Source organism: Python bivittatus, unplaced genomic scaffold (genome assembly GCF_059951505.1).
Source record: "Python bivittatus isolate LINGU-HERP-01145 unplaced genomic scaffold, Pbiv_v1 ctg000590_np1212, whole genome shotgun sequence".
In the NCBI taxonomy this organism is placed as follows: Eukaryota; Metazoa; Chordata; class Lepidosauria; order Squamata; family Pythonidae; genus Python; species Python bivittatus.
Genome location: NW_028277086.1, coordinates 1,787,921 through 1,858,917, shown reverse-complemented (window position 1 = coordinate 1,858,917; position 70,997 = coordinate 1,787,921). Strand labels below are relative to the sequence as shown.

The 70,997-nt window shown below is 48.2% G+C and overlaps 1 protein-coding gene and 1 long non-coding RNA gene across 8 annotated transcripts; both read right to left on the bottom strand.

The window, feature by feature from the left end:
• Positions 1-28,780: 28,780 nt before the first annotated feature.
• Positions 28,781-51,588, bottom strand: LOC107326619 (uncharacterized). Of its 7 annotated transcripts, none has more exons than XR_001560228.3 (9): positions 51,153-51,588; positions 40,322-48,111; positions 38,851-39,109; positions 38,002-38,144; positions 35,613-35,776; positions 34,812-34,882; positions 34,430-34,704; positions 33,983-34,033; positions 28,781-32,482 (listed from the first exon to the last, which is right to left on the bottom strand). It is a non-coding gene; the product is annotated as an uncharacterized LOC107326619 (long non-coding RNA). The 7 variants fall into 7 exon arrangements; XR_015797539.1 differs by having other exon boundaries at positions 38,851-40,421; positions 41,043-48,111; XR_015797538.1 differs by having other exon boundaries at positions 38,851-41,372; positions 47,388-48,111.
• A 6,214-nt stretch (positions 51,589-57,802) lies between these two features.
• On the bottom strand, positions 57,803-67,574 carry LOC148214724 (uncharacterized). The gene is made up of 3 exons (XM_088149257.1): positions 66,611-67,574; positions 65,774-66,493; positions 57,803-57,874 (listed from the first exon to the last, which is right to left on the bottom strand). The coding sequence occupies exons 1-3, from the start codon at positions 67,232-67,234 to the stop codon at positions 57,803-57,805; spliced, it is 1,416 nt and encodes a 471-aa protein (XP_088005383.1). The 5' UTR covers positions 67,235-67,574.
• Between the last annotated feature and the right edge of the window lie 3,423 nt (positions 67,575-70,997).

The following is a 70,997-nucleotide window of genomic DNA, read 5'->3' as shown; positions in this document are numbered from 1 at the left end:
GTGCTTTTGCTGGTCTGGTCAGGCCCGGGGCAGGAGCAGAAGGGGAAGCCGCCTTGATTGATGAGGGCTTCGGAGCCCGCTGACTTGGGCGCTTCGGCTCTCCCGAGCCCTTGGCTGACCGAGCCAGGAGCCCGACGTGGGAGCGCCCCCCGCTTTCCTTCAGCACCCACCTGCCACGGCACGCCGGGAGTCAGGAATCAGGGGATCCGAGGGCTGTGTCTGGCCGGGGTCCAACCGGATCACCGCTAAAGCACGGAGCGGGGGCACGGTTGCCCGATCAGCTGCCACAGCGTCACCTCTCACGCTGCGCTGAATGTGTCAGCCAGGCTGGGGCTCCACCTGGGGATCTGGTTCACCCAAGACGGGAAGACGAGGGTTGGGTTAGGGTTTGCAGACGATCTCAACATCACATTCTCGTTTAGCCTCCAGCCCAGGCTGTGGTGTTGAGCTACCAGAAAGGGAGAAAACGTAGTTGCTAATCTAGGTCAAGATCTGGACTGAGCAGGGGGGCAGGGGCAGGATGCAAAGGGCCCGCAGGAGCTCCAGAGATGGTCACCTTTACAAGGGTGTGAATGGGACCTGCGGTCCTTGGCCTGTGCTCCCTCTCTAGATAAAGCATCTTATTTTCTTTTCCTACACCCAGCTCATTCCCCTTCTCTGCTAGGCTCCCAGGAGAAGTCATGAGAGTTATGACATCTTTTGAGTGATGAGGTCATGAGATATGTGGCATCTCCGCTCCCCGCTCAAGGATGTCCTGAAATTCCCCTCAGCTGGTTTTCTGCAAATTTAAAGTGGAGAATGGGTGAAAATTAAATTGTAAGCCCTAAAATAGGCACCTCACAAATTAAAAAAAAACAACTAAAGTCTTCCTGACATCACCCTTGCCCATATGATGTGGACCTGCCCAATTTGTCCCCCCCAGCCCCACCCAACTTTCCCATCTCTGCTCACCTGCCACCTTCTCCCACCTGCTGGAAATACACCTGGCATGCCGAACTTGGGTCAGCTTGAGGGCCACATCAGAATGTGTGTGGCACGTTGAGGGCTTCATTTCAACATCTGCCTCAGCATCTGGAAACGCCTGGCTGAGCTTGCCTGAGCTTGGAAGAGCCAAGCAATCAAGGCCTTCTTAGTCCTTGGAGGGGAGGCAACCAGGAGATCCCAGAGCTGAGGTCAGAGCTGGAAGTAGAGAAGCCAGAAGAAGGGAATGGTGGACCACCTGTGTGGTCACCAAGAAAACCACAGGATGTATCCAGGAAGTCACCAGGAGCCAAACTCAACGCAAGGATGGAATGACCTGTTCATTAGCATGGCTGCCTCACATCTGGAGTTGAGATGGGGGAGTTTTAGGAAAGCAGCTTTTTAATCAAAGTTTTTAAATGCCCCTTAGCCCCCCCAGTCTTCTCCCCCAAACTGACCACATCAAATCTAGGGAGGGACATCTCTTGTGGGGCACAAAAGAGGGCCGCTGGACTGCCTGCAGCCCCCGAAGTGGACTTGTGGCATCGCTGGATTACTCTGCGTGCAGGCTGGGGACGAGTGGATCTGTGGCCCGGGGCATCTGGAGGGATGCATCCGGCTGGGGGAGGCTGTGCCCGTTGCCACAAACCGAACCTCAAGCCGGGATGAAGAGCGTCATCGTTTTTATAGAGCTGAAGGATCAATAGCTGTTTGAGATAAATGTGGCTTGTCGCCCGTCCCCCTCGGATCTGGAGAAGCTGGTGAAAATGCAACATGAAACTGCACTTACAGGATTACAGCCAAGGGCAGGTGGAAGGGGTCAAGGGGGGAGGGAGACCCCCCCTTCTGAAAGGCAGCGTCTCCAGCCCTGAAGAGGAATCGGGATGTCTGCTGGAAGCAGAAGGCCCCGGGCGGGGCTGGCTTCCATCAGTCGCAGGCAGGGTCCGGCTCAAGCGGCCGTAAAGCCTCCCTGTGGGGGCTGCAGGCTCTCGAGCCTGCTTTCCTCTCCAGCCCAACAATCGCCCTGCAAGTTGGCACGCGTGGGGAAATGGTCCTGAGGTGGTGATCTGGAGCTAAGCGTGCACCAGGAAAAAAAGAGAGAGGTTAATCAACCCAACACTGAATACGCCGGTGTCTTCCCGGGATGAAAGTTTACTGTGCAAAGGACCAGAGTTTGGTGAGATGGTCAGTTCCTGTGGAAGTTGAGGAGACAGGAACCTGAGGCAGTTTTAGGATGGGAATCCTTTCTCAGTCTCCTGGGCCAGCTCCATCTCAGGAAGATCATCCTCCTCCTCCTCCTCCTCCTCCTCCTCCTCCTCCTCCTCCTCCTCCTCCTCCTCTTCCTCCTGGGATGACAGCTTGCCATGGTGGTGGAACTTGTGTGGGTCTGATGCTGACAACTCTGCTGGCCATAGCCAGGCTATCTCAAGGGTCACCCAACCAGAAGGTCTCAAATTAAGGTTCAGTCTAAATCCATTTGCAATGGTGAATACTAGAAAGCAAATGTCTGTTCTGGGCGGGTCTGATGTTATGGCTGATGGGCATGACGTGACTGGTGGGCTCAATTCTCTTTGGTAGGCAACCCGGTCAGGGAACTGTAAAGCACCTGGAAGACAGGTAAAAATAGAAATCCAGATCTCCTGCCGAAAACAAGGTGATTCTGAAATGCTACTTTGAATCCAAGCCCCCAACAAGGTGGTTTAAAGGTGGATCTATCAGTTTTAGACAGGAAAGAACCCAGATATGGACCAACGAGGGTTCGTAATAAAAGCTGAAGTCTTTACAGAAACTGAGTTAGAAGCATCGGCGTGTGCATCAAATGGGCAATTGAAAAAATATGAACAGCCGCAAATGTTTGATAGAGGCTCTCTTGATCTATCAGTGGAAGTAGAAGAGAGCTAAGATTCACCAGAAAATTATCTTCTCAGGCAAGAAAATGCAGCAATTTGCTGAGACAGGCAACCAGAGCTAAGTGAAAGACAAAAAGAATTGGCTGGAAAAGTAATAAAAATGTTATTCAACTGACAGCCAGATGAGGCTACCTGTCTTAAGGCAAATGAATAGGAGAGCCTTTTATCTGGGATTCTTCAGGACAGAGACAAAGCGCTGGAGGCCATTTCAATGTCAACTCCTGGTGAAACAGAGCAGTTGATGTATTGTCCAGCTTCCGCCGTCACCAGAGATCTTGGGCGTGACAGTGAGGAACAAAAAACGGTAGAGCCTAAATGGAAAATGCATTTAGAATTGAAAGTGAACAAACTGTGGTTGGATCTGAGCAATCTGAAAAACATACAACTGGGAAAAATGAAAAATAAGCCACTGAAAACAGACCTAAGAAAGTGATATAATGTGGGACCAAGACATTGCTGAGGATCCAGAAGAACTAAAGCAGAGAATCATGGCATTCTCAGGAAAAATCAAGCTGAGCCTTGTAGAACCCAATGCAAACAATGTTTAGAACTGAGAATGTAGAACTCAGTTCTGCAGAAATATCGGTTCCAGACTCTATCAAAGTGAAAAAAAAAATTAAAAACTGACAATGAAGAAATTTCGCATTTCTGGACAGGACTGTGGGATCATTTCAAGATGGCACAATGCATTTATACTACAGAAAATTAATTACAGTAAAAGGGAAAACTATGGAAAATGTAACTGTAACAGAAGAAATGGCTGAGAAGCAGTGAAAGAAAATCAAAAACTGGAGGGCATGAATTGCATGCATTTGGGCTTAAATATCTAACCAGCCCTAACCAGCACAGTTAGCTGATCTGTTTAATGTTGCACTAAATAATTAAATGAATGAAGACTGGGTGGCAGCTGGAAATACCCCTTTTCAATAATGAAAAATAAAGCAAAAGGAGCCCTGCCTGAAAACCCCAGACCAAGACTGCAACTTGTTTGCCTTGCTGGCCAGTTCGGGCTTGTTTGGACCTGTTTGGACTCGTTTGCCTTGCTGGACTATCTGAAACGCCTACTAGAATAATCATGCATTCAGTGTATGCAGGAAAGAAAGTGTTCCTTACCCAGCTGAGCAAAATGAAAATGGCAAGGTTCACAAAAAACCCAAACCAGCTCCTTGTTGATAAAGCAATCCTGAACCATTCAGAAGGAAGAAAAGCAAATTGCGGTATGACTTGTATTAATTACAAGAAAGCCCGTGACTTCCCTCCATGTAGCTGGGGACGAATTAGGTGAAGTGGAGATAAAAAGGGGGATCTTTCAAGGTGAGTCATTATCACCTTTATTATTCACCTGGGTTATGATCCCATTGACAAGAATGAAAAATAAGGCACCACACGGCTACTGATTTTCAAAGCAAGGTCAACAAATTTTGCTTCTTTTTTCACGGATGACTTAAAGTTATACGCCAAATCAAATGGAATCATTACTAAATATTGTTCAGATACGTAGCAGTGATATTCCAATGCAATTTGGACTTGATAAATATGTGACCACTGAAGTAAAGAAAGAGAAAATCACTAACTCCCAAGGAGGGATTCAACACATAAATGAAACAGCCATCAGTGGTCGAGCACCTGAGCAAGCTTGTAAGTGTTTGGGGATCTTGGAACCATCAGATCTTTTGCATAACCAAACAAAGAGAAAAAGACGCTCCGAACATTGCAAGCAATTAAGGAAAATCCTCAAGTCTCGCCCAGTGTTTTTCATGCTGGCTGGGGAATTCTGGGAGTTGAAGTCCACCCATCTTAAAGTTGCCAAGTTTGAAAAGCAGTGGGCTAGCCTAAATGGTGGAGGTACAATCAGAGCCATCAACTCCGGGGCAAGACTAAGAATCTGAAATGCTGCAGGTCTGGTGGACCGGTCTCAGATGGACCTAGAGAACCTGACTGGCAGACCAGAGCACTGATGCTTATGAATAAGGCCCTACGCCTTGTAGTGATGTCAACAAATTATACCTTCCAAGGAAAGCAGGTAAGTAAGTGGGGACTTTTAGAGGTAAACCAGGCTGCAGAGGAGGAAAACCAAGGGCTTAGTGATAAGTGAAGAAACGTCATTGAAAGAGTCTCAGAAAGAAGGGCTATTTGCAGGAATGGGGTCGAATCACAACTATGGAAAGCAGCAACTTAAATGAGATGAAAACATGGGAAATTCAGAGCAGTCCCTGGGCATTTATTTTGAGGGGTACCGAAGGAAATTCGGACAACACCCAACATGGCAGGGCTTAAGAATGGGAATTTAAAGAGGAAAAAGAAGGAATGATTTTTCTTGCCCAGTAATAAGCACTACGCCCAAATGTCATCAGGGCATAAATAGAAAAGACCCGTTTGGATAGTAAATACCGTTTGTGCCACGTGAGATAAGAAACCATGTAATAACTGGAGGCAGCAAAATCACACAGCCTGATTAATTAAAAAGGCATGATCGAGTTGGGAAGATACCGTGTCGACATTTATGCAAAAAGTGTGGGTTCACAGTCAGTAAGAGTGACATGAAATCATAGATAAAGTCATTGAAAATCGCAGAGCAAAACTTTAATGAGATTTTAAGACAGAGAGGGACCCACCAACCTGTGCCCGTCAGAGACCTGCTCAGCTGAAGACCGATCAGGAGTCAGGTCACCTGGCTGTGAAGACCCTGCTCAACTGCCCGAGCTCCTTGCAGCAGACCGCCTTGCCTCTGGAGATATCTAGACCACGGTCACTAAGCCCTGAAGCCCAGCGCTGCCCAACAGATTGTGAAATGTGAAAGAAGACGTCAACAGTGGCATCAAATTGCTATTGGGGCACTATGTGCACACCATGAGGACCTACTTACTTACTTACTTATAATTGATATTTATATGGCCACCCATCTCACAGGACATGACTCAGAAAAATTTAGAAAAAAAATGGGATTGCCTAGAACGGGAGCAACTTATGATGGCCCAACTACAAACAACACACAGTTGGGGGCCTCCGGCTTAACTGGACGCTGCCTTTACGATTCCCAAGTCCTTGGAAAGGTCTTGAATTGTGAAGAAGAAAACCAGCCAACGGTGGCAGTGATGTGCAAGGAATGGAACTGGAATAATAATGTTCCTTTCTGATGCGCACGTGCCTTACTTATCCCATCAGCAGTGTCCGGGACTGTCCGCGAGGGGTTGTCAAATAAGTCAAGATGGCGGCCCCAACAGTGCAATTGAAGCTCTGCCTGTTTTTTATGTGCATCCCGTAAAAACAGTGCTCTGATTGCACCATCTTGATTTTTTGGACTATACTCTGCAGGCACCCCCGGCAGTGACAGAGCAAAACTATGTTGGGCAGCTAAATGCTCTTACACATTTTTCCCTGTCAGTTCTTATCCAGGTGGATGAACAAGAAATTGCTTCTGAATTTTTGGATTTGAGTCTCTTGGCCATCAGCCTTGTTGCTGGAAGAACCTGGAACTGCTTTTGCTGCTAGAGAATTAAGGCTGCAGATTATTTGAACATTTATTTTCTGTTTTGTTTTGTTTTGCTAGGAACTGGGCATAGAAGAAGAAAAGGAATGCCGCAAAATAATTTTGCTTTCTTCTGCAACCATGAGGACTGGAAACTTGGGTTTCTGCACTCTATACTGAAAGAAATGGTTCTTTACGACACTCCAGTTCATGGTGGTCTTGCAATGATCCCAAGGTGCTTTAAAACCACAAACAAGTTCACATTCTTCTTTCTCAGACTCTTGTCAGAATGAGCCCTGTTCTCTTTTATATGCTTTTCTCAGGAGAGGAATTCCTGGTCATACCGCAACTTGCAAGAAGGCCAGATTTGCCCCAAACATGGACTTGAGATAGGCTTTGTATCAGCTCAGCCTCACTCCCATTTATGCCTGTCTTCCTGCCTAGATGCAAACTTCTCTCCCCGTGTTCCTTTTGAAGCTTTGGACAACAACTCCTATCGTTCCCAGCCAGCTGAGTTGTGGGTGATGTTGGCTGCAGCTTTGGGAGCTGTGATCTCAAAGCCTCTTGAGGGTAGTGGTTGGGGAAGTCTTCTCGAGAGACGTGGTACCTCTCCCCCATTTGCTCCTTGTCATTTCTGCCTTGGGAGTTTTAAAAGCTCTCCAATTAAGCTCCAAAATCTTGCACTCTGAATACTGTAAACCCTGCAAATGAGGCAGTTTTGCAAATGTACCGAGCTTGTGAATTTCACTGTGATCACAGAATTTGGGTGTTTGCCAGTCAGAGGTGCAAAAGCTGTAACCGGAGACTTGCGCTGGGCCCTTACTTTCCTCCCTCAGTGCCAAGTGGGCTTGTGTGCCCAAGAGGCCCCAAGCCAGCCCCCCACCTTTTGTCATACATGAACTCAGCCTGTCTGGTTAGCTGACTGTTTGGAGGGTTGGGTATTTGCGTGGATCCATGGATCCTGGCCAGGGCATTTGCAAAGGGGTCAAAAAAGTCAAGAAGATGGCTACATGGTTGAAACCCCAGCCCCTTTTATGTGGACCCCCCTGAATTCTGGGCAAATTTGTTGTGTGAACATAAACTTGATGCCTGGCCAAGATCTTTGATTCCAGGCTCTGTCCCACGGAGCCACTGATCCATGGTGGATTCTTAGCCACCCCCTGCTGGTCCAGGGCCAGCCTCTGCCCACACGGCCACCACCTCAAAGTCCAGGGAAGGGTCAGAGATAAGGGGGATCACACCTCTGGCCCATTAAGTCTGGCACACAATGGGAGACTGCACTGGTTATGCGCACCAACATTCGCAGGGTGATTTTAGTCTTGCTTGAAAGCCTTCCAGGGATTGTTCCACCAGCATTTTGCTGACTAAGCTCAGATAAAACACACTTCCAAAAAGGCTGTAAACTCTTGCTGACATGATTAAATCTATCCTGATCAAAATATGCCAGTTGTCCAGATGCGAGTAACAGCAGCAACACCGCTGTGCGGGCCCCAAGGAGACGTCCCAGACCTTGCAGATGTAGACCAAATGAGGCAATTTGTGTCATTTGCATGACGATGCCAGGAGGCGTACGATAGACCTTGCCCCACGGATGCCCGTTTGAAATCCTGTGACCATGAAGGAGAAGGGACTTTTCCGGCGGGGTCAGGGCCGCAGAATCAGTGGCAATGCAGAAGTCAGCAAAATCAGCCTGCAGGTGACGTGGCGTCCATTGCTGCCCAAAATGTTTTACCCCTCCTCATTAAACAATAAAGGCAATGCCCTGAACCTCAGCATCTTTGTACAAGAGATCAGTGTTCTCATGCAAAAAATCAGATGTTGTGATATGTATCTTGCAAGATTTGGCAATCTTGTGAGATTTCTTCCATTTATTATGATTGGGGGTGGGGGGCTGGCTCACTGCACAAGATGATGGCCAATCCCCGCCCTGCTACTTAAGATAATGAGGCAGGCATTTCAGATGAAAGAATTTAACAGAAATAAATGGAGATAGCCATGGATCCTGGGGGTGGGGGGCGGGGGGCAGGGGCATGGAAGAAAAGGAAAGAAACTAAAATAGGGGAGTAGAAGCATTGCAGGAAGAGGAAGTGCAAGTCCTAAATGAAAAGGGTTTAGAAGAGAGATGTATCAGAAAGGAAAATAAGGATAAAGGATGGGGAAGCTACTTTGAACAGAAAATAATTATGCTGCAGAGTGCCACCTAAGTTGGAATTAGGCTAATGGGAAGTATGAAAACAGGATGCTCGATGGAACATCAAGGAAGCGGAAGGGGCTTTGGACAAGGAAACGGTGCATGTAAGATAAGGATTGCTGCAAAAATGAGGACAAGAGAAGGCTATTGCAAAGAAAGAAAGAAAGGATCTGTAATTGTAAATATAAGTCAAGGAGGACAAGGAATGGGTACAGTGAAAAGAGGCTGAGGAAATGCTGAGTAATTCTGATGGAAATAAAAATTGTTTTAGAAGTAGATAAAGGGGCTAAACAAGAGACTGCCAGCAGAGTGAACAGAATATATTCTATTCTATTCTATTCTATTCTATTCTATTCTATTCTATTCTATTCTATTCTATTCTATTCTATTCTATTCTATTCCCCATGCTGGCTGGGGGATTCTGGGAGTTGAAGTCCACCCATCTTAAAGTTGCCCAGTTTGAAAAACACTGCTCTAAACTGCTTAAAGTGGCAGTTGTGCCCTGTGATGCCCTTCATGGCTGGATGCCCAGGAAGCCTCAGGACTGTCTGCCAGCCCCTCTTATGGTCCATGTATCCTGAGGGGGGCAGCTGAACGGTCCCCCCATTCTGAGATTTGGGGGTGGGAAGGAGCCCTTGGGAAACTGAGTTGCTTCACCCAGCAATTGTTACGACGTGGAAGACGGGCAGGATAGTTTCCAAAGATGGAGAAAAAGATGGAGACTTTTAAAAACCTGCAAATGCTGATAGAAAAGTCGCGGGCACCGTGTCATCTCTCGTGAGGAGCGAGCGTTGGCTGAAAGACGTGGAAGTGGCTATGCCTGAAAGCAGGCTTCCTCCCGTATTATGGGATGGAAGGGAGAGGAAGATCAGACTGAAGAAGAGGAAAGGCCAACAGGGAATGGGTGCTGGTGGAACGGAGGTAGGCGAGAAGTAGGCTGAAGCGGTCTGCCAGAGGGGCAGGGGGAGCGAAGATCAAATCCCAAAGCAAGTTTGTGGAGGAAGAGTGAACGAGGAGGAGAACGGAGGTCGTCCCGCTCGGGTGGAGCCGGTGAGATCCTCAGAAAGAGGGAGGTGAGACGCTTAAAGAACACCAGGCCATCTCGAAGTGGCGTGGGAATGCGGTGGAAACAAGGATGGCGTGCAAAGGCGGACAAGGACAGAGAGGAAGAGCGGGCGACGTAAACGAAAGGTATTCCCTTTTCCTTAATTTCTTCGGTTTACGATTTCTTATCCTTTTTGCTGGGCTTTGCCTAGCCTGAAAGGGAGCAGTGCGATGGGTAGGTACGCGTGTGTTCACCATATTAGGAGAGATTGATTTATATATTACCGAACCTACCATTGCAAGGCTCAAGGAAATTTAAATCCATTAGTAGAAACAAAAATACCGATTAAAAACACATTACGCATCAAGAGGTAGAGCATAGCACTCAGCGTTAAATAAAGGAGGAATACATGTTTTCTAAGTGATCCGACCTGTGTTTGGTTGCAGTCCCCACTGCGCCCCCCTCCCCAGCTCAGAACATTTGGGGGAAGAGTGTGGGGCTGCTCTGAGAGCACCCCCAAGGGGGCTTCTGCGTTGAAGGAAGGCTAGCGACTCTGTCCACAGACTCCGGTGCCCGCCTGCCAGCCAGCTGAGAAGAAGGGGGCAGAGTGGAGAGCAGGTTAAAATCCTGGTTTCTTTATGCTGGGCGCAAAGGATACAGCAATTCGGCTAGGAGCGCTGCGGCCGCAGCTCTTTGCTGAATTAGCAGTGTGTTTGAAAGAGATAAAAAGGGATGGCTTACTGCATCGCATCGGCTGAGCTAATCCCACTACAACTGTGAAATGAATCCCAGCCGGTCTTCCTGGCCTGCCCTTTCTCTAAAAAAAAGGAAAAAATTCCAACCGCCCCCTCCAAACTTGAGACCAAGAATTCTGAAGGCCAGGAGATTCGTCCATGGTGGCAGCAGAACTCAGAAGCCGCACTTACTCTGGCAAGGAGGATTTGCAAGGGCATCCACAGCAAGGTCAAAAAGGTCCAGATGGGGGTTACAGACACCCTTGACTGCTTGACCCTTCCTGCAGATGGCCCTGAAGATTTCTGTCCCTCAAGATCTGCTGCTGCTGCTGCTGCTGCTGCCAGGAAGAGCTTGAGATATACCTGCACGCAGAGAACGCCTTCCACAAAGACCTCAGGCCCTCTCGCACAGCTGGGTTACCCTGATCTTGAGCACAACTCGCACAATGGCCCAGCATTTTGAGAAGAGGCCTTGGCTCTTGGGCAGTTGAGGTTGGCACCAACAACATTTCAATATTCTCCAAGGGCAAGGGCACCAAGAATCCATCTTTTCTCTCCCCACAAACCCCCTCCCCAGGATGCTTTTTCATTTATGGGGGGGGGAGAATCAGGGAAATAGTTAAACGGTTAAATTCCCTTTCACACACACCCCAATTCCACATGGAGGGGCACTCCACTGAAGGCACCCCTCTGTACAGAAAGAAAAAAGTCCCAAGAAGCATCGTGTCACCGAAGGAACGACGGTGCTCAGAGGCGGTTACAATTCTGTCTTTGGACTAAGCAGGTTGGTCTGATATGGGATTGAGCATCAATAGATTTCAGGGCATGCAGTCAAGGGTGTCCGTGGATGGGGGCAGGTGACATCATGCGCGTCGTGACATTATTGCACAGACGTCATTGTGTCTTCTACTGGACGCCTAGGCAGCCCCTGAGTGATATCAAACACTATTTAAATGGATTCTCTGGATTTCAACCCTTGAGATTTTCAATCACAAATGAAAAGATGTTGCCCAGAGCTTGGATTTACTCACCGAAACAGAAGAGGGAGACCAACTGCTCCAGACTCAAACTTCTTGGGAGGTGCCCAGTCCATATTGGCAGATCCGTTCTCTGACACCATCAGCCTTTCACAACAACAGCAAAAAAATTAAATGCAGAACCGGATACAACATGCAGTTCCAAAGGCATTTCTGAGCCCTTCTCTTTATTTCATTTATTATTACTTTTATATTCCAATGTAATCCTAAAGGACTCTCAGCGATTCACAAAATATACAATGACAACAGCATTTATTTAGCTGAGGGCAAATGGGACAGGTAATGTGAAAGGCTGCAGACACAGGTGAAGCCATTACACACACGCACACACACACACCAGCAAAAGACACTCGAAGAGAAGGAAATGGCAGGGGCTGGACAGCAGCCACCAGGGAGAGGTCTAAGAGGTCATCCTGGGCCAGGCAGGCAGAGCTGGGAGAGGATTTGGCCTGACTCAGTAGACCAGTGACCAGTTTGAAGTAAGGCACTTTGAATATTTTTATTGCAGAGCAGAGGACATTTTTTCCCAACAAATCACATGGTGTTCTCTAATGTAGAAGAAAGGAGATGTTCTCCACAACGATCTAATTCTGAAGGCTGCAGGAGTACTGGTGTTTCCATCCAGAGCAGTGTTTCTCAACCTTGGCAACTTTAAGACGGGTGGACTTAGATGGGTTGAAGTCCACCCAACTTAAAGTTGCCAAGGTTGAGAAACACTGGTCCAAAGAGATGATGCTTAGCACTACGGTGCCCGAACAAGAAAAATGGAGAAGGTCTTGGAGCAGGCTGTGTCCCCACCAACAAAATTCCCCAGGCTGGAGATCAGATGCTTGCAAAGTCAGTCTCTGAAGTAAGGAAGGTATTCCCAGCGTTGACTTAGGCGTGGACCCTTTTGTATCCTGGGCCAGCTCTTCTCTCCTCATCAAACTCCACCCTGCAGCACCAGCAGTAGCTTTGCTTCTGCCCTTCCTGCCCTGGGGGTCCCCCTCTGCATTCCCTCCCTTACCAGAGGCCAAACAATGTCTCTATTAACAGAACAATGGAGGAATAAGCACTTTTCTTTATTCATTTACCCACTGTCTGATAATATCATATTGATGATAATTTTCCTTTAATGGACCATTTGCAGTAATTATGATGCAGCGGGTGAGTAATTGCATCTGTCACCTGATGGCTCAGGCAGAGCTGGGCAAACTTAATCCCCTCGCTTCCCAGAGCAAGGGGGGGCAGCCCAAACTTGTATCCCAGGCCTCCCTGCATTTGCATTCCTTTCCCCCCTCCTCCGGTGTAATTTCTTCTGAAGGTTTAATTCCTTGCACTTTCCACATTCTTGATGTTGGTCCTTTGGGGAAGCCCTGACTTGAAGGCCACAAATTTACTCCATGGGTTCATCTGAAGTTTTAACTCACGTCATTCCAAGGGCTTCGCAGTACTTTTCAAACTGCAGCCCAAAGCTCAGGAACCTCTGTGATGGAATGGAAGTATGAAGGCCAAGCTCAGGGAGATAAGCATTTTCTTAGCTCACCGGAACCGCGTGGGAGGAACAGAAGGATGAGACTGGCACCTCCCTGAGTTTTAGTCTGGGAAGATTGATGTCAGGCCTAGCCCAAGGAACTCCAAGAGACCATGCAAATTCAGTCCAGCTATGTTTATTAGCTACAACCTCTAGCAAGAATCTTCCCAGACTAAAACCCCAGCTCCCAAAGTCCTCCAGCCACAACAGTGTGAATTCCTCAGGGAGGTGCCAGTCTCATCCTCTTGATCCTCCCACGCGGTTCCGGTGAGCTAAGAAAATGCTTATCTCCCTGAGCTTGGCCTTCATACTTCCATTCCATCACACATCAGAAGGAAGGATTTGGTTAAATCTGGGGGAACTTGTGATTTCACTAAGCAGGGAGTCCCACTGACTCCCTTCCCATCCTTCAGCCACCATATTGGAAGGAATCTGTAATCGAATGGTTAGGTAACAGGTGAACTGTCTATTTACTTCATGTAGCTCATTGGCCAAGGACTTAGCCTGCTTTTTGACTGCCCCACACATCTTACATTAGGTCACAATCCTTCTCTGCAGTGCTCTGAATATATGAATTCTCATGTTTCTTGGGATAATTGTTGGCACCAACAGGCTTTTGCAATGCAGATCAGAATCTTATTACCACTTACATGGGCTTTAATTGCAAATCTTGCCTCTCGTTCAGAAACAAAGGCAGCACACTGAACCCATCAGAAGCATCGTAATTGCCAGGGTTTCATTTTGTGATGGCTTTTTCTTTCAGATGCAACGGCAGTAGCTTGCTCCGGGTTCAGGAAGCTTCTCCTTCAAAGCAGATTCCTAGTTTAGATGTGAAGCAGCAGTTTCTGGATATTTGAGGCACTACCGGTGTGTGAGTTGTCTGTTGGATCAATGTGTTTATGAACACCCTGCATGTGTCACACAGAGGATTGTAAAAGGGCCTTTGTTACACCTCCTGTGCTATTTATTGCTCTTACTGTATTTATCCAGAGACTGAGTACGCGTAGAATCAAGCACAAGTTTATAACTTCATTGTTCACTTTCTGAGCTAAATGCTTCACTCACAACAGAACCCACAAACAACTACCCACTTAATATGCCTGCTGGCTGGGGAATTCTGGGAGCTGAAGTCCATCCGTCTTAAAGTTGCCGAGTTTGAAAAACACGGATTTAGCTGGTTCGCCTAGCTGCAGTGAAAGGTCCACCGTGCATGGTCCCTTGTTCTAGGTGGCGGCTCTGAAGTACTGCAGCTCCCTTTCATTTTTATAACTTCTGAGGAGACCTGGCCAGTCCCAGTTTGGTATTCTTCTCGGGCCTCTTCGTACTACTCCACGCAAGGGTCAGCACCTCATCCAGTTCATGAGGAGCCATCTCTTGTTTTGAAAACTGTTCCTTGTTGAGTCTTCTAGCTGTCTTCGTTTTGGCATCTTCTACCCACACCATAGCTCAAATCACCCTGGACAAACTCTTCTGTGTCTCCGGCCTGCTTCGAATGTGTTTTGCACACTTCTTCTTTTATACATGCCCATACAAAAACACTTAGCAGAAAACTATTTACTGACACAGCGCCAACATGGCTTTGTCATCAGTCCTTGTATGCCCTGTTCTGTCTAGCAACAGACGTTGTCTTGTGCTTGGTGTCCTTCACTGGATTAGTTTCCTAATCTGATGCCATATGATGCTTTACATTGCTGTTTTCATACATTGTGGTTGCTGTATTTTATTGTAACATCTACCATGTGATTTTAACCCTAGTTACAATAGTTGGGATGTACCCCACTCAGCATCTTATAAGGACTTATATGTTGATTAGATCTAGTTTAACAGCTTTAGCAGCCAACTGAAGTCACCTCTGGATACACTGGAGGGGGAAGAGAAACAGGCAGGTTGGGGAATGTGCGCAGACTGACATCAGCCCCGAGTGGGCGCCTGACTCAAAGAACTCTTACACACTTGTGCGCCAACAAAGAGCAGTGGAAGTGTCAGGCAGTTATCTTGGATTTGCTGTCTGGCTAAATCTGATTCACTCGCATATGAAGATCAGAAATCCCTACCAGGTGATAAACTGCGAGTCCTCAGGGGCTCGTAACCAGAAAATCTACAGTATGGAGGGATATGCCAACACCGTAAGGCAGTTCATCTCTATACCTGGAAACATTTAACTGCATTAACTATTAATAAAATTGTTCCACTTTACTATTAATGCATTTGGATTACTTACCACCTGGGGCACTCCTAAGATGCAAAGGTATATAAGTTATTATATTCTCAACAGGAGACATTTCTTCTTGCAGGAATGTGCACTTCCCCATGCATAAAAAGGTGGCTTTGTTTGCAGAACATGCTGGACTGCCAGGGGGTGGGACGGAACCAGGTCTGGCGGGAACAACCGAAAGGGAGATAGTCAAGCCACTCAGCTAAGCTCCGAAGAGGGCTAGATTCAGCCTCAAGCAAACCGTGCTTTGCATAGGATTGTCAGCCCTTCAAGGGTTGAACTAATGCCCTCCAGTCAGCTATGTCAAGAGGACACCAAGGTGCCCTCTTTTGCCTACTTAGTCCTCCAAGAAAACGGGCTGGAGAGAAAGAGCAGCCGAAAAGCAGGGCTCTCCATTGACCAACCCATTGCCAAGGCCTGCGGTACAGAACACACCTCTCAACTCCAGATTCTCCATTGTGCATGCTTGCGCAATGGAGAAAATCCCCGGAGGTGTTGGGCCCACTCTACGCTGCACCTGGAACACCGTCTCCTACTTTGGCCACCACAATACAAGAAGAATACTGAGGACCTGGAAACAGGATAGATAACCAAGCCTTGCCGTTCCTTTCCTAGCTTTGCCAAGAAACAAAAGTACACTTTTCTGCGTTTCTCCTAGTACAAATTTTTGTGGGCAGTTTTTGAGTTGTGAACTACATCGCAACATTCTGAAAAGTGCTGTTTCCAGCATGCAATGGAATGCTACATCGTGAATGGATTGGGGAGGTTACAAGTTTCTTTGTGCAAACAATTTTTATGGCTGCCCACCTCACAAAAGTGACTCTGGGTAGCATGTAAAAACCACAGGAAGAATTATTTTTAACGAAGTTGGCTAAGTTTGTATCCCAATGTTTTAACATGTCATTTCTGTTGGGAAGAGTAGCTTCTGTTGAATCCTGTTATCCTTCGGGGTGGGTTCTGTATTTGTGGATCTGAACTTTACCTCTGAACGGTTTAAGGCTGCAGTAGACCTGTCAGGGTTGAGGATGTTTAAATATGTGTGTGGACACTTCACTAGGGGAACTTCTGGACTGCTCACTAGCCCGGACTTAGGAATGCAAGAATAGGCTGTGCTCAAGCAAGACTGCCAGAATATACATTGCAAGCCCCCAAGAATCTCTCTTTCCAACTTTGGAAGAGCATTTTTGCTTAATGAAGCAGGGGAGCAAGGACACAAAACTGGAACAGGTTCAGAGTAAGACCAGGGTGCCCTTAAAGCAGCGTTTCTCAGCTTGTCAACTTTAAGACGGGCGGACTTCGACTGTTCCACTGTTTTAGTTCAGTTCCCAGCTGGCCCTTTCACGCCTAGGCCCATCCCATTCCGTCCCTCGCTGAGCTACATTTGCAACGTTGGGATTGCAATGTTGGCTTTGCAGGATCCCCAGGAAGGAGGCACCCCAAATCCCTGGAGGCTTCTGCAGTAGCACCAGGCTGGCTCAGAGCTCCGCCATCTCCCCAAGAGTGCACAGGGCTGGTGCTCGCTGAGACCAGGTTTGCCCAACGAGGTCAGTTGAAATCCCAATTAGCTGCATTTGTGGAACAGGCTGAAATTGGTTAGTTTGAATCTTAGGGAAACTAGGGACATGCGGCTTTAGCGTGTCTGGGTTAACCTCAGCCTGTTTGGTCCTGGTACAAATCTCCCAAATGGATTAACTGACTAACCAGGCAATGATGCAGCATATCAAGACAATCTGAATGGGGAAACTGATGCTATTTCTGATTTAAGAAGATCCACCTCTCTGTAGAAAATGCTCTGGCCTGTACCCAAAACTTTGCAGCACCTGAGCCAGAGATGGTGGTAGTGGTGATTACTTCTAGCCATGGGCAAGTATATTTGTTTATTAATTGAATTTATATGGCTGTCCATCTAAATTCATGACTCTGGGTGGCTCACAAAGAGGTAAAAACAATAAAGAAACAGCAAAACAATATAATTTGAAACAATAAAAACCATATCAACCCATATCAGAAAATTCAAAATTCATAGCTGTGCAGAGCACATCCGTCCAGTCAACGCAGCCACTGCACAGGCTGTGCCACACTTCTGGGTCCCCATGCCCGTTTCTAATGAGAGCCAGTTTGGTGTAGTGGTTAAGGGCACTGGGCCAAGAACTAGGAGACCGTAAGTTCTAGTCCTGCCAATAGAAGAGAATAGATGCAGCTCAGGGTTGAACTGTGGAGTCCTTGGTGCTCTCTGAGCTTGGTTGTTTGATTGTGGACATTTCATTACCCGACTAGGTAGTGTCATCACTCTTCATCTGAGCTTGGCACTCAGACACATCAGTCCTCAATAGACACATAAAGATAAACCACATTTACACACCACTCAAAAGAGTCACTAAAAAAGCTAAGAAGGAAACAAAAAGACCAGAACACATCCTCTCCAGCAGCCAACCCCCAGATAAGCAGGGATTAACACCAGGCAAAAAATCAAGCAGAAAAAAACACCCTAATCAAGAAACTGCCAAGGAGAAGAACACCCCCCCCCCACCAACACTGGCAGGGCAAGCAACTGTATATAAACAGGGAGCAAACCCCACCCTCCCTCGCACTGATGATGTTGCCTCGTTGGGTCATGAAACGTCTGCAAGCAAACAACCAAGCTCAGAGAGCACCAAGGACGCCACAGCTCTAGTCCTGCCCGAGACACAAAGCCAGCTGGGTGGCCTCAGGCCAGACCCTCTCTCTCAGCCCAGGGAAGGGCCAACCACTTCCAAAAGACTTGCCAAGAAAACTGTAGGGGCTAGTCCAGATAGTTGCCTTGAGTCAAGACAGATTTGAAGGGACCCCTCCCACATACACAACTCCCCCCAGATAATGAATGGATGGAACTTAAAGACAAAGACAAGGGTTGCTGTTGTAAGCTCAGGTGGTTTCAAACTGGTGGAGTAGGAAAGATCTCAGGATGGAGGTAACCACAGCAGCTAGATGAGCCCTCCAGTTTCAGAAGTTGTCTGCCAATAGCTACAAACTGTCATGAGCAGGGGTGTCCGCAAAGATGGGTCAAAAAAGTCAAGACGGTGGACGTGGCACACCTAAACAGGCTTTGATGGCATGGTCATGTCCGTCATTTGGGCTTTTTGGATCCCCATCTGGAGACATGGGACAAAAGCAGGGGAGAATCGCCGTGCTCTCCTTTCTATGCTCATTGGCTATTCTGGCCCCTGGGGAAGTGGGACAAGGAAGTCAATGGATCTTCGGTTCTGTCCCAGGAGACCCCTCTGTGCTTGCGGCTTCTGGGCCCACCGTGCAGATTCTGCCTTCCTGAGCCCTCCGCTTCCATCACCCTCTGCCAGAACCACCCTCCCTGCTGCTTCTGAACTGCCCCCCCGCGCTCAGCTGCCCCCGCCTCCTTTCTCCGCCAATCTCCCTCCGTTTTCACAGTGCTCTTAATGAGAATGAAGCGACTAATTTGATCAGACTCCCTGCCTTTATAACCCCGGCCCTCAGCTCCGACAAGCCGATAGCACTGCGCTGGTTTTACTGATTATTTTAATCTCATCATATGTCTTTTCTGGTCAATAAACTCCCTCTCAAATCAAATTGTTACTGAACATAACCCAACGCTAATGTCCATTGGACTCAGGGCTATATCAGATAATGTAGTTTGTCATAATTAAGTGTAGTGCCTAATTAATTGAGTGGTCAGGATGCTAATTAGCCAGGTTTATTGAGACTGGAGGAGGATGAAGGGCAATATGGCAGCTCATGAGTGCTCTGGAGCTGAGATGAAGTATGTCTGCCTTCCCCATTTCTGGACAGGCCAAGGAACTGGTGGCCACCCATGTTTTATGGACTCCCTGTCATCTTTGCAGGAAGTGAGGGCACCTTGAAACGTCAGACATCCAAAGACATTGGGGAGGTCACCTCGGTTCCGGGTTTCCTACTCAACTCTTGGATTGCAGGCCAAGTATCCAGTTTAAGCCATTTTGTGTTTGATGAGACAGAAATTGAGGAAGAGGGGTGGACAGAAACATGGCCATTCTGGGATCACAGGCCCTCGGATCCTTCACCTGGTCTGCTGACTTCACGCTTGCACCTTTAATGACCCACCCCTCCTCAAAGTGCACTTTTTCTTTGGGGATGGGGTGGGACTTGACTGGTCTTATTTTTCTACCTTGCCTTAGGTGTTTGTCTGAAAGAACATGGAGAGTATAAAGTGTTGCTGGAACACTGTGGGACATCAGGTGAACTTGCTCCCTGAGATCTGGAGTTGGGAAATGGATGATTCCATCTCCCTGATTCCTCAGAGTTCAGCCCAATTTTTAGCCAAATCAGACTGTGCTGTGCTCACAGTGAGAACCCAGGGAAATACGCCCCTAACTAGGATATAAAGAGCTGGTTCAGAAAAGGTAAAGTCAGCAATTCACTCAGCAAGTTTTTACAGTAGTGTTTCTCAACCTCAGCAACATTAAGATGTGTGGACTTCAACTCCCAGAATTCCCCAGCCTGCATGCCAACAGCAGAAAGATTGAGAAGGAAAGATCAGTGGGCTCCAAATCTGTGCTGAACTGATAATCACTCCCAAGGAAGATCTTTATTAAACAAATGCAAGCACCAAAGTGATGCCCTCAGTTATTCATGGAAGGCCTTGATCTGGGTCAACAATGTGGTCGGCAAATCACTGCCTCTTCCACATGACAAAATCATCTGAATGCTAGGCTTGGTTGACTGTGGTTTTGTGGCTAGGCGGCACAGATTTCCCTTGCAGGCTAATGGAAGATCAGGCTTGATTGTGTGGAGGGTATAATAGCATCAGAGTTGACCACAAACTAATAGCTGAGGGAAACTACAGGCCTGGGAACTCAGCAATTCAACAATTTCCCTTCAGCATTTGCAAGAAGAAGCTGGAGGGACGTAAGATCTGGAAGTCTGCCACTCTGGAGAAGCCAAGAGCCAAATCTGGCATTTAAGCAGCATGCCAGAGGCTGATCCTGGTCAAAAAAACAATAATGTATTCAAATCTACATGTATATAACATAAACGTCATGGTGTCGTAGAACCCTAGAGTTGGAAGGGCTCCCTGAACCCTTGTCTAGGGCAGAAATCCAAGCCAAAGAATATACATTGAACAACCAGGTGCATTTGGAAGATCACAAGCTTGACTGAAGGACAAGAGCTCCATCCACTTCCATTTCCCACCAGCAGAAGAGAAGGTCTCCTGCCTTGGATTCAGACAAATGGCGATCTAGCCACTGCTGGCACATGTCCCACCTCTTTCCTCAGTCATTGCTTCCGCTGTCCAACTGCTCTTTCAAAGTTTCAACCAAATCTGACTTCTTGGAACCATTATTCTTGTATTCTGCACTCTGGCAGGATAGAGAACAGGTCTTGACTCTCCTGTGTGACACTCTTTTACTGCAGTTATATCCCTTCTCATGGGTGTTCTCATGGTCTCAAGACCATGCCCAGGGTCTTCAGTTTCTCTTCTATGACTAAGTTTCTAGTCCCTTGATCAACTTCACTGCCTTACTCTGTTTGAGTTTCCTTGAATCCTTTGCAAGGGACGGTGTTCAGAACTGGACACATTTAAACAGTTTCACTGAGTCCAACTAATTGCCATACCTTTAATAAGAATCTCCATTTTATCATTGCAGAAATCGGCAATGGTCTGCAGGTCGGAGGCAGGCCTGAAATCTTTGGCTGTGTAGTCCAGGTACCAGCAACATGCCACCCCATCTGGGAACAGACTGTTGTTGACACTGTAGGTATCCAGTAGAACCCACAGTAACATCATGTGTCATGATGTCATCGCACAAATTATGCAGATGACATCAGTTCCCCTCTCCTTAGACCCCTTGTGGACCCCACCAATGTTATAGCACTTTTCTGCTCTTGGAAATCCTCTGTGTGTTTCATCTAAAGAACCTCCAATATTCCTTTGACTTTCCTCTTGTGGAAGGATAATGATCGCACCCGTACCTGAACCCCTTTGTTACCTTTGTACCTGTCTGCCTGTCCCATTCCAAATGGGAGCTGATACAGCCATATTTGAGATGGAAGACTTGCTACAAAAATATCATTCACCTCTTAGTGCTTGTGGGAAATATAGATATGTGAGTAGGCACTGAAATACTGATTCTGTGTGAACAGAAGTATTTCATCAAACTTTTAGAAAGGTTTCAACAAGTGTAGCTACCATTGATCTGGTAGGTTTTATACCCCTGGAGTTCCCGCAAAACTTTTGAAAAAGTTGCTCATCGAAGATTAAACTTAGCAAAGAAGATGGGTTTTATTATGGATCATTACCTGGTTAAACAACAGAAAAAAAGAGAGTAAAAGAACATGGCCAAACTTTCCGATGGATTGAGCAGTGAGGTCCTCGGGTATCTGGGCCAGAACCAGACTATTCAATTCTGGAATTAAGGCTGAAAGGTGAGGTAATCAAGTGTGTCAGTGACACCTAATTATCCATGGTAGCGAATAGGCAAATGGATTGCAAAGAGCTTCAGATGTTCTTCTCCAAAAAGGTTAAATGGGCAACAAATGGCAAATATTAATCAGTCCATGAGATGGTCACTGTTGCTGAAATTCTCATTTGTCTGAACATAAATTCTGCTTGGTCATAGTTGCCCCCACTCCCAACTCTTCACAAATCTGCAGCTGGATTTTTTGTGTGCGTTTCTCCAAGTTTACGCATTCGGATACATGTGTGCTTTCCCAAATGTGCAGTTTTTGGACCCAAATGTTCTATTAGTAAGCTGTGTATACCTTTTTAAAAACTTTACAACCAGTTTGCAATTTTCCTCATTATGTGCATTTTACAGTATGTTCTCCTTAACGTGCCTATTATTTGGTAAATGGCCAACAGGACCATGGCCTTCTGAAAAAAATCACACATCACCATGCAGATTTGCAAAGTCCAAAATTCATAAATACTTTGAAGCAAAGAAACTCTCGTCAAAATTAATATTGATTGATGGATTGACCATCTGATAGGCTTGCATTACCCGCTACCCCAAGACACTTTTGGGTTGTGTTTCTGGTCAGAGGGCAGAAGGATCTTCTCCTGGCATCGTCTCCTCTTTCTCAAGAAGTTGGGCCCAGCCTTCCCTGACCTAACCTCAATCGTCAAGAGTCTGGTCGACTGCAGTGGGCACAAATTGAACAAACAAAACTTCCAAAAGCATACCGCTAGAAAATCCAATGTCCACGAGGGCTGGGAATTCTGGAAGTTGCAGTCCCAACCTGTCTGGAAGGTGCCTCACTCGCATCTGATAGATGACAGCAACATACTTTTGTAGGTTTCAAATACTATGATCAGCTGCTATAGATGTGACCACACCTAAAGTTCCAGTATTATGCTTTAGTTATTATTAGTTTTCAGGTTCAGTGCAGCGCTACGTAAACTTGTTGAAATTTAGAATCCCAACTGGTTTGAAGTAAGGAAGCCTTCCCCAACCTGTATCTTCCAAATGTGCTGGACTACAACTTCTATAATTTCCCAGCTAGCTGAGGATGATGATAGATGTAAACCACACATCCAGAAGATGCCAGTTGGAGAAGGTTGCCTGAAGGACTGTGCACTGCTTTGTCCCTTAAGGTCCTACCCAAATGCTGAGGTTGGTATTAAAAGATGTGCCCCAGATCTCACTGGGGCTGGAAGTGGGGGAAATAGAGGCAAGAAGTCACTGTCTTTCCATGTTGACCCCAAGGATGTTGGATTGCTTGCCCAAATGACATCTGTTGGGGTCCTCTTCTAGTCGCCATTTGAAACATTTATTTAAATAGATTTTGCCATTTCATACCAAGTTGGAAGAGACCTTGAAGGTCCTATAAGCCACCTGTCAGTCTCATAAGGTAGACCAGACCAGGAAATCAGCTTCCCAGGAAGTCTAAAACTACTTTTATGAGATGGGCTCTAATAACAGAATCTTGCCGGTCTGATTATGTTGTACCTTCTCCTCCTACTTATAGTTCAGTGAATTAGGGAGGTGTCTGTCTGAGCCACTCCTGAATGTTATCTCGTTGTTCTGGACTTAAAAGATGCTTCAGCCCCTTTTGCCTAGGTGACTCCTGCATATTTTCTATCAAGGACATCTTCCATACACTCTACACCATCCCAGACCAATGGCTGTCCAACCTTGGTTTGAAAACTCTCAATGATGGAGCCCCATGACACCAGGAAACAGGCTGTCCCACTGCTTCATGCTCTCACTGTCAGGAACTTCCTCCTTATTCTGTGTTTGGATCACTCTCTGTAAAGCTTCCATCCACTGGTTCTTGTCCTACCCTTGGGCACTATGGAGAATAAACCCACCCCCTCTTCCCTGGGACAGCCCTTCAGGTCTTGGAAGACTGCTATCACGTCCCCCCTCGGCCTTCTCCTTTTTGGATATATCTCTGAATTGGCTTAAAAGATGCCGTCTCCTGAATGTTACAATTTATTCATATTTTGGCTTTTTCTTTCTTTTAACAATAAAAAACGCCCTGCCTGCTCACAGCATTCTCTCCTCCCTGACTGATTCCTGGAATGGCCACGTCACTATGTCTGGCCCCATGCTTGTTTCAGGAAGCCCCACAGAATAGACAGGGGAACCCTGGTTGCACATGGGGGCGTTTTCATGCTGAAAAGAAAGAAACGAGGAAGCGCTTGGGCCACGACACTTACGCATTCAGAAATAAGCGAAAGCCCTCTCTGCCTTTAAGGAGACTAGCAAATTTATGTGCAGAATTTTAATTTTTTAAAAATGCAGAATAATACCACTGAGGGAGAAATTGGCACAGCAAAGCAAGGAATAAAATGGATTGGATTTACACCAACCTTCACATTCTTATTCTGAGTAAGCATGTCTAAGAGTGCACCAAGTTTAAGTGCATTTTGAAATAATTTTAAATGTCATGTAATTTTTGGATCCTGTTTAATTTATGGCAACAAATGGTTTTGCAATAAATTATTTTCCCTGGACATCAGTGAAAAATGTTGATGGTACCAGCACGTCTCTCCTCCTCAAACTGTGACTGCAAGCCAGTTTTCCCTGCTGAAACTCCCTGCAAAGCTGGCTCCTGGGGGGACCTCCAAGGATCCGGGGGCTTTGGATGAGGTGGTGACTGTGTAACAGAGCACTGGGATTCAACTCAAAAGTGGTTGCCGGCTGCAGTGATCTGAAGCCAAACATTCCCTTCCCTGCTCAGAAGCAGTGAAACGGGCGCTCCTTTGCAAAGAGAACTGATCCAAATGGGTGGACTCTCAACCTACTTCGTGGGTCTTTCACCAAAGAAGAATGAAAGACCAATTTGCAGTAGAGAGATCCATTCCCAACTTTCCATATGGTATGTGCACATGCACACCCCCACCCCACAGGCACACATGCAGACACGCAGACACATGCATAGCAAACACACCACACACGCCTACTCCTCCCTCTGTTCTGCTGCTGCTCACTCTTTACTGGCCAGGTTTGTAGCTGTCACCATGTCACCTGGGTGGCCTGAAGGAGGCTTTCCAACTGGAATCATTGTGCAAAGACCTAGCTCTCTTGAGAAATCTATAATGCTGGGAAGGAAAGAGAAGAAGAGGATGACCAGCAGCAAGAGGGATGGACTTGGTTACACTGGCGACAGGGGTGCTGTTGGAAGATCTGTAGGACCAGGTTGGGGACTGATGGATAGAGTTCCCAACCTGGTATTGGGGACTCTAAGATAGAGTCATGGAGAATATCTATGAGGCTGCCAAGAGTCTACGCCAACTCAATGGTGGATGGAATGGAGAAGGCTGACAGAGAGCTGGAGCAATTGGACTAGTCAGCCACGTGTCCTCTCTAACTCTCTGACCTCCTTCACCTGCACGTAACTGCATAAAAAGAGGCTTGAAATGTAACCTCTGGTAGCTTCTCACACAGCTGATCCACCTTGGGATATCCACAGAGTGTCATAAAAAAGGTTGAGATGGCAGCCGTGATGGTGCAATTGAAGTTCCACCTGTTTTTTGTGTGTGTTGCAACCCCTGGACTTACCGCTCCTGTGTCTTGTCCTGAATCACACTTCTGGAATGGTTCCAACCCTGTCTGGCTGAAGGAAATAAAAGTGTTCTCTATCTTCAGGGAATCAGTGCCTTTCTGAAGAGGTTTTAAAAGTTTAATTTGCCTCCTGCCTGTCTCTCACCATCTACCAGGACCAGCTTCCGTCTCTTGTTACAGGCTGCCTGATTATCTCTGCTCTCTCGCAACCCTTTCTGTTGTGAGCACAGCTGAGCTAGCCATGTGTATCATGGTTTTCCATTTTCTGGCAGGGACGTGCAGGTGAAGGAGGGCAGAGAGTTAGAGAGAACACCTGGCTGACTAGTCCAGTTGCTCCAGCTCGCTGTCAGCCTTCTCCGTTCCATCCACCAGCAGCCTTGAAATGGCCATCAGCCCTCAGTGATTTGAGCAGTCAGAAGCAAGCTTCTTCCCACATCAAATCCCTAATCAGCTGGAACAGCCCTGCAGACCCTCCTGGATGGACTCCTTGCATCTTCTTGAGATGAGCAGTGGCCTTCCACACACGGGACTCTGTTTCTATCCCTGCCTCCTTTCATCGCTCTGGGACTGGAGCTTTGCTAGGGCCTGCCCTTCAGATCCAATCCTTCAGGCAGGATGCAGATAATCAGCTTGGAGGAAGACCATGAAGGCACTGCACAGATATACCACAAAGGAGATGCAACAGGGTGGGGAGTAAGAAAGGAGAGGTGCCTTTCTCATCAGAGCATCATTGTGTGTTACTGTTGTGTGCATGAAAGTTGTTATGGCTGTTCTGCAGAAGACTCACTTCTAGGCAACATCTGGAGAGGCAGACGTGACACGTGTGGTTGAAAACGGGAACTTTTGATACTCATCATGGTTCTCACATGGTTCTTCTCTTACAGTTTCCAGCATCTTTCCTTATGGAAGTGAGGACAACCAGCTTGGCCAGGTTGGAGGGAAGTGAACTCTGGGAATTGGGGTCCCTACCCAGATGGGTAGCTTTCAGGCTTCCACACTCTGGCCTATTGTCTTTGTTGGCTTTTAGAAGACAACTAAGCAGATTAATGGAGGTTAGCTGAAGTGCTCATAAAAGCGTTTTCCTGGACTTCAGGGTGCAGGAAGAGGGTTGCAAAAAACATGTTGAGAGGAGGAGTAGGAGGACGTTTATGTGACTGGAAGTTTGCACTGAGACCCATTAATGTTAAAAAGGAGAGCAGAGAAGGGGGTGGGGAGGCCTCCCAGGGGACGGATTGGAATAAACCTTGCACAGATTGAAACTGACAGCGTTCCTTCAGCCCCCGTATACAAGGACGGCAACCATTTTCTTGTAGGATTCATTCACTTGGAGATGCTGTTGAAGAAGTCTTGTCCCAGTGCCTGGAGGCTGCGATGTCCTGGGTGACAGAGAACAGGCCGAGACCGAACCCTAGCAAAACAGGGCACTGCTTGTACCTCGGGGTTCCTCTACCCTCCCTGTGTTGTCTCTCGGTGGGGTTGCCCTGTCCCTGAAGGAGCAGCTCCACGAATTGGGGGTCCTCTGGACTTGCGGCTTCTGCTGGATCAGCGGGTGGAGGCTGTGGCCGGGAGCTCTTTGCCCAGCGTTGACTGGTGGGCTGGTCGCAGCCTCGCCTGGAGATGGAAGGCCTGGCAAAGGGGCTCGGGTCCTTGTCACACACCCCCATTTGGACTACCACCACGCACTCTGCCTGGGGTGGCCTTTCAAGAACTCCTGGAGGCCTCCATCGGGGCCCAAGGCCGGGGCCCGGCTGCTCACATAAGGGAGCCTTTGGGCCCTGATGGCGCCTGTGGCGTGGCCTGCCTGGGCAACTGGTGAGCTGCCCGGGGCAGAGCGCAGGGCCAGTCTCCACCCGTCAAGCCCTTGATGGCTTGGCAGCAGGTGACCTGCAGGACCCTTCTGCCCACTGGAGTCATCCTGACCACTCAGCTCCGGCTGGAGGAGCAGCCGGTTGCCCCCCATTTTCAGGATGGGGGCAGCTTGGAGGCGTTGCTTCTCGGTGAGGGGCTGGCCTCTGGAATGGCCTGCTGGGGGAGGATGGATCGGGCCAGGGCTATCCACCCACTGGAAACAGCTGAAGACGGAGCTTTCCCGGAGGGCATTTGGGTGTTGACATCTGGTATTGCTGCGATGTCTGCATGCAGTGATTTTTTTATTATTTGTGATTATGCTATAGTCTTCTTTTGTAAGCCACTGAGAGTCTACTTATAACTGTGGCAGAAATAAATTTTATTAAAATCCATCAATCAGTAAATAGGTTTGAACTAATCGTCTCCCTGAATCCCAAAAAGAGGAGTTAACAAGTCTTGCTCGCACCTCTTGTAATTATACAATACAGTCAAGGAATTCCTCTAACCCAAAGGGCTGCAACCAGCCATCCCCAGTGCCCCATTTACAACCTCCAAAGGGGCACAAACTTGCACCCTGAAGTTTGGTGGCAAAATGATCAATTAGTGGGAGCATGATTTTAGGTGGTTGGGTCTATTTCATGGGTAGTAATGAGAAGGAAAGAGCTCCCATTACAAGCCTTGACCCCCCTACCCCCCCAGTCCAAAATCTTGATGCCCCACAGTTCCGGTAACCTGCCTATGTATTTGGCAAGCCTGCTTTTCCATTTGGAAGCTGCTTTGGAAGCTAAGCTGTGGCCCCAACAACCTGGAATACCTTGCGCATCACGGACCTCAACCCGTTTCCAGCCTTCCTAATGCAGAGCCCAGTAACTGCACAGTTGGAAAAGAAGCAGGAATTTGTTAAGCTGGGGCAATCTAGCGGTCGCAATTGGCCCAATACCCAGCCCTGAACAAGCAGCTCGCTGCAGAATTCCCAACTTCAGAATTCTGCAAACTTCCTTTTCCCGTGGAAAGGGTCCCCTTCCAGATGGGCAACCAGGATGTTCAAGGTGGCCTCAGAGTTGCATGGAGCTCCCCGAGGCTTTGCGTGTGGCCCCAGGGATTCCCAAAAATTCTCCCCAAAAATTAAACTTAATGTGACAGAAATGGAAAAGCATTAAATGCATAGTGGATGATCATATTAGCTGTGTGTGGCTCATTTGAATTAGATGTACATTCGAGTAGATTTAATGTTGTTCTGGCCCCACCTTAGAATCATAGAATTCTACACTTGGAAGGGCTCTGAAGATGATCAAGTCCAGTCCTCCACTCAGTGCAGGAATCCCAGTTAAAGCACCCCTGACAAATGGTTCCTGGCCTCTTGGAACCAGTTTGATGCTGGGGAAACCACCCCCTCCTCCATCACCAGGTCCACTGGCGAACTTTTCTTGTTGTTAGGAAATCTGACACCAGTCAAAGATCAAGTGTGACACTTGGCTTGAAAAAGGTTGTGTGCTTCTGTGTTAGCGCCCCTAAAGGCTCACATTTTTGTGCAGGCCTGGCCATGAGGGTGTCAAAAGTATCAGCTTCAGATACTCAGTGCTCAGAGTCCTCAGTGCTGAGAAAGAGGAATGTGTGAGAAGAACCTCAGAATAACCTTGCTTTGATTTTGCTTGGTGTAAGATGAAGTAGAGAGAAACTCTCACTGGCTTTCGAGATCCTGTTATTCTATCCTACACCAATAAAAAACATTTTGGGAATCCTGGCCATACCCTTCTTGACTTCGCCTAGCTGGAAAGGCTGATACCAGGTGAAAGAGATTGATGGAGACCTTTCAATTCTGGCAGTTTACATTAAAAAAAAAAATCTCTACTCTGCCTCTTTATTTTTGTTATTTATTGCATTTCCTTATTTAATTATATTTGTAGTCCACCTCAGCCCTGATGGACTCCAGGTGGTGAACAGCAAAGCCCAAAAGACAGAAATTAGAAACACACAAAACAATATGAACACACTTCTGATAGGTACCTCCAATGGCTAGAGCCAAAGGCACGTTGGAATGATTCTCTCTCTGTTTTTCTTGTGTCCTGTTTCCATGTTCCATTACTTAAAATCACGGGCTGGCCTAAACAATGCTTGGGCATTAGAAGGATACAACCTAAATTCTTCTACAGATTAAAAGGCAGACCAATCGTGGAATTGAGCCATGAAGAAGGTGTTTCTGGTCGCACAGGAGGAACGGAGGAGAGCGGGACGAGGGAAGAAGATGTGTGTGAAGATTCTGGGCAGGACTCAGACGACCCTGCTGGGGAATCTCGCCTAGCCAAGGCCAGAAGAGGGGCAGCCTGCTCCCTTCCTAGCAATGCTGAAAAAATCCTCTGGATGGAACTAATGTGAGCGTTTGGCAGAATTTGTGTGGCTAATGGACTGTGGCAGGCATGGGTAGTTAACTGTTCGAAAACTGCCTGGTGGTACCGATTGCATTATTATTAGATCAGGAGATGAAGGCTCCAATTAAGGAGAGACAGGGGAATTCATGCAGTGGTTGCTCAGAGATGGTCCGTATTTCAAAGCAGCCATTTATAGAGCTCAGCCATGGAGAAATGGGGCTCAGTTATCTGAAGTCCATCTTTCTAGGGAACTCCATGGAAATCAATGCCTAAACAGCACAGGGAGGTTTTGGGCTCTGTGGGCATGTTTGCCTTGCCAAATTGGATCGGTTTTGTGTTAGTTCGGTGCCACGGCTTCCCTGGAACAGGGAGAAGGCCTGAGGGTCAAACTATGATGCAGAGCAAAGCCACAATATGTTCCAGGGCACCTTCCAGGGACCACGGGTGTCCGCAGGGTGCGATCAGAAGTCAAGGTGGCATCTGTGATGGCGTGATTGAAGCACCCCCCATTTTTTACGTCTGTCGTGGGTGTGTCGCGGGTGCAGCTTCAATCACACCATCACAGCTGCTTTCTTGAGTTTTCTGACCCTGGAGATATTTGAACTGATTTGATTTCTATCTCAATTTGTATCTCAATTTCTTAGACATACAGTGTGCTGCACTACATAGACAGACAGAATATTATGCACACACACTATACATGATTATGTATAATTTCCTCTAATTGAGCAGAAAAGGGATGTATCAGATGAGAACTTTCAATTACCGTCAACAAAAGCAACATCTTCACGTGGCTAATTCTCCTTGGAGGTGTGTCACATAAGCCTCTATCTTTCATCTCTCTTTAATTTCCCCCCAATATGCTTATTTCTACTGTAAACCATTGAGAGTAGGAGATCTAGAGGTATTCAAGTTAAATCCCGTAAATAAAACTGTGCTTGACTCATGGCTGGTGCAAAATTTGGGAGGTGCTGGGTTTCCATCCACTGAGAGAGACCTTTTTTTTCTTGGACTGTTGGACTCCAAAGTTTGGTGGCTGCTTCCTAAACTTGGAGGCACTATCAGCCGGTGCTGGAGAGACAGCTGCCTCCTGAATTTCTGCGAAAGCCAAGGCTGCTTCATCCTTCAAACCTTCTAAGCTGAGACCTTGCTTCAGGGACCTTGTCCAGAATGAAGCAAAACCGTCATCCGCGTCAGGCAGGAATTTGCTGACTGACTGAATCCACAGCAGCTTTACAAAATGGATGTGCATGTCTCTCTGATTGTAAATCAGGGTCTTGATGGGTGAATAAGGCTGCTACATTGAGAGGGCCAGATGAATCACTCCGGTGATAGCCAGGCATGCAGAGTGGTGTGTTTTCAGTTTATGAAGAGAGAGGATTCTTCCAGAGAAATGGTCCAAATCTCTGCCAGAGTCTCCGGGCCTCTGGCTGGTCCGGAGAGCAGAGTGATTGGCGAGCAGAAGGGTGGGCTCCAGGAGGGGAAAGACGATTTAGCTCCTGGTTGGGCTTCATGGAGGTTGCAGCTCAACGATGGAGCCCTGGCCTTACTCACTGCTGCTCCAGGCAAAACCCCTTACCTGCTCAGCTTAAAAAACAAAATCCAAGGATGAGGCAAAGACCTCAGAGAATCATTGTCCATGAGGTGATCTGTATAAAGCTTCTTTTTAACAGAGCTATGGTGGGAAGGTCAAGCAATGTAGATCTTCTCTCACTCCCCCTTTTAATTCTGTTCTAATCTGCAGAACATTTATTTATTTGCTTGTTTGTTTCCAGCAGGAACTCCACACGGCCTCCTGGCCATTTACAGAAACTGCATCAAATCTGTGAAAACAATAAAAAGAAACCCACACAAACTCCAAGAAGCTTCTCCAGGAGGGTGCAAATTAGCATTCAAAACAAGACAGTAAACTACACAAACAATAATATTTCCAAATGTTCTCCCCAAACATCCAGCTCTTCAATTCATGTGTACTCTTTCTGAACATCGGAGGAGGGCTGCACCATCGCCATGGTCCAAAACCTGTATGAGGTAGCAGATGTTCTGAATGGAACTTGTCTGAAGAAAGGTGGATTCCTTCTCTAGAAACTTGAAGAAGATCCTTTTGAGGCATGGTGACACCATAGGTTCCTGTGTGATACGGGCAGTTTTATTTTTGATGAGTTTCCTAACGATGCTCAGCAAGGAATTCCACAGCTCCAGATCAGCATTTTCACTTAACCGTCCACAATTTTGCAAGGAACTTTTGGGAACCATTTTCCTGATTCCATCAGCATCCATTAGTGTATACGCAAAATTAGGATTTTTCACACCACCATCAATATATAAAACAATATCTATCATTTTCCACACGAATGCTCCATACCCTTCATTGAGCAATGTCCTTCTGAAGCTCTTCACCATCGTTTTGTTTGTTTGCTTTTACCTTCCTAACAAATAAGCTCCATTGGCATGCTAATCCCTAAGTCCAGGAACAAATTTAAAAGCACAAATCCCAATACTGATAATTGAGGCATATTAGTTTCCATCCATTTATTGTAAGAACCGACCATTTCTTCCCACTCTCCACATCCTGTTTTTGATCAATTACTGATCCATGAGAAGACTTCTGTTAAGCTAAGATTGTTCAGGAGTCTTTGAATGGCCAAGTAAACCATGTCCATGAGATCACCCTGACCACTTGCATCAGGCATTGGTCAGACTCTCTTGCTATGTTCTCAAATGTGGTCCAACTTGAAGAACATGTGAGGATCCTTCCAAGTTGTCAGCCCTATGTGAAGATCATCCAAATAAATTATTGCATGTCTTCCCAAACAATCACACTCATTTGGGGAGCACTCAAACTTGAAAATGGGTTGGGATGAATGATTGATAATCCATTTCCTAGGAAGCAAGCTATTATTCATGATAACACATAAAACAGAACCAAAGAAGTATGGGCTTTCAACAAATTATTCCTGAATGTGAAGGCATTCTGTTGATGAGTTTTCTTTCTTCCTTAATAGATATCAGATGAAGAAGACCTTTTGGTAGGAGAGGGGATGTGATGAGTTGGGAGGCAAGAAAAAAATAATACATGTTATAAATTATTCTTCAGAATGTTTTATGTTTCATCATCATAGTTGTTCCAGCTCCTCTTTCCTCAGCTGTACCCACTCCTTCCTATCTTGTTTGAAGGGTCTTCCATCACTTTCTAGGATGATCACATCATGTAATTAGAAAGAAAGTAGAGTATTAAAAAGAACACAGAACCCACAGTCTTGCATTTTACCCCAGTGGAGAGTCTTCATGCAAAGGCCTTCTCATTTCCCAATACCACTTATGTATCTGCTTCTTTGATGACCTGTGGATGTTGTTTCCCGGCTTCTTTCAAGGGTTTTGGTTGCTTCCAGCAAGCAACCAAAGGTTGACAATGACCAGTTATGAAGTAGATACTGGGAAATCCTAGGAATCTAGGACTGAAATAGACTTGAATATATTCTGGAAATAAAAGTTTCTGATCTCACTCCAAATGGCATTCGCCCCTAGTTGGCTTTGCGAGAGATGTTGACCTCTTCTACTAAGAAGTCCCTAATGGATGGTGTAGAGACTCAAGAACCTCAGGATCCAGCACATCAAGGAAGATTCATGCCTTGCATGGCTAAAAACAAATTGCTTCAGATAAATGAATGGCGATAGACCTGACCTTTATGCTATGTGTGGTTAATGTGCATTCCTCCTTGAAGAATGAAGCCAATTGGTGAGACATTAAACGTGTTCAGGAGCATACATATGATTCTGGAAAGGTTGCACCGCATCTGCCTGTCCATTAGTGGGTACAGGAGGTGCTTAGACCTTAGCCAGATACTGAACCAGCCTACCCACATCCACCTTCTTGAAGTTGCCAGGGCAGTGGCCACAACTGGTAGCCTAGCCATTTAAGGCAAGTAGGACCTTGCTGAAATGAATGGGAGGTACAGAGACAGGGTCCTCGGAAGGAAGTGGAGCCCCCTGAAGAGCTCCCTGCTGCTCTTCTGGGCCATCTCTGTCCCTTCTCTTCCCTTCACCCTTCCCGTTGTTCCGTTGTTCTGCTGAACAAAAAAAGTGGCGAAGCGAACAGATGTTAGAACATGCTTTTTTTTCCACTTTGCTCTCCTCCTGCTGGAGCAACCTCACCTCCCCATGTGGGAAAAGCCCGGAGCAACCTTCTTTGCAACTCTGCCGACTCCGTGTCACTTCACCTGTCACACAAGCTGGTGACAAGAGAACAGCAGCAGCAGCAGCACAACCAGGCAACTGCCACTATGGGCTGAAGGGGAATTGGGGTGGGGGAGGAAGGAGGGGGGCTCAGAGGGAAGCAGATGCACCGTGAGTCACCCCCGAGAGCGTTTTCGCATCAGGGAGGTGCGAAACGAAGCATGTGACTTCCACTTTCAGCCAAGACACCGGAACAGCTGATAGTGGCTACAGGCCTACCATTTTATCATGGCTTGCTATTTCTGGGAGATGTCAAACATGCAGCGCTAAGCAGTCATCCCTGTTACCATCTGCCAAAGACGTGAACGTGGCTTGTGGACTGTTAGATCAGCTTTCTTGACAGCAGCTTGTCTCCTCCTCCCTCCTTTCCTCCCTTTCGTTCTTCAAAATTTAAAGGGCGAGGAGAATAAAACCAGAGAGCTTGCCAATGAACAACTAGGAACTATTGCAAACTTACCAGCAGTTGGGAAACACGGATAGGAAGAAGGGGTCAGCTCTAGTTCTGGCCCTGGGAGGGAGAGAGAGAGGAGGCTAGTTTGCTTTTCACAAACCTGGACAGTATATTCTATACATCTGGTATCTATCTATCTATCTATCTATCTATCTATCTATCTATCTATCTATCTATCTATCTATCTATCTATCTATCTTCTATCTCTCTCTATAGATATGCACACAGCTATACAGCTTGAGGAAATACTCAACAGAATGCTGATGATCATATAGTATCCCCACCTATCCACATTCCTCAGGGCATGCACGGTCTTCCCAAAGAAATGGCACAAGATATTTTTTTGCATGGAGTTAACTCCTTTTTATATGAAAAGGAAAAATACAGAGTGAGAATTGCTTCTTGACCTGGGCAGAACTGTAGAAGAAGGTAGAGATGAAGCGGTTCCCTTACCTCCAATCAGAATAGTTCATTTCTTGCATCAGAAAACTTCAGGTTGGACAGAGCTGGCAGGTCTCATAAGTACCCAGCTCTGATTAAAGGATTCTGTATGCGTTGGCCTGTAGAGGTTCTGAACCCCTATTGTTGTCCTGTTCTGTTCTCAGTCAGTGAGAAGGTGGCCCTCCATTGCCACTGTGGCATAACAAGACAGTGTGCGTCTCATCTGCGTATATTTTTTCCCACGTAGACATGGGATTCTTACAGAGATCTCTCATAAGAATGGTCACCTACAAGAAAGGTGAGTCTGGAATAATAACATTAACTCAACAGAGACCAATGAAAATGACATTTTCTGATAGAGATGGGACATGATCCAACAACCAAGGCAGCCTACCTTTAAATACAAGATGGTCAGTTACTTTGGATCCTTGGTTCTCTGCGGTGTGCTGGAAATGATTCAGAACCCTAAGAAAAAAGATAAGTGTAACAGACATTTAGGCTTGAATATATTCCTTAGGTAGATGCCTTTACTGATGTAAGTAGCCCCCTCTTCAGTTCCCTCAGTGCATCATTTAAGAAGGGCTGCATTAAGGTATCAATTGGTCAGACCTCATCAAAGTAATCCAGCATGGAGAATGGACATTTCACTGATCATGCAGGACCACTTCTTAGTAAGACTCTGCACTATCATTGCTGCAAATTCCATGCTCTTCTGGAATAACTTCTCAGAATGATCTCAGAAAAAAGTTGCTAAATATGATCTCATTCCTGAAGGAATTCCATCACCTTTTCTCCAGATGGTGTCATGCTCAAGTCTTGGATTCCAATTCCCAGAATTCCCAAGCCCACATGCTTTGGGCCTGGCTTGCAATTCAGGCAGTGAAGTCAACACTTCTAAAGGGTACCATAGTAAAGAATTTTGTGTCACCATGACAATGGAAGGAATTTGGTGGACTTCCTTTCCCCCAATTATCTCTTTTTCAATCAGCAGTAGCCAATGTAGAAACACTTCCTTCATGGTCTGCCTGTGATAACCAGCACCTGGACAGATGGACACAACCCCTTAAATAGAAAGTTAACATTTTTAAAGCATGGATTTTGCAAAATCTCAGGACACAAGTATTTCATAAATGTCAAAAAGTCACGGACACCTCCCTCTTTTCTAAACAGCAGCAACAACATCACCACCACTTACTTTCTTTTTTCTTTAATCAGTACATTTCCAACTAGAGGAGTTGAAAACATGAAGTCCTGCTACTCGGAAGGTCTCATCTGACATAACATCAGGATGACGCCACTTTCAGTAGGGATCTGTTTGATCAGGCAGATCTTCTGTGGGCTGCAAAAATCCAGGCAACCCTAGATGGAGGCAAGACCTTCTGCAACTTTGCTTGCATTGAGGAGTCATCAGCCATATAGCCCAGGTATGGAATGCCTTGGTAAGATCTCATCTATCAGTTTTCCTCCCCGTCCCTGGCCCCAATAATCTGTACTTCAAAAAAAAAAAAGGAGGACATAACCAGTGGTGGTTTGAAAGCTCATTTCCAGGGTTATCATGCTCTGAAATAGCACTCTTTCCCTGATGGAGGAGTTAGGAGTAGCATTTTCCATTACCTCCTGTGGCGAAAAAAGATAATTCCAATTAAAAGGAAGCAGGAAAAGCTGCCCTGGACACCCAGTAATATTTCCTTGCTGGTGCACATTAGCTCTTTCTCCTTCTTCCTGCATGGAACGGGACATACTTCACCAATTTGCTTGCACTGCACTTTTTCAATTACTGTATACAGAAATAAGACTTTGAAGAACTTTATTCTTCGTGTAAAGTCCCGCACCCATCAGGCTCATGGCTAAACTTTTAACAGGGGCTTCTGACCTCTAGGTTCTAACTAATGAACCACCCCAAACCACTCTTCATATCTGGAGTGTGAATAGAGTAGTTAACGGTTTAGGTCCACATCACATTAAGAAATGTTTATGGACAATTTTTTGATCAAAGATGCCTCTGGAATGCTTCCTTAGAGAGCAGTGCCTGTCTTCAGCTGGAGTTGGTTATGTCCCAGGAAGTCATACCTGGAAGGTCAATCTTGGAGGGCAGTGTGGAGAAACAGCTGCTCCTTCCCATGTGCTTTGTTTGTGGACCTCATGGTCCCACTACTTCTAAACATCTGTCTAAAGCCACCAGGTGACATCGACTAGTAATCTGTCTGTGGAATACAAGTGGCATTTTGCTCTGTTCCATAATGTTTTTCTCTTCCTCCAGTTCCATGTTGGTGGAGAAGATTATGGACTAACATGTTAGAATATGGAACCCAAGAGCAAACAAATTCATGAAGAATTTGGTTGGGCTTCCAGAGAGCTGGGTGGAAGTTCACAACATATGCTGGAGGGGACTGTACTAATATGCCAGATGTTTTGGGAGGTTTTCCAGTTGTGGACCATTCTAGAATACACCACAACATTTCATAATCTAGTCATTTCTAGTTTGGAATAACAGGATAGTCTCAGAACAGGCCATCTCTTTAGGGTAGCTCATGAACTTCAACTGGTTCAAAATTTTAATCAGACCCCAGAGACTGGAGCATGTAAACTGATTGCATACAACCTCAGCTATTTATATATTTTGAGGCTTAAATACTGGTATTAACAGCAGACTCAGACCCAAAGAACATGAATGCCACCCTCCCCCCTAAACAACAATGCCACTGGAGGTTCAGCGAAGGCTAGGAGGCGCAAGAGAGTGGTAGCTCCTAGCTTATGGGACATCCTTTACGGGGGGTCACTTTGCTATTTTCTAAAATTATTTCTAAATATAATGTGTTATACCTTCCGTGTAAATCATGTTGGTTCCTATCAGGACTCTGCAAAGCATGATTGTAAGAGTGAAGCATCCTTCCTGAGATGTTAATTAATTAATTAGTTTGTCAAGTTTATATGGCGACCCATCTCGCTCGAAGTAACTCTGGCCAGCGTGCAGTAATGCAGCTGCATCCTCCAGAAGTGCTGTGGTGTGACTTCAGTGAAGGCCAACCCTGACTGTCTGCCCATGTGTACACGCACGTTCACATTTCAGTGAAGCAAAGCTGCTGTGCACGGACAAATGCATGCAGACAACCAGCAAGAGCCCCCCAAGCACCCACTGAAGACTTTCAGGAGGCAGCTGCTTTAATGCTCTGCAGAGAGTACCTTCCTTGCATTCACATGTTTTGCAAAATATCCTTTTCCAAATCTTTGCTCTCTCCTATGTAGAGAGAAGCAGGATGGAAAAGCATGGTTTCTCCCTTCCCTAACCCTGGGGTGCCACTAAAGCTTGTGAGGCTGCAGCAAACTCAGTTCATTGAGTGAGCAAAAGTGGTAAGGTGAGGGCTGTTCCTGGGGGTGCAAATGATGTCACATCACTTTAAATGAGGTGCCTGAAAAGATAGGTGGGTTTATCCCATATGCTCCAGAGCTGGGTTTCAGAGCTTGCATCTCCCCATCTTTTGTAGTCATGTCAAATCAAGATAAACCAGCATGATACAAGGGTCCCCAGCTGTGATCCCAGTGTGCAAAATCTCCAAAGATCATGCAGAGAGACGTGTGTTTACCTCTGCATCTTCAGCCTGTTGTCCACACGCATCTGCATCCAAGTCCTGGAAAGACTGACTGGTGATATCTCCACTCGGTGGGGCACCTGGCAGGTACGTCTCAGCGGAGAAAGCCAGATGGATGTCAGACGCCAGCTGAGGGCCTGGATGACAAACCAGAAAGCCGCCTTAGTCACGAATTCTTGGCTGGGTGTAGACTGGCCAGGATCTTTAGCTTCAGCCATACAGGATCCTCATGATCAAGTTTGTGTTCTAGTCACAGGATTGTTCTAGTAGTTACGGATTTTGATGGACACTATTTAGATGGCCTTAGCTAGGCCTTAGGTTAGATGGGATCCATCTTCTATCCTAATGGATTGTATTGTATACTGCTCGAAATCAAAGTACAGGTAGTCCTCACTTAACAACATTCATTTAGCGACTGTTAGAAGTTACAACAGTCCTGAACAAAGGGACTTACAACTGATCCTTGCACTTACAACCGTTGCAGCACCCTCACAGTCAGGTGATTGCAATCCGGGTGCTTGGCAACCAGCTTATGACGGTTGCAGCATCCCAGGGTCATGAGATCGCCCTTTGCAACTTTCCTAGTCAGCTTCTGGCAAGCAAAATCAATGGGGAACTGCATGATTCGCTTAATGACTGTGTGATTCGCTTAATGGCTACGGTGATTTGCTTCATGACCACTGCAAAATAGGTTGTAAAATCAGGTGCAGCTTGCTTAACAACTGCCCTGCTTAACAATGAATTTTCCAGTCCCTATTGTGGTCATTAGGTGAGGACTGCCTGTACCAGGGATGTGCAGACAACCAGAAATCTACCCTATTCAACTATTCACATTATAATTACCATTTCAGAATGTAAGTTTCAGAAGTTATGATCTTTCTCAGATGCACATCTCTTAAACACATTTTTGGTGCAAACTTTTGACCAAAGATGAACACTTGACTTCCTTCTCTGCTGCTCTCCATCTTATGGCTGATTGAGTTTTGACGGAACTTGAAACACCCTCCTCTATCAATCCACAGTGAGCTTCATTTCCACCTTTAGTTGCTGTTGCTGCTCCCAGAATTTCCCAGCAAAGACTGGAGTTGCAGGCGAAGCATGTCTGAAAGGCAGCACAAAATGAAGGCTTTAAAGGAGTCCTCCCTTCCTTGCCCGCAACCCTCCCCACGTCGTCGCCACTGACGTGGCCTCTCCGAATCCACAATCAGCATATCGAAAAGGCAGAGCGAACCTCGCAGGTGCAGGACTGTCTGCAGGGCATGGCGCAGGTGTGATGTGCATTAAGAAACGGTTACAGTCACCATCCTGATGTTCTCGACCACACCCTGCAGACCCCCCTCTCCCGCCCAGGACTATCTCCAGTCCTATCCCAGCCTACTGCAATGACCTGGGTCTGCCTCCCCGGCCTCAGTCACCTCAACACCAAGAGTGGGTCCAGCGCAAGATCCCTCGGACTCTCCAAGGGCTAGCAGAGGCCACCATCCATGGCCGAAACATCTCCTCGGGGGAGACAGGAAGAGCGCCACCCGCTCCAGTTCTTGCCAATTCAGCAGCCTGCTTTGAAAGCAGTCTCCGAGAGGAAAATCAAGGGCTCTCCCTGGTGGCTTTAACCCGTTCTGGTTTTGTTCTGTGTTTGCAACTTCCTCCTCCTCTTCTCCTGCCCTCCTCGCCGCTGACGCGCTCATTAGCCGATCCCTCCTGGCTGCCTCCCCTCCGTCCCCCTTCCTGATCGCACAGCCCTGCAGGTCAGAACAGGCCCCGCTTCCCCTGCCCGCCCCACCGCCCTTCAGTTATTACCAAGGTTCGTTAGCAATTTGCAAGGCCCTCCACAGCGAATCAATTATGCATCAAACAACTTTTTGATTCCTTACCTCGAGTCAGGCGGAGACGGAGGAGACCTTTCTTAAAAATGTGAAAAAGCATTCTTTTCTCTTTGGGGGCTTTTGTTATTATTTTTATTATTATTATTCCTCCTCCTCCCACCCCCGTGCACTTTTAAAGGTCTGCCTCCCGGTGCTGGGATTAAAATGCATCAGATGCTTCTTTCTTAATTGGCGAGAGCACAAGAAAAAGACGGGGAGAATAAAAGAAAAGGAGATTCACATTCGTGGGAGTTGTCGCTTTGTGTGCAACTCTGGGCAGTGGAGGGGGGAGGGGGAAGAGGGCAAGCAAGCGAGCCCTCGGGAAGGGGGGGGACTTTTCAACCTCCTATGAGGGTCCCCCTGTGGCCCTGTGCGCAGATGCCCCCGGACACCGGCCCCGGGGCCTTCCCCGACTGCACCACACCTCCACCACCGGGACTTGCCCTGGCCACCTCTTTCCTCTGCTTTTCCTCAGGAAGACCGGCCGCTGCTTCCGTCTTAGGTCCTTCTCGGTGGCTTTGACCCTCGCTGGGTGGGCTGAGCATCCTTGGTCTGAAACCCAGCAGAAACGGATCTTTTCTTCTCTTTCAGTTACTATTTTTCCTTCCCTGAGCTATCGATCTCCCTTTCCACCGGGCTTTTCCCCCAATGTCTGCCAGAGCCCCGCCTGGTCCTGTTCCAGCCGCTTCAGGCAGAGGGGCTCCCCCCCACCGCCCCCACACCTGGCGGCGGGGCTGGAGTCGGCACCAGCCGGGGAACACGACTTTCAACCCAGAGCAGGAAAACTTGGGCAGGGGTTGTATTTGCGGTGGTCTGGGGGTGAGTAGAAGGGGCAGGACCTGCTCCTGGCCTCCAGAAACTGTTGGTGGCTCATGCAGATATGACTTCAGCTTGCTCAGCAGCTGGCAGCCATCTCCGCCCCTGGGCCCCTTCCACAGGTCCTCCTTCCAGGAGTCTCACACACCCCACACGCTCCGCTGCGGCGCCTTCTCGGGGGCCTCGCCCGCTGCTCCGCTCAAGCTGCAGGCCCTTTTCTTCGGCCTCACCTGCTGGACCACTTCTGCCCTCCCACCCGCAGCCTCTCCAAAGTCCAGGCGCTGCCCAACCGTCCCCGGCTTTGGCTTCTTCGACTCCCCCGGCCTCTTCCTGGCCCTGGTAACCCCTTGTCTGCACCTGCTCCAGCTGTTCCAGCTGCAGCAGACCCAACTGGGGCGGTCTTCCTTCTGGCTTCCGGCTCCACAGCTCAGGGATGATCCTTCCAGCTCGCCTGATAAAAAGCCTCAGCCTGTCACTCCAGCCAGTCCTCCACCGCAGATACGCCTCCCCCCGTATCGTCTTCCGGCCCTCCTTGCAGCCCCAGCCTGCCGGTCAGTAAATCCTTGCTCTGCGTGCTCCAGCTTCAAGAGCAGGTGGGGTCATTCCAAAGGAACAGAGACGGGGGTTGCTGCAGGATCAGCCCCTTCCCTTTCCCGAGCTGGGGACACTGAGATGTTGGGAAGGACACTGAGGAGGCAAAGAGGATGAGGACACCGTTCTAGCTGCAAGCCACAATAAATGGGGGTTGGCAACAGAGACGGCAAAACCTATGCTGGTTTAGTTTTCTGCTGGCTTCCCTAGATGAGAAATGACATTAACTGAGTTACGGAGAAGAGTTGATAAAACGCTGCTCTAGAAACCGGGACGGGAGGACGTCATTCTCCTCATATTCCCAGCCAACTCAGGATCAGCAATAAAACATGAAGAGTCTGCCAGGTGGCGGGGAGACTAGTTGGGTGCTTAGCTCTGAGTAAAATTCATTGAATTCAGTGGGCTTTACTACAGAACAGGCACCCGTTGGATGGTACTCCGAACTGTAAGTTTTGTTCTAGAGACCGGCTGGCAGTTTTCCTAAAATCCTAAAGAAGCCCAGAGTCCTTCTGGATTTGCTTCTTCTTTCCAGGCTAAATAAATGCTGGACATTTGGGGGGTGATGTTGAGAAATAAAAATTTTAACAGCTCTAATTAATAAAAATTAAAGCAAAACCAGAGTGAATATAATGGTAAAATCAAGCTACAGCAACCACGCTGCCATATTGCTATGGCTCGCTGGTAACCTGGAATATTATGATCCAAAAGACAAGAACAAGCGAACGTTGAGAAAGCATCCAGGGAGCCTTGGCGCAGGGACACCCCGCGGGAAGGGTCGAAAAATTCGCACTCGCGTAAAAGAAGGGGCCGGGCCGTGATTGCACCATCGCAACTGCCATCTTGACTCTTTTGACTGCCCCCTCTTCCTGCGGATACCCCTCCTTGGACAGTGGATCAAATGCTTCTGGGGTCTGACGTCTCTCCCTTTCCTTCCCAGATCTCAGCCTTGTGCTAGGATTTCTGAAATGGAATTTTCCCATTTGGTAGGAAAATGACAAGCGTTTTACCGTGATTTAAGTTGCCCCACAGAACACATACTCTTTTATTCAGCCCCTCAGACTGGTAAATACATTGCTTGCGATTCATCAATCCTGCAAAATTTATTGTTGTCCATTAGAATTTCAGTTTTTATGAGAATATAACTGTCCACAGTAAGTTTGGTACTGGGCATGGAGAAAGGCTCTAAAATATGAACAATCCATAAAAATTATGAACAAGTGGAGAACTCTGCTCCAGCCTATAAATAAAAGCTTGGAAGTCGCTGATTAATCTAAATTCGGTCAACATCAGGGCTTCATTCATTCAGAGACGCACTTTTGCACACAGCGCTCTGACTTCTCCTAAGATGTGTTTTTAAACAAAGCAACTACTCCTCACACACACTTTTAAAAAATTAATCCACTTCTTTTTTAGTATTCATGCCATGACAGAACCCTTTCTAGCGAATTGTCCCAACACTTCTTCTAAACCCGTGATTTGGAGGGGGGAGGCTTAGGCGATCAGCAGAATTAACAACCCGTGACCAAGATCAAGCCCTTCCCTTTCACAAGCTGGTGGCACTGAGATGGTTGGGAAGGACACTGAGGAGGTCCACCAACTGCCTCAACTGACCGCCATGGCTGAGATCCAGAATGGACCACAGCAGTGGCCTCATTCCATGGAACAGTTTTGTCCCCTGGTAGCACAGATGGACAACCCATGATCTTGAAGGCTCAGATGGGATTCCTAAAGCCCTGACAAATTGTAATTTTTAATAAGTTACAAAGGGGAAATTGTTAAAAGCCTGGGGAGTAATCATATTACCTGCTTGATGGATAACATTTTAATTAAATGGACACTAAATCAATAGCTCAGCTTTGGCTTGATTCTACCCATATTTGAGTGCAGGTTGCACCCAGTCTTGGAAGCTATGCAGCCCCATATCTTGCTCAAAGGCAGCCTATTCTCAGTATGAAAAAGGTTATATGCCCTTGTGCTCAAGGAGACACAATGAAGTATACAAATAAAATACTTCTCGAGCTGCTAGTAATGTGCAGACCCCCGCAGCCCTGCTTAATCCATGCTCAGAACCGAACCTCTAGACTCTAGAAAGGTGGAAGGAGAAGGAGAAGGAAAGGCTCAGCCAAGCTCTTGTTATGTTCTTCTGAATGCCATTAAAGGTCCAGCCCAGGATCCATGGGTGGAATAAAGTGATCAGTTGTAGAAATGATTTAGTGCAAGGCTGGCCAATGAATTCCAGGTGTTGGAGGCTCAACAGAACTCCAGGACAACAGACTGGGAAGGGTGCGAATGCTGGAAGAACTTCTGGACATAGGCTACTCACTGAAATGACTTTCTTCTCCTATTGGGTAAACAAGGTTAAGGACATATGGACAGATGTTGGCACCCGCAGGGGTGAAAGGGGGGCACATGATGAAACGTGAGTGATGATGTCATCATGCAGATGTTGCGTCCTACATATTTACACATAAAGCTTTTTCAACTGAACTTTAGTAATATGTAGTTGGGCAAAGCTTTAATCTGGATTTTGAACATTTAAAATAATAATTTTATTATTACTTTATTTTCCTGAAGGACTTGTTGTTTTAATATGCTTGAGTTTGGCCCATTCCCAAGAGACTTTGGCTGAGGGTTGTCTAGAAAAAGAGCAAATAAATAAAATAACAAATAATAAAGTAAGTAGGAAGTAGCCTAACAGGACTGTCTGTTTTGTACAGGACTGATCTTTCCCTCTTCTCTTTCTGCAAGGCAACTGAAAATTCAACCCCTTTCTTTACAGGCATATCTTAAAATCTACATTAAACCATTTTCTCAGATTGCAAAATATGTTAACTGTAAGCTGTCCAATCAGCTTAGCACCAGGGTGTTCACCTGTGTGTGTGTCAAAAAGTCAAGATGCTAGCTGTGATTGTGCATTTGAAACCCTGCCCCCTTTTACATGCATTGCATTACGACTCACACTAAAAAGGGCAGAGCTTCAATTTCATGGTCACAACCATCATCTTGACTTTTTTGACCTCCCTCCTTGCAGATGCCTCTACTTAGCATGTTATGCAAATGCAGCAACGGGTTCTTTATCTGATGCTGTTAAGATAGTTGTGTGAAAAGCTGACCCCAGTTAGGTCAGATCAGTGTTTCTCAACCTTGTCAACTTTAAGACGGGCTGGGGAATTCTGGGAGTTGAAGTCCACCCGTCTTAAAGTTGCCAAGGTTGAGAAACCCTGGTTTAGATAATCAGAGGCCTCGTCTGAACATGGCAGTTCCATTTCTTGCTTTTCTGGCATGTTTCTGGCCGGCGCAACAGCCTCTCGTGATCTCTGGCCGTGCCAAAGAGCTCGGCTGCCGTTGGCCCGCCTTCCGTCCTGCCCTGCAAGAGAATCCAGTTGCTTTCTGCTCAACCGTGCAAGCTGGTTGCGGATATTCCAGCCCTGTGTCCTTCCGTGCCAGCTGAGAAGAGAGGCTGGAGCAAAAAGAGCAATGTTTATTTTTGCATTTAAGTAGGGTCATGGCATGAAGCTGAATTATCACCTCTCTTCTCTCTGGTGAGAAGTGGCACTCACTTAGCAGGGTCAGGCTTTTTACGTTTCCTCAGCCAGATGCCGAAGGGGGAGACTTTGCAGAGGGAGAAACGCTTCTCTTACGTTCTTCCCTAGCCTTGAATTCTCTTCCATGTTTTGAAACTGGGGGCAGAGGGGGGCTGGTTTTGCTTGAAATGCCTGAATATTAATATTTTTGTTATGCACATTGCTCACAGCAGAATGGCTTCGGAATTTGTCAGGTCTAAGTTAAGTCCCAGCAACATCAACGAGCCCATCTTGAATGGGACAGGTTTGACCTGGATTGTACCGTATGGAGTGCCATACGGCGGTAACAGCAGGCCGAGAAGATATGGGTGAAGGAAACCCAACGACGGCTCTACAATTTGCAAATGACATCTAATTCGCCAGCATATCGTCACCTCCTGCGCACAGCCCCATAAAAGGAGCAGGGGCTGGAAATTTCAACAGGACAAGAGATGACAGGGAATTTCTGGTGGATTTTGCCCCCAGAGCTCAGATCTTTTCTCTCCCATTCTCAAGCAGCACCCTTAACCACAAGACCCATCATCCACCACAGCTCAGGGAAGACCTCTTCAGATTGGCACAGTCCTGGCAGACCCACTCAGTTCTACATGTCCATTGAGGGACTAAAGGCTATTTGAGCTGGGGTACTCAAGGCATGGGAATACACCCATGGATGGATGGGTGGATGGATGGACGGACAGACGGATGAACGAACTAGGAAACAAGCTGGCACAAACTAGGTGTCTTAGGGAGTAAAATATCAGATGGGGTTGGCAAGACCTGGGTTCAAGTCCACCATCTACACTTGACCCCAAAACTGTTTCATGGCCTTGGAGCTGCTGTCTTGGATCTTAGCTCAGCCCAGATCACTGAATCACTGAATCGCTTACTGTAAGGCAGGCCAGATCATGGGCTGATGACACTGTACCCCTGTCTGTTGTAGCAATTACTACCCTGGGTAATTGCTGCTCTCCCCTGCTGAGCCAGATTTTTGCTTTTACTGTTTTGCTGCAGATTGAACCTGAGACCTTCTTCGTGCAAAGTTCTATCATCAGCTCAAAACAGCACCAAATCCTCCCCCTTGATCTGAAAAGCTAAGCAGGGTCAGCCCTGGCCTAAATTGGGATGGGAGAACCCCAGGAGACCCCAAGTCTGCAGGCTAGACTGAGAAATTGAAATGAAAACCCATCACTTCCATTGCCAAGAGAAATACACGGCCATGGCCATCACATCACCAGGAGCCCAGCTTGGCTGAACCGGTCTAGAAAGTAGCCACGGGGAGAGGTGCGTCGTGCGAAATACCAACGTCATGAGGGCTAGAAAAGTTTCCAAGCAAAGGTGTGGAAAGGGGCCGACCTGCGAGGAAGGAAACAAGAGGGGAAGACCCTTGAGAAGAGATTTCAAGGCCCAAATCCTTCCCCCTCTTAACTGAATGGAGGGGGTAGGATGGCGAAGGGGAACCCAGAGTGAAATTCTGAATTTGACTCTGGAATTGAAAGTTGACTTCAGCTTTTGAGGTGTCTCAGCTTTAGCTTGTGGGCAATTTCTTGATGGTTTGATCCTTTTTTTAAAAAAATGAAGCCTTAAATATCAAATGCTCTGAGCTGCCAAGGATAAAATATCTCAGTGTTTCAACTAGTCAGTCCTGATGAATTATACACCACTTCATAGTGACAGAAACTTATTGCATGTCAGATATTGTCAAATATTGAATTGCACTACCAGCAATCAATTAAAGTCAAATGCTAAATATTGTACCATGTCAGCCAGAAAATACTGTCACTAAAGGCATTTATGTCAGATGTCAATTAATACCATCAAATGCCAACTGTCAAATATGGTTAAATATCCAGGGTTGAAACATATATCACGGCATGATAGTTACTGGTGTTAAATATTAAGTACTCATAAGATATTTGACATCCACACGAACAGAGCACAATTTTCGAAGGAAATGGGGCAAGGGGCAGCCCCAGCTCTCGATATAAAAATGGAATTAAGCCTCCGTCTTCGACGATATGGAACTGCTCAGTAGCAAAAGGCCTCGTTCAACGAGTGTTTAAAGACCATGTAAATGCCAACAGGGCAACACAGAGGGCAGTTCAGCAGCCTTAATTCTGCCTGGTATCATTAAGGAAGCCAATGAAGCAAAATTATCTCCGTGAAAATTGCAGGGAGAATCCCACGAAAAGGAAATATCCTGGCAACGGCAGCCAAGGGGACATTAGACTCTACTGAGGCTTTAAGGAATTAACGCAGCCTTTCTCGTCTTCTCCAGATGTGCTGAGACAATCACTCCCAGGGGACCTGGTTCACAGAGGGGTCTGCAGGGAAGGTCAAAAAAGTCAAGATGGCAGCCATGAGGCATGTGAAAAAGAGGGCAGGCCTTTGATGGTGCAGTTCAGGCCGACATCTTGCCATCCTATCCCCCAACACCCCTGATCTATTCATCGACTGTTAAGCTTTAGGAAAATACAATAAACAGAACTAATTTAGAGGACCTAGAGGATCTTCACATTGCCACCTTTTCTTTCTTTTTACGACTTACCTGTGGGTTGTTTTTCTGATTTTTCTTTTAGTGGTTTAAATCACCTCGTGATTGCTAGCTTGGTGGTCAAATGGTTCTGGGGGCACTTGATCGGCATTATGACGGCAGCCCCCGGAGAATCTGTTGACGGCGGTCAGTTGAGAACGGAAGATAGAAACGCCTAAGTGACGGCCGGAAGCCACGTCGGTGGATTTTTGCCTCCAAACCCCTCCAGGATCCCTGGGTGCTGCTGGCCAGGCTGTGGCCTCTGCTTCTCCCCACAGCAGTTTTTATCAGCAGAGGCAAACAAGGCATGAGAAAAGGAGGTGGAGCCCGAGAGCCCTCTCCTAACGTCAGCCCTACGAGGTAGTCCAGACAGGAAGCACGCCCAGAAGAACTACCTCTACTTCATTGTCAGGTTACCTGAGCAGAATCTTGCAAGTCTGAAAGCATCTCTCTCTCCTCCATTGCCTTTACAGTCAAGAAACTAGGGAGGGTCCCTTCTGAGACATTTGCCAGGCCCACTGTCCTGCCGTGGGCTAAGCTGCCTCTTATCCGTCCGTCCCCCCCGGCCGCAGCTCTTCCCCCTGTCCCCCAAGGTTGTTCCCCCACCCATTACTCCTGCTTCCCAAGGAGCTTTTCAACGCTTTACCTTTCCAAAGCTCTCTGCCCAGCAAGAGACTTCTCCACAGACAGAAGACGTGTCTGGACGGCCCTTGCTGTCCCACGGAGGACGAAGCTGCGCCTGGAGAGCAGAGACAAGTCCGTGAGTCGCAGGCAAGGTCAGGACATCGGCATCTGGTCCAGCAAGGTGAGCGGCTGAAGCTGCCTTTGATGCGGCCGCTTGGCAGCTGAGCTCCCTCGCTCCTGCTTGGGAGAAGGGTTGACTCATAAGGAGCTCGACTCACAAGGAGTCCGTTATCCCTGAAGACGTCTCTTTCTGGGACTGAACGTGCACCTTCGATTGTCCTCGGCCCCCAGGCAGATTTTATAAGGCTAAGAGGTGGACCTGGCGAGTACTTGGATGGGAAGCCACCCAGAGACCCTACCCTAGGCCCCAAAGAGGGATCCCAGAAGGCAACGACAGGGCAATAGTGCCAGAAAAGTAGCATGGAAGTGCCCCTGGACACGTTCCTTCTCCTGCCTGTGTGCCCTACTCTGGGGCAAGAGCATAGCTGGAGACTTGATGTCCGGGGGGGGGTCCCAACCCTCTCTTTGGTCTTAAAGCCCCCAAGGTCACCCCCAGGAGAAGCTGAACATATCCTGTCAACACACTGATAGACAGGCTGAACCTTGGCAGCTAGGAGAGAGAGGGGAGGGCCACCCCACCCCCGGCCTTTGCACCGCACCGATCCAGCATCACGGTCACGTTGCTGCGTTTCCACCACATGGCTCTCCTTGGGCAGCCAGTGTGATTTTCTTCACAAAGTCAAAGCATCCATGTTGCCCCTTGTGAAGTGGGACCTCAGCAGGCCTCAAGGGCAGGTCATTTTCCCCGTTTATGGGAATTCCTGCCTCAGTCCACCTCGGGCATGCCCTCGGGGTGTGGTCATAAAAGTCAAGATGGCAGCCGCAATGGTGCGACCAAAGCTTTGGGATGCACATTAAAATGGACAGAGCTTTGATTGCACCATTGTGGCTGCCATCTTGACTTTTTGGCCATGCCCTGAGGACACCCCTGCTCCGCCTCCTTGTGCCTGAACGCAGGACTTTCAGATAGTCTCATCAACGCATTCAGCCTTCATCCATCCAGTCCAGTGTGTCTCAATCTCATCAATTTTAAGACGTGTGGACTTCAACTCCCAGAATCCCCCAGCCAGCATGATTTCCCTGCTTATAAAAGCAATATCCCCCCAATTCGTGTCTCACTCTGCCTCCCAGCCTCTGGAATCAGAGAGCCATTCCTCAATTAGCCCTCTCCCACCCTCCCACAAAAGTTCTGTGCTGCAGCCCTCAACCATGGTTACACTGTTGGGGAAAGGCCTGGTTGCAAAACTACAATGGGAATTCCTACGCAGGAAGAACGATGGTTTGAGAGCTGGGCCAGTTTCTCATTATTGTCAATATCTCAGAGCTTTCGCAAATTTGCGAAAGAAATGCACACAGGTTGTACTGAAAACACAAAGGCTGGAGGTGCTAATGATCCCCCCCCCTTTTTTTACAGTGCATCAGGAGTAAGAGAGTGTTTGTTACTCCAGGAGCTGCTGCAGAGCACTGACTGAATTACAGCATTTGCACTCTCCTACCGATCAGCTGGAGGGAACATCGACTGGCTCATGGTGTCCCCTGCCAGTTCTCAGCCCTCCAACGTCGACAAGGATGATGATGATCACGCTGCTGCCTTCAACACGCTTTGGATGTATTTCCCTAATTCATATCTGACCTCCAGACAGTTGATGGCCAGAGCTCTTGCACAGATGTGGTTTAGCACTAGGGCTATGAGATCTGGTGGCACTCTATGGGAACCAAAGTTGGACTTTGAAGAAGCAGGAGAGGCAGAGTATTGACGCCTTTGGTGCTGGAGAAGACTCCTGAGAATACCACAGACAACCAAGAAAACAAATTGATGGATCGTTGAACAAATTAACTCAGAGTTCTCACTGGAGGCACAAATGACCAGGCTCAAATTATCCTACTTCGGACACATGATAACAAGATCCAGCTCTCTGGAGAAGGCTCTGATGCTGGGAAAGGGGGAAGGAAAGAGAAGAAGAGGACAACCAGCAGCAAGGGGGATGGACTCAGTTGCAGTGGCCATGGGGACACTGTTGGAAGAGCTGAAGGACCAGGTTAGGAACAGATCATCATGGAGAAAATCTATGTGGTTGCTAACACCAACCAACCTATCATTGTTATCTGGGCTGCAAAAATCTGGATGATCATTAGATGGCACCAAAAAGTCAGATATTTCTGTATCCCTTGATTGCCACCTAGTAGCTTTTCAAATATTTTCAGGATGGGACACATAGCACTTGGGGCCAATTTTCACCTTTTTTTTTTTTTTCCATAAGCAGGTTGCTTTCTACCCTGAACTGCCCTGTCAGCCAAGAGGGGTCTGCATGGTGTGCTCAAGACAGCAACCACAATGTTGCGATCGAAGCTTTGCCCTTTTTAACGTCCATTGCCACAGGCATTCGAAAGCAATTTTCAAAGAATGGGAACGGAAGGTCCGAATCATCACCGGGAGAGATAGTAGGAGGCTTGGTCTGCAGGGTGCCTTAAGGCACAAGCCAGTTTGCAGCTGTTACATCTTGAGTGGTCGCAGAGGCATCTGGGAGCAGCCCTGATGATATCGCTTGCACCATGAAGTCATCCCATAAATGACATCAGCCAGAAGGAATGATACGATTTGCATCATTTGTTGGACGCCCTCATGGAGCACGCATTGTCTGTGCTTCTGCAGACACCCGTGGACAGACGTCGATACGCATATTGCACGTGATCCCGTTTGGAGAACCTGCACGAACCCACTGGTGGATCCCTCCCCAGATGTCCCAAAGGCCCTCCGCACAGGGTGGACACGGGTCGAGCATCAGGCAGGAAGCAAGAGGAGAATCAGATCTGCAAGTGAGGGAAAGGGAAGTTTGCCCCCCCAAACCGAGGGACCTTTTAGGTGCAGTTTCCCCAACCTTTTCCCAGCTAGTCCTGGGGAGGGGGTGCCCAACATGTGGGCCAGGCATTCTGGGAGTTGTAGTTCCAGTGCACCTGGAGGGCTCTGGGTTGGGGAAGGCTAGATTAGCCTGCCACGTCCATCCATAATTCATGCAGCTCTTTTCACCCACTCACACCGAGCGCGCCGCTTCCTTCTCCATCTCGGCTGGATTCCTCACCATCCTGGAAGAGCTTGTTAATATTCCAACAGCTCCGATCGTCTTCTGAACGAAGGATGCCCTTCAAAGGGCCTGATAATTGGACCCCACTTCCGCCGTGTGCGATCCGGTGCAGGCGAGGAGGCAAAATGAAAGCAAGGCCCTGGAGAAGGGAAGGGAAGGGAAGGGAAGGGGGGCCTCCGCTGAAAGGGAAGCCGGCAGGGGGGAGCCTGCCATCAGAGGATCAAGCCAATGGTGGCCCTGAAAAACAGAGGGATGCTCCGGAGGGATTGTGGGTAACCGGAGGGTCAAACCCGGAGAGGAAGCCAGCTGAGGGTCCTCCAGGCTGGCATGGCCAGCGGGGCAAAGGCGGCACACTGAAGTGGAGTTCTGGCCACTTTCCTCCTTCCTTCTCTTTGACAAAGCAGGCGTGGCTCTTGCTCGAATTCCTGCCTTTCAGAGAAGCTGGACTTTGTTCTCCCGCAGCAGCCCAGAGCTGCAAAGCTGTTTTGCCCGCTTTGTCTCTCAGCTCCGGCAGGGCATCGGCCACCATGGAAACGGGACGGGAGCGGAGTTTAGAGATTAGCTGGGAAAAGGGCCCTCTCTGCAAATGCTTTGCGCACCTTTCAGAAGAGGCGGCCTGCTTTGGGGAGGAGGGGATTGCAGGCCACAAAAATGAAAGTCAGACTTCCAAACCGCTCCCACACCATGGAGGGCAAAAGAGAAACGGGCAGATCTGTGGCCCCAGGACCCATTTTATAAGATGAAATAATAAATAAATGGTTTGTCCGCTTCTGGAATGCCTGTAATTGTGCCGCTGAATTTTGGCTGAAAAATACAAACATCTGGGGGGGGGCATGGAAAATAGATGTATTTTGTCTCCCCAGAGATGAATAGTTTGGTTCCGTGGCTTTTAGTGCGTTGTCAGCTGGAGAAAAGGATGCCTCCCTCAGCCACAAATGTCATCCAAGCTCAACATCCCCCATGTCACCTCTTGCCCTCTCATGCCAAGCCTTTTGGCCAAAGAAGAGATTAACCCAGGGACTGATTCCATCAAAGAGGTTTTGCCAAGATGCCCTATCCAAGAAATTCTGCGCCGTTCTCTGCATTTTTTACCCAGCCATCGTAAGGATAAGCAAACCTGTCTGGGTTCAATTTCTCTTTTTTCAGGGTTAAATGTATCCTCTTCCTCCTCCTCCTCCCATTCTTTTATCCTATTGCTCCAGTTCATACACACGTTTTGCAAAGAGGAAATGGAGAGGGCTTGCATTAAATGTTGAAGCAACCCAGTGTCTTCCCCATATTTGAACTACAGCACATGCAAAACTGAAAGCCATGAAGATTTGCTGCAGAACTGAAATCCACAGAATCTCCTGCAGCCAGACCGTTTTGAGATGTGCTGGTGCTATCAGCCTCCATCCTGACATGGGCACGGGGCTTCCGCGGATGGTTAAGGCTTCCCATTTTACAGGTAAGAGAAGAGAGGCTGAAGACCACTCAGTGACCTTTTGGTGATGCTGAAAAACCTGGCTCCAGTGCCTGCAGACGAACATTTGCTGTGCATACGGTTCTTGCTTTAACGGTGAAGGGAAGATTACATTGTCCTGGAAATAGATGTTCCAATTATTGGGATTAATGGAAAGTTAACCCAATTACGATTTCACAAGGCATTTGAAGGACTACATTCCAGACATCCCATGTCCTTTGCAGGATAACCAGCTGAAAAAAACATCCTGCTTTCTAAATTAATCCGTTTTCTGGTTTTGCACAATACTGTATGTGAAGCCACAAACTGAATGGGCTGAATTTGCACAATACGTGCAAATCAAGGTTAACATACTAACCCACTTTAGCTTATTGTAAGGATGCAGCCTTTAAGTCTTTGAGTGGCCAGTTTAAGTGTGTCATGTCCCTTTAAATGTTCCTTAAATCTTTATTGAGAAAGGGATCTCAGAAAGCAGGGCTAGAAAAGATCCATTTTTTTCTTCTCAGGCTCTGATCAAAGCTAGGCTGATAATCTGAGACTATTTTGGAATGGCTTTTTGGAAGACCATCTCTTTGGCAGCCGGACGTTTGGTCGCCAGCATTTTCAGAAAGGTCTAGAATGAAGCTTCCTTTCAGATACTTAGAAGAACTGCATCCTGCAGTCAGTATAGACCACATGGAGCTAGACGGACCACTGGTCTGAATCAATAGAGCAGTCTTTCTCAACCTTGGCAACTTTAAGAGGAGTGGACTTCAACTCCCAGAATTCCTCAGCCAGCATGGCTGGCTGGAGAATTCTGGGAGTTGAAGTCCACTCCTCTTAAAGTTGCCAAGGTTGAGAAAGACTGCAGTAGAAGGTAGTTTCTTAAGTTCATGCAGTGACTAGAGTAACTTCTAGAAGGTCCTCCATCTTTCGCCAACTGGTCTAATCATTCAAGTCACTGAGAGGTACCTCCACTGGTGACTTCTATTCACCACCCTTGGCACATAACTGTGCAAAGATCCTTGTATGGAAGGCCTTGCTGGATCTAACCAAAGTTCCGGCTAGTCTAGCATTCTGCTTCCAACTGTAGCCAAGCAACATATGAAGCTCATAAGCTGGAAAATCAGTAAGGGGTCAAACAAATCATTATTTGTTCTCAGCTCTTGGGATTCAAAGGCATGGAGCTTTTCTTGAGATATAATAATTTAAGAAGCTCAGAGGAATGCTTGCTAGGTCAGAGCTCAGCCTTCTCAAGCATTATGCCTTGAGCCAAGCCCAACAAGAGAACTGCAAGAAGGCCACCAGCAAAGTAGGAAACCAACTGCTCTCCCCACTTTGTCCCCAACATTTTAGTTCAGAATTCTGTCCCTTCTCAGATTAAACCCAGGCAGTTGGCTAACAGGCATTGCTAGGCACTGTTGGAAAGAGAAAGTTATCCCCTTGTTTTCCTGAAATCATCAGACGGATCCAGCGGAAGGAGTATCAGAGTCAACTCCACGAGGGCATATAGTTGATCCCTGCATGGTTCTTTGGGATGACACCAACAATGAGGTCAGAGGTTATTACTGCACTATTAAAAGATTAAGACAGGTTCTGTCAGCCCTTCTAAGGCATCAGAGCAACCGGGAGGACATCCTCGGTCAATTGGACTTCCTGAATGCTCTTCCAAAGCCGTCTGTGGAGAGTAAAATGCCAATCAGGAAACAAAAAAGAATGCTTGACACATTTGTTGAGTCAAAAAAGACTCAAAAAAGTCTTAAAGGAAGAAGACGAGTCCAGCTCTAGCACACAGACCTCCCTCCCTCTAGGCTGGTCCTGCTCACTAATGTCTGCTTTTCCCGGATGAACCCAGCGCTTCTGTGTCGCGGCCAGGGCTGCTCTGGCCAAGGTCCTCAGCCACACATGGGCCAGACGGTTTGCAATCTCTCAGAGCTGCTTTCGAAGATGCAGAGCTTTATCTGGACGATTGTGGAGCTGGAAAACTACCTTACGCTCAACATCTTGGTTGTCTGTGACCCAGCAGAGCAAGGCACCGTGAATGCAGGGCGAGGATGACAAAGATCACCTTTCGGACAGGTGAAGGCAGGACCTCCTCCCCTTTCCTCTCCTTGCAGTTCTACCTCTTCTCATTTTCCCCTGCTTCACCTTCTGCCTTTTCCTGTCACTTTTAGAGTACACACTCACAGCATCTGGGAATGTACAGTTTGGACCCTTTTACAGTCACTGTGCTTTTAGGGTTATTAGCAGCAGTTTCTGGCAAAGAACTTTCTGTGTGAGTGTGAGTGTGTGTGTGTGTGTGTGTGAGAGAGAGAGGGGGGGGAGACCCCCCACCCCCACCCCACGCCACCCCACATGCTGCACGCAAATGCTCGGCCCGCGGCGTTCCTGCCACCAAACTGGAACTGCACCTGCCAGAAGGCGCGGACCTCTGCACGGCACATTTTAGCTTCCCCGCTGGGTTTCCTTTCCAATAAGGAGAAAGAACTGTCAGCATAAAGGAAATCAGACGCGCGTCTCGCCTCCCCCAGTCTATGTCACACATGAATCTCTGTGCGTTGAGAGAGGTTTCTGCCCTTGCCTCCCTGCTCCGCCTTAGGTCCTCTCCCCTCCTTATTTCTTAACAAAGGAAAAGTTTAATAGTCCCTCGAAAGGAGAGAAATATCCATAAAACCCCAATTTAAACTCGGTTAGCTTGTCCGTCTCTGTTATCCTGAAACGGCCTTCCTCCCTCTTCCGGCACAAAGATTTGATTGAGCCTTTATTTTCTACTAGCTCCCAGAAAGAAAATATAAGAAAGATCAAGAAGGCAGGAAGGAGCTTTTAACTCTGGCTGAGACACTCTCCAAAAGCTGTCTTTCCTTAAGCGCTTTTCTCAGCCAGCCGTGGCCCCCAGGGACCCAAGAGTGGCCCGTGAGCCTCAGGGGGCTTCTCTAGGCCACCCGCTCCTCCCCCTGCCCAGGGAAGCCATGACTTGGTTGAGATGTGTGAAGAGCAGGGGTAAAAGATGGGTGTTACTGATGAGTCTGGGCTGCCATGCGTGGGCATGACAGACCAGCCCCCTCACCACTTCTTCTCTTGAGAAAGAGTCATCTGTCTATTTCTGCGGGCTTGAGAATTTTTTTCTATTTATTTTGGTCATGTTTTTGAACTTAATGGTGGTTAGAGGTCAGGGTCAGGAGCCCCTGCTGCTGCTGCTGGTGATGCCTGATTTCTGATAGCCTTCCTTCCATCACTTCCAAGCCTCCTTGGCTGCTCACACAGTCCAGGGTCAAACCCCACAGAAGGAGTTCCTTCCAGAAATCTTGATATCTTCTCTTGGGATTGAATGGAAGCACGGATTCTCATGAGTAGCCCATGTGTCTAAAGAGGATTATGGACAGCAAACTCCATCCACCAGGAGAGCTTCCCCAAAGGTCTCTTCTCCTTGAAAAGAAGGTTCATAAAGAAATTCTCTTTCATTAAACTAAATGAGAACTGGTAGGAAAAAATGCAGAAGAATTTATGACCCATCAAGGTTTACATAGCAAAAGGACCAGCTGAGAACTCTTGGAAAATGATGCATAACTAACCCTGGATAAAGTTTTTCTTTTCTCCAGAGCCAAAGCAGGATCTTGCAGGATCACACCAAGGTGCTGTTAACCACCCATTTGTTGTGAGAATCCAGCAACTGGCAAGAGTCTGATGGTGTCCTAAAAATGTCCTGCGTTGTCTAGATTCAGCTGAACAGGATGAATCTGGGAAAAACAGGTATCAGTACATAAAACTCAGACCAAACTGAGATCCAGAAAATGCAGGTTCGGCATTCAGGCTAAATTTCCTGGCTTAGATACGTCTGTCCACATCACATCTGGCACATTCTGTGCTGGAAGCAATTCACTGAGCTATCAGACGAGTGCACAGATGCTGTATAATTCTGCTTAGTCTGTCCTGATTTGTATAGAATTTGACATTAAAAAAACAAAACATATGCCAGGAATGGGAGTGGCAGTGTGTCAGCGGAAGAGATGGTGTGGAAATTGGGACAAGATGACCAGGAGCAAGATTTGCCCAGGGCCCTGGATTAGGGCCCTCCCAGGGGTTTCAAGCTGTAGTCCAGCCCCTGCTTGCTTGTAAGTAGAACCATCTAGAGATGTCAGGGGCTGTCAAAACAGTCAAAATGGCGGTTGAAGCCCTGTCCTTTCTAACACGCGTTACGATTACAGCGCCCATACTGTACATCCTTGGTTATAAAGTATAATTAAAAATAAAGACCATACGTCCTTTATTTCAGAAAGCTGTCCTTTAGATTTCTTCATTTTTCAAAAACTCACTTTTGCCTGTTATTCTGGTCACTTGCCTTTCACTGTACACATGGTACCACTTCATGCCCAGTGTTTCACATTCGTGTGAAAAACAGGGAGATTGAATTGTCTTTTTGAAATAAATTTACATATACTGTTTGATTTTAGATATTTTTATGAGAACACGCGTTTTGTACAGCTTTTCTTGGTTTTGCTCCTGAATTTTCCTTTGTAAAGCAAAGTTATAATCAGTTAAAATTGCTGTCTTTATTCTGATGAACCTCTTTCAGATTTGCCCCTTTCTCAGGTGTGCCCTTTATTTTTCCAAGAAAATATGGTCTCCCTATGATGATGCATGTTGAGAAAGGGGCGTGGCTTTGATCACATGGTTGTGGCCATCATGTTGACTTTTTTGACCCCCTCCTGCTGGGACCTTTGGCCCATCTGTGAATTCTGTATGTCAAAACACCTACAACTGAAACGCAAGGATGTTGAGGGGTGGGGTACTAATTTAACAGCCCCCCCCCTCTTAATGGAGTGCTTTCTACATTTTTAAGCACAACAATCAGCAGGGGAGTCTGTGAGGGAGGTCCAAAAAGTCAAGATGGCAGCTGGGATTGCACAATCAACATGTGTAAAAAAGGGGGTGGGGCTTCAATTGCACGGTCACCAGTTGACTTTTTGGGGGACATTCTTGGCCATAAGCCAAACCTTATTGGCCTGGACCAAGGACCCTCTGGCTCAAGATCTGATTCTCAGCTACAACCAGCAGCATCCAAGGAGGACACTTCTCCCCCCAACTACAATGTGGAAGAATACATTGGACTTAATTCAGTGTGTTTGGGCTCTGAGATAGTTTTCAACCCTCTTTGTCAAAGGTTATCCGAAACCTTTGGCTTTTTTCACCCATCTGGTGATAAATTCCTGGCCTCCAACATCTATATTCTTCATCTAATGTGGAATCAAACATATAGAGGGTTTAGTATGAAACATATAGAACTTCTTTAGTACAAGAGCTAGAATGCTAAATAGCCAAAAGGCAAACAATATATTTTTTCATCTTAAGCACTATTAAAGGGCTAGAACTGGAGCGGGGAGGACTGTCTTCATAAACATTTCCTTTCACGTCAAAAGGGACCCCATCCCTTCAATGAAATGTAAGTTTGACTCTTCTAGAAGCATTTTCCTGAATAAACATCGGTTGCCTTCATATTGCTGATTGTCTAGGACTACCAGTGCCTCCAGAAAATATCACTTGATCTCAATCTGAATTTGTTTAATTTAGATGCAGTAGTTAAGCAAACATAGACAATTAGGGGAATCACATGATGAGAGCTGTAATGTCACCATGCTCTTCGCTTGGTTGAATAGCCTTGTGGCACTCATCGTGTGATTCCTGATTGTTGAAAAGGAGAAATATATTTATTCAGTTTTTAAAAATATCTCTATGCCTGCTTTTGGCACATGAGACTTCCAGTGTAGCTAATGGTAAGCTTTAACGATGCAATGAATCACGATTTAAAGCATAAAAAAGCAATTACTATAAACTGAGAATAAGCAATGAATCAATATCAAGTCATAAGAAAGGAATTAATACCCAGCCCCTGCTTGGATTCTCCTTTCCCCAGTTTTCTTGTCTTCCAAAAAGCCTTCTCCTTGTGGTGTGGGACCTTCCAGGCCAGCCCTCAGCTGGAGATGGTGCTCCAGAACTCGCTCAAAGGGGCGCTGGGTCTCAGCTTACACTGTTTCTTAAACTGCGCTCACGGAGAGGGTGGCCGCAAGAGGAATCGTCTCTGGGTGCCTACAAACGTACAGTAAGTGCTTGGCCATCTTGACCTGTTCCCAGCAACAGCTTCCAGCTTTTCCAAGGATTTTTCCACCAATCTCCTTGATCCCATCTATCTGTCTTATTATTGGCTTTCCTTTCGTCTACTTCCCCCAACTTTGCATTGTTATTTGTGTAGTCTTCTCACATCACACGCCCCAGTTAATGTGAGTTTCTGCTTGCTGATCGTCACCTCACTGAAGTGGCCCGCCTTGGTTTGGCCAAGGACTTCTTGACTGGAATAGATGCACGAATTCCAGGTTCCTGGTCTCTCACTGCCGATCCAGCAGAGAGTTCCATGCAGCGTGGCTGGCTGGGGAATTCTGGGAGTTGAAGTCCACACAGCTTAAAGTTGCCAAGGTTGAGAAACACTGGTTTAAGTAACACTAAAAGTGCCCCAAAATTTGCCAAGGAGGGGAAATGCCTGATTGAACCATCTCTTGTCAAATGAGCCAATGGTTTGGTGGCGGTGGGGGGGCAGAATGCAGAAGTTTTCCTCTCTTTTTGGAATCCCCACGAGAAAAATAAGAGGGGTGTCTGTTGGTGGGATTATTTTTCATTCAGGAATAACCATCAAAATGGCTCCCCACTCATTCGAATCAAACCTTTCTGTTTTAAACTCTGAAGTGAGCGGAGCAGCTCAGTTCCAACCTGTCAAAGCCCCTGCTGATGCTGATGCTCCACCAGTCAACAGCTTAAGGACTAGCAACTTGGACAAGTGCGCCCATGAACAAGTGCATCTAAATCTCTCTCTATCAGCTCCTTGGTTCCAGTACAGTTGAAGACTGGGGGTGGGGATGGCCAATTTAAAACAAGGATTGCAATTTATGGCTAAAATCTGTAAGTGCCCAAGAAGGGTCTCCAGCAGGGGTCGATATCTCAGGAGAAACATGACAAGAGGGGAGGAATTTTGATTTCCTTTCCCCAGAAGAAGGAATCTCCATTTCTTGCCCTGCACCGCTCCTAATGCGGCCGCCTTTGCGAGCTGCTCTTTCCAAGAAAGACGCATGGCTGAACCTTCAGCCTGGCTTCCCCCCAAAACGCCAAGGGAGGCAGCTGCGCTTTCCAGGAAGATGGATGAGCAAGAAAGACGGTCTCGGGATGGAGAGGATAAAGTGATTGCTGTCTGAGGTTGGCTGGTGCTTGACGTGGGAGGCAGAGGGATCGCAAGCCTCTGCTGGGAGGGTGGAAAAATGGTTCCCGAGGCTCTGGGGGCCTTGACGGAGAAGGACTCAGAGCAAAAAGGGTCCAGGTCCTCTTGCCGTGTCACGTGAGCCGTGCCATCTCCTTAAGCCCCCTCCCCGGGGTTTACTGTTGGGGACTGTGTGTTAGGCGACTGCAGCAAAGGTGTTTCAGAGATTTGGGCTCCCTGGAAGTTGCCCTTGGGGAACCAAGTATGCAGTGAATGGTGTAAATTGGGGGTGGCCACTTCACCCATGTGGGTGGGACTGACTTTTTTCTTTTTTTCTGGGATTTGGGGGGGGTTGGATAATTCCCCCCGCCCCCCCATGTTTTAGCTGTTTATAAAACTGTTTAAGGCTTAGGATGCTACAGTTCCCTTAAAATGTCATGAAACTTCCCTGGTGAAACTCTCTGGGACAATTGGAGAGGACTCAAAAGGGGGTGCCAAAAAGGGTTGTGGGGGGCAGGCACACAAGTCTGGGGCTGCAGCTTGTCCATCCTGGCCCTGGACTTTGGGGCTCCTTCCCAAAAGTTGCAAGTTCTTCTTTATTTACAGCCCGGATGCCTGTCTGTCGTGGTGCAAAGTGACGTATGAGCTCAGCTTCTCGCCTGGAGCTCAGGGGCTCGTGGATAAATGATGGTGCTGGAGGGAAGGGCGAGAACTCCACCACCCTCAGGCCAAAGCGGGGTTGTGGCTGTCCCTCCAGCTACCCTCCCAGCCTCGTGAAGTCCAGGCAGGTGCCCAAGAAGGACTGCCTGCCTATAGATCCAGGTTGGCCTCTGGGGTGGGATGGGAAAGCCATCCAGGCAGGAAGGAAGCAGGACCAGCAGCCGGTTAGCAAGACCCCGGCCAGTTGCTTGGCAGGAATGCCCAGGCAAGACTGGGCTGCCTTCTTCCCACTTGGCCCAGGGAGAAAGAAATATAAAGGGGGATGTAGGGCAAAGGATGCCCAGCTCAGTTGGAGCCATTGCTCAGCAAAACATAGTCCAAGTTCTCACCTAAGGCTGAAAGTCTAGACTGCATTGCAGTTTCAGGACAAAGCTTTGTGCACCTTCTCAGGGATGTCTGTAGGCCATGGTCAAAGAAATCGGGATGGTGCAACACACATAAAACCCGGGCAGAGTTTCCATCACACCACTGCAGCCACCATCTTGATTTTTTTGACCATGCCCTGAAGACTTCCCTACATCTTGTCATTGTCTGATGGGATTGGGAACCACGATACAGGGCGATTGTCACGGCCTTCTTGCCTTCAAGAGGGATTTGGGTAACATCCTGGAGGAGGAGACCTCTCTCAATTGCTTGGGGTTCATTCATTCCCTGGAGGTTCAGGACGGACGGCTAGTTTTGATGGCTCCATTTTGAAAGGCCCTCTTGAGACCTTGACACCCCAGCATGTTTCTGATATGGAGACAAGACGCAAGGGTCCCATGGTCAGTCTGGGCCCTCTGCAGGGTTTCATATTTAAATAATTGGTCAAAAGCCAAACCCAGCTTCTAAAAGGCCACTGGCAACTTGCCAAGTCTACTGTACATTCATTCAGTATTTCAAAAGAACGCTGAGATTTTGGCAAAGGCAAATTATTATTAATATATTTGGTTAAAAAGCTGAACCCCTTCATGGATCACTGCCTTGTCGTGGCGAAGGGGCTTGCGTAACTCAGTGAAGCCATGAGCTATGCCGTGCAGGGCCACCCAAGACGGACAGGTCATGACAGAGAGTTCGGACAGAATGTGGTCCACTGGAGAAGGAAATGGCAACCCACTCCAGGATCCTTGCCAAGAAAACCCCATGGACAATGTTAAAAGGCTAAAAGATATGACGCCGGAAGATGAGCCCCTCAGGTCGGAAGGTGTCCAATATGCTACTGGGGAAGAGCAGAGGGCATTTCCAAGTAGCTCCAGAAAGAGTGAAGCGGCTGGGCCAAAGCCGAAAGGACGTTCAGCTGTGGATGTATCTGGAAGCGAAAAGAAGGTCCGATGCTGCAAAGAACAATATTGTATAGGTACCTGGAATGTAAGATCTATGAACCAAGGCAAGCTGGATGTGGTCAAACATGAGATGACAAGACTGAACATCGACATCTTGGGAATCAGCGAACTGAAATGGACGGGAATGGGTGAATTTAATTCGGGTGACCATTATATCTACTACTGTGGGCAAGAAACCCTTAGAAGAAATGGAGTTGCACTCATAGTCAGTCAGAGAGTGGGAAAGGCAGTAATGGGGTACAACCTCAAAAACGACAGAACGATCTCAGTGCGAATCCAAGGCAAATCATTCAACATCACAGTAATCCAAGTCTATGCCCCAACTACTGATGCCGAAGAAGCTGCAGTTGACCGGTTCTACACCACCTTCTAGAACTAGCACCAAAAAAAGATGTCCTTTTCATCATAGGGGATTGGAATGCTAAAGTAGGAAGTCAAGGAGTAATCAGAATAACAGGCAAGTTTGGCCTTGGAGCACAAAATGAGGCAGGGCAAAGGCTAATAGAGTTCTGTCAAGAGAACAAGCTGGTCACAGCAAACACTCTTTTCCAACAACACAAGAGACAACTCTACACATGGACATCACCAGATGGTCAATACCGAAACCAGATTGATTACATACTTTGCAGCCAAAGATGGAGAAGCTCTATACAGACAGCAAAAACAAGACCAGGAGCTGACTGTGGCTCAGATCATGAGCTGCTTACTGCAAAATTTAGGCTTAAATTGAAGAATGTAGGGAAAACCACTAGACCACTCAGGTATGACTTAGATCATATTCCTTGTGAGTACACAGTGAAGGTGATGAATAGATTTAGAGGATTAGATTTGGTAGACAGAGTGCCTGAAGAACTATGGACGGAGGTCCGTAACATTGTACAGGAGGCAGCAACTAAAACCATCCCAAGGAAAAAGAAATGCAAGAAAGCAAAATGGCTGTCTGATGAGGCATTACAAATAGCTGTGGAAAGAAGGAATGTGAAAAGCAAGGGTGAAAGGGAAAGATATAAGCAACTGAATGCAGATTTCCAGAGAATAGCAAGGAGAGATAAGAAGGCCTTCTTAAATGAACAATGCAAAGAAATCGAGGAAAACAATAGAATGGGGAAGACTAGAGATCTCTACAAGAAAATTGGAGATATGAAAGGAACGTTTAGTGCAAAGATGGGCATGATAAAGGACAAAAAAGGCAGGGACCTAACAGAAGCAGAAGAGATTAAGAAGAGGTGGCAAGAATACACAGAAGAACTATACAAGAAAGATCTTAATGTCCCCGATGTCCATGCTGGTGTGGTCACGGACCTTGAGCCAGACATCCTAGAGAGTGAAGTCAAGTGGGCCTTAGGAAGCATTGCTAACAACAAAGCTAGTGGAGATGACAGTATTCCAGCTGAGTTATTTAAAATACTAAAAGACGATGCTGTTAAAGTGCTGCACTCAATATGCCAGCAAGTTTGGAAAACGCAACAGTGGCCACGGGATTGGAAAAGGTCAGTTTACGTTCCAATTCCAAAGAAGGGCAATGCCAAAGAATGCTCAAACTATCGCACAATTGCACTCATTTCACATGCTAGCAAGGTGATGCTCAAAATCCTACAAGCTAGGCTTCAGCAGTACGTGAACCGAGAACTACCGGATGTACAAGCTGGGTTTCGAAGAGGCAGAGGAACTAGAGATCAAATTGCCAACATTCGCTGGATCATGGAGAAAGCACGAGAGTTCCAGAAAAACATCTACTTCTGCTTCATTGACTATGCAAAAGCCTTCGATTGTGTGGATCACAACAAACTGTGGCAAATCCTTAAAGAGATGGGAGTACCAGACCACCTTACCTGTCTCCTGAGAAATCTGTATGCGGGCCAAGAAGCAACAGTTAGAACCGGTCATGGAACAACCGATTGGTTCAAAATAGGGAAAGGAGTGTGAGGTTTGCCCCGTTCGACAGAGAAACTCTCGTGACACGTGTGGTTCACAAAGAAGGTTTACTCATGCGTAACGTAGCAGTCACAAGCAAAGCCAGGACTGGCTTGGTACAATTGCATCACTCGTTATATTCCCCCCTTCCCGCGCTTTTTTCCGCCCCGCGATCGCGTTACCGCTGCAGATTATCGGCCCCCCAATAATCCCTCTTGATTGTCCATGATGGCAGGTTCGGTCAGGGTCCATTGTCCTTGATGGGCAGTCCCCCTCCGGCTTGGGTTGGTCCCCCCCCGGTAACGTGCAAGCCCGCGGGTTCTGTGCTGCGCGGCGATCTTGTTTCGCTGCCTGCGGCCCCGTTCATTGCTGGCTCGCGCCGTTATCAGTGTATAGTTAAAGCTTCCGCTGCGGTTTTCCTGTTTGGCTGGGCGCAGGTGGCCCGTTAATTAGCGGCGCTTTCGGTTCCTCTTTTCCTCGCTAGCTGCCGCCGGTGGAGTTCGCTGGCTACGAGCTTCCCCGAAGCCCCGTGCTGACCGAACCTGACATACCGCCCCCCTGAAGACAAGTCCCCCTCTTAATTGGGCTACTAGGGTGTTGCCCCCCCATCTGCCATAACGGTGTGCCTTTCCTTGGCTAAGTCACTTATAGGATGGGTCCCCGAAGGTTCTCCTTCCCCTCCTTCCCTTCCTTCGCCGCTGCGCACGTCGAGCAGCTGGCCACGTACTCCCTCGTATCCCTCCGGAGAGACGGCCACCAGAACTGTTCACGCAGGAGGTGGAAAGTCCTAACAAACCCACAGTGTCCCGTAGTGTCCTCGGTGTGCCCTCTCCGGAGCACATCCACCCGGCAAGCTTCTGGAACGTAGAGCCTCCCCTTGTGCTCCCAGCAGGTCCCTTGTTTCTTCAGGGAGTCCTTGTTGTTTACCAACCAGGGGTCTCCCTCGCTCGCCTCTGCACAGCGCCGCCTCAGCTCCGGCTCGGCTCCCTTCCCCTGCTTCTCCCTTGGGGGTTGGGCTCCGCCTTTCGCCTCCAGCTGGGTTGTCCTTGTTGGGTCCGTGGATTCGAGCGGCGGCTCCCTCAGTGTCCTACAACCTTCCAGGTTCCCCTGGCCGTGGCCAGGTCCCGGTCTATCGCCGGTTGCTTCACTCACGCTTGGCGCGGACCAGTCGGCTCCCGGCGCCGCTCCTGCCCCCGCTCTTGATGCCAGTGTGATCGCCGCCTGCTTTGCCACGGGGCCCTCGGGTCCCGCTGCCACCGTCTCTGCTGTAGCCGACCCCTGCGTTGCTGCGGGGCCCTTCGTCGTCGATGCCACCGCCACCTCGGCGGTCTCTGACCCCTCTCGTTTGTTGGTCGCCCTCGGCGCCGTCCTCGTATTCGCCTGACGTGCAGTTGGTCGCCCGGGCCCCGCTGCTGTCGCTGCTGCGGCTTGCCGGCCCTCGGCTCTCCGTCGCGCAGTCGCCACCTCGCCTAGCTCCGTGGGGTCCTCAGCTCCCGCGCCGCCTCCGCGGCTTGACCTGGCTTCCCTGGTGATGCCGTCGAATCGCACCGTCTCTGCTGCCACGCTCTCTCGTGCGCTTGCCGCCTGCCGCCTCGGCTCCTCTGCCGGTCTCCCTTGGTGTGTGCAGTTGGTTTCCCGGGCTCTATTGCCGCCGCTGCCGCAGCTCGCCGTCGCCCAGCCGCCACCTTGCCGGGTTCTGTGGGGCCCCCTGTTCTCGTGCCACCTCCACAGCTCGACCCCGTCTGCTCGGTGGTGCCGCCGAACCGCACCGTCTTGGCCACCCAATCGATGTGCGGGTTCTGGCGCGTAAGCCATGCCAGCCCCAGCACTAGTGCATGGCCGGCCCCCGGGGCAACTACTAAGCCTAGCTCCTCCCGGCTTGTCCCCACTGTCAAACCGACCGGCTCAGTGCGATACTGCGCCGGTTCCCCCCCTGCCGTCGATCCATCCAACTGGCTGAGTGCGAGGGGCTCCCTGAGTCTCCTCACGCTGAGCCCCAGCGCGGATGCCAGTACCGGGTGGATCAGGCAGTGGGTGCATCCCGAATCCAGCAAGGCATCGACTTTCGCCTCTGCTTCTGATCTCACCCCCTTGAGGTGGACCCTGATCCTCATGGGCGAGTAGCTTCTTCTGTCCCGCCCTTCCTCATGCTGCCACTCCGTTGGCTGCTCTGGGGTGCGCCTCAGCGTCGCCGGCCATCGCCTCCCGCTGGCTCGCTCTCCCCTCCTCGCAGAGCCGGGCTTCCTCGTGAGCCAGCCAGCTCCGCTGCACACCGCTCCACTAGCTGCTGTCTCCTCCCAGGATCGGTCGGGGTCCCTTATAGCCGGGAATCGCCGGCCCCCGTCCTTTGTGCAGCTCGCCAAGACCCCCTGCCTCGAGGGGCACTGCACCATCCGATGCCCCTTGCCTCCACACCGGTAGCAGGTCCCTGCAGTCTGCCGGGCGTTTCCAACCTCGATCCTCTGCCGTCGGCTCCTACGCCTCGCCTCCGGTGCCGCCTCACTTTGGTCCACTGTGGCTGGTATCGGGGCTCGCGCCTCTCGCTTCCCCGGGTCTCCGGCATCCCCCGCCGTCTCCACCAGCCAGCTCCACTTCACTAGAGCCTCCAGGTCGTCCCTACTGGGTGCTCCCCCCTGGATCTCTGAGTGGAGCCTGTCCTGTGCACGGAGATAGGTTAGTGGCTTGGGGCGCCCCGAGAGCTCGCTCCTTGAGCTCCTGAATCGGGGCGCTTCTGCTGGCCGCCGACCCCCCTTCGCGCTCCCCGTCAGGCTGACCACTTCTGCTAGCCTGGTCTCCACGCCGCCCTCTGCGGCTGCCCCAGCCGGGGCCCTGGGTCCGCCACTCCATGCCTCCCGCATGCCCGGTACAGCTGTCGTCTGCTGCTGGAGGTCGCCCTCCAGCCCGTCCAGCCTCTCCTCCGGCTCCTGGCTCCCGGACCCTGCGCCGCTGCTCCCGGGAACCGCACGTCCCGTCAAGCCCTCTGGCTCCGTCCCGCTGCTGAGCGCCCGCTTGGCGCCCCGCGAACTGGCCGTGGTTGTGGGTCCCCTCTTCCTCACGCTAGGGACTGGAGTCATCTGCGCAACCTCTGGTCTAGGCTCCGTGCAGTTTCTTGAGGTCGTATCCTCACTGCTGCCGGTATCGCCCGATTCCTTCTTCGCCTGCGACTCTGCCCCTGGGGCCTTGCCCCGCCGGAAGATGGTCTGCAACATCACTTGGACAGCATCCATCCGCTGCTCGATCTTGGCCTCCAGTCGGGTGAATCGTTCCTCACGCTCTCGGGCCTCGGGTTCCGAGTCACTACTCGTCGCGACCCCCATGCTGGCGACCCGTTGGGGCTCCTGCCCCCGCCGAACGACCACCCGTCCTCTGGCGCCCTCTTGGCTGTGTCCGTGCGCCATTCGCCCCGGACTGGTCCCGCCATCACGCCTTCGGATCTGGGCTCCTGGTAGCCCAGCTGGCACGCGGTTTCCCCATCGCTTGCCATCTCCTGGTGCCGTTAATCAATTCCTCTCCGGTCTTGGCTGCAGGGAAAGAAAGGTGAGCGCTCCTCGGTGTGTACCGGGTAGCACTCAATGTGAGTCCTGGCTTTATGTGAGGTTTGCCCCGTTCGACAGAGAAACTCTCGTGACACGTGTGGTTCACAAAGAAGGTTTACTCATGCGTAACGTAGTAGTCACAAGCAAAGCCAGGACTGGCTTGGTACAATTGCATCACTCGTTATATTCCCCCCTTCCCGCGCTTTTTTCCGCCCCGCGATCGCGTTACCGCTGCAGATTATCGGCCCCCCAATAATCCCTCTTGATTGTCCATGATGGCAGGTTCGGTCAGGGTCCATTGTCCTTGATGGGCAGTCCCCCCCGGCTTGGGTTGGTCCCTCCCCGTTACGTGCAAGCCCGCGGGTTCTGTGCTGCGCGCGATCTTGTTTCGCTGCCTGCGGCCCCGTTCATTGTTGGCTCGCGCCGTTATCAGTGTATAGTTAAAGCTTCCGCTGCGGTTTTCCTGTTTGGCTGGGCGCAGGTGGCCCGTTAATTAGCGGCGCTTTCAGTTCCTCTTTCCCTCGCTAGCTGCCGCCGGTGGAGTTCGCGTGGTCTGGCTGCGAGCTTCCCCGAAGCCCCGTGCTGACCGAACCTGACAAGGAGTACGACAAGGCTGTATACTGTCACCCTGCTTATTTAACCTATATGCAGAGTACATCATGAGAAATGCCAGGCTGGAAGAATCACAAGCCGGAATTAAGACTGCAGGGAGAATCATCAATAACCTCAGATATGCAGACGATACCACCCTAATGGCAGAAAGTGAAGAAGAACTAAAGGGCCTCTTGATGAGGGTGAAAGAGGAGAGTGCGAAAGCTGGCTTGAAACTCAACATTAAAAAAACTAAGATCATGGCATCTGGACCCATCAATTCCTGGCAAATAGAAGGGGTAGAAATGGAAGCAGTAACAGACTTCATTTATTTGGGCTCCAAGATCACCGCAGACGGAGACTGCAGCCATGAAATTAAAAGACGCTTGCTCCTTGGGAGGAAAGCCATGGCAAGCCTAGATAGCATATTAAAAAGCAGAGACGTCACCTTGCCGACAAAGATCCGCCTAGTCAAAGCTATGGTTTTTCCAGTAGTAATGTATGGCTGTGAGAGCTGGACCATAAAGAAGGCTGAGTGCCGAAGAATTGATGCCTTTGAACTGTGGTGCTGGAGAAGACTCTTGAGAGTCCCCTGGACTGCTAGGAGGTCAAACCAGTCAATCTTAAAGGAAATCAACCCTGATTGCTCATTGGAAAGATTGATAATGAAGCTCAAGCTCAGATACTTTGGTCACCTAATGCGAAGAGAGATCTCTTTGGAGAAGACCCTGATGCTGGGAAAGATTGAAGGCAAAAGGAGAAGAGGACGGCAGAGGATGAGATGGTTAGATAGCATCACTGAAGCAATGAGCATGAAACTGAGTGAACTCAGGGAGGCAGTGAAGGACAGGAAGGCCTGGCGCAATATGGTTCATGGTGTTAGAAGGTTGGGGCATGCCTACATGCCTACATGCCCCAACCTTCTAACAATGGGGTCACGAAGAGTCGGACACGACTTAACGACTGAACAACAAAAAGCTGAAGCTTAATCCGCTGAACTCTTCAGTGGGCTGAAAGCCTCCATACAGATCTATTACGCCTTGCTTATCATGGATAACTCTATACTCACCATATATTTCATATGAATGATGAAATGCACTCACTTCTGCAACTTTGGCGGAAGTGTGGAGTTCTGGATGAATGAGAAATCTGCAATGCTGTTTTGGTGGCAAGTTAATCTTTGAAGGCTTCTTGCAGTGCTTCAGAAGATTTGCATCTCAGTCAGCAATGGCTTCTGAAGGGCCTTTCCCCACTGGCACCAAATGTCCTGGCAATATCCTTTTTCGGGCACGTCTCCATGATGTCCCTTTCATCTTGTTGCAGCCCATGAGTGGAACAAGCTAAAGTCACATTTAGCTCTACCAGGGTCACATTAGTTTCCCCCCTTATTCTAACACCATCCAAGGGCAGCCCAAACTATATGAAATCTGTTAGACTTCTGTCTGACAAAGAGGACCAGATGGGATGGGGAATGAGAGAGGCTTCAGCAAAGATGACAGCTGATGTTATGCCAGTAGAGTTTTCTGCCAGCTTAAGCAGGCAGAAACTTCAACCCTGCCACAGGGAAAGGCCCCAAAGCTCTACCGTCTCTATCAGTCTTGCCCCAGCTTGGCATCCATCCTGCAAACACGTTGGAGTGGCAACCACCAGAACACCTCCCAATATATGTATTTATTAGATTTATATTCCACTTTTCTTCCAAGAGCTCATGGCAGTGAAGGTAGAACTTCATCATATTTTCTCCATAAAAACACTGTGAGGTGGGTTGGGCTGAGCTCTGTAGTGGCTGAGGAGGGGACTAGAATCTGGGTCTCCCACTCCCAGTCCAGCACCTTCTCCACGGGACCCCCCCCCCCAGCTCTTGAGCTGAGAGGGAAGGACTGGCCCAAAGTCACCCAGGGAGCTTCTGTGACTGAGTGGGGAACCAGAGCTGGATCTCCCCACTCCTAGACCAGCACCTTCTCCACTGCCCCACCTGGTTGTCACAGATTTTGGTGAGTTGGAGACCTGGCACACTTGGAAGGCACTAGCTGGACTTTAGAAGATCTCCAGATGCTGCAGTGGTCTTCCTCCAAGATGCTTCCCAGACAGTTCTTTTTAACTGGTGATGACAAGGAAGGAAACTGGGGGCCATCTGTGTGTCAAAACAAGTTTTCTGCCCCTGAGTTATGGAGGGTGTCTTCTTCTGGCCTCACGAGGCACAAACCTGAAATCTGGTGCTGGCTGCAGAGAGAGATGAGAGGATGAAACCAGAAGTTTCAATAAGATAAAAAGAGAACGTAGCCTGGCATGTGCAGGCCACTGGCGATCTCTGCTGATCACATCTTGATAATGAAGGATCCCAGGATGCTGAGGATCTCGGGGATCAGGCTGCACCCAGGCGTGGCTCTGTGCTGGAGGATTTTAGAATTTTAGTAGGTGCGACGTGGTTTGGTCATGGCCATGAGCATGAACGAACAATCATGCCGATGCCAGTCTTTGGAGGTCAGTCGGTCAGATAAGAGATACTGGAACTCTACTGATCTCGGCTACAGGATCAGACGCTTAAAAACCTGACAGCTCCCTCCGTCCCTCTTAGACTCCAGAGAGTGAAGGCAGAGCTAGTCTGAGTCTCTCATGTCTCTTCTTTTCCCAGGTTTCATTTATGTTTTGCTAACTGCCATCGCAGAGTTTCTCCAAGGTCATCTCTGTAGTTCTCTGCACCTAGCAGGATTAGATTAGATTAGATTAGATTAGATTAGATTAGATTAGATTAGATTAGATTAGATTAGATTAGATTAGATTAGATTAGATGGAGTAACATGCAAATTAACTGGCATTTAGGGGCAGAAGATGTCTGAATGGTCTCATTATATGTATGCTTTTAATAGATGTTGTTTTCTACATCCAGTCAGGCGGCTGCTCCTCCTCCTCCTCCTCCTCCTTCTCTTTACTGGACACTGCGCATACCTTGGGCACAGGTGTCATTTCTCCCTTGTTTTGCAGCAGCCTCAATTCCCCCCCTCCCCGCACTCCTCCTCCTCCTCCTCCTCTT

Bases quoted from the DNA above. Each gene is read 5' to 3' on its own strand.
- LOC148214724 (XM_088149257.1), bottom strand. From the start codon at position 67,234: ATGGCGCACGGACACAGCCAAGAGGGCGCCAGAGGACGGGTGGTCGTT. The intron at 66,494-66,610 runs GTCAGCCTGACG...CTCCGTGCACAG, and splicing joins AGACCAGGCTAGCAGAAGTG to GACAGGCTCCACTCAGAGAT. The intron at 57,875-65,773 runs GCAGGGGGGGAA...ATTCCACATTAG, and splicing joins GCCAGTTGGATGGATCGACG to ATGAAGAATATAGATGTTGG.